Raw genomic sequence first — 72,089 nt, forward strand, 5'->3', positions numbered from 1 at the left:
TTTAACACTTCACTCATCATAAGCATGACTTCCAATAACCACGTCACTTCGTGACGTTGCCCAGTCATGCTTCCGCTGCGTACTCTTACACTTATTCTACTACTTCACCCATTACAAGCACGACTGTCAGTAGTCATGTCACTTCGCGACATTCCTCAGTCATGCTTCCGCTGCACACTCTTATACTTGCTCTGATACTTCACGCATACTCCTGGCCATAAGTCCATCACAGTGACACCTGTCACCTCAGACTACAGGCTAAACCATAACTACTTCGGGACACTGTTCCATAGTTCCCGACACTATCCATCACGTTCCACGCCCATAAATCACATAACCATCTTTATCTCTACGACACGCCACACGGAGTGTCGCTGCTACATGGAGTACACTCCACGTATACTCCCTTCATACACACCACATTACTATTATGGCATACCGGCCATATGGTACATCACTCCATCACATGGAATACGTTCCACTTGTACTCCCTTTACATACGCTCCATCACCACTATGGCATACCCGCCATATGATACATCACTATATCATATGGAGTACACTCCCCATGTACTCCCTTCATACACTACGACACCTCTCCATTATGGCATCCTTGCCATATGGTGTATCACTCCACCACATAGAGTACATTCTATATGTACTCCTCACATACATATCACATCACCACTATGGCATACCTGCCATATGGTACATCACTCCATCACATGGAGTACATTCCACTCGTACTCCCTTCACGTACGCTCCATCACCATTATGGCCTACACGCCATATGGTACATCACCATATCATATGAAGTACACTCCTCATATACTCCTTTCATACATACTACGACACATCACCACTATGGCATACTCGCCATATGGTACGTCTCTCCGCTACATAGAATACACTCTGCATATACTCCATGCATGTTACGCCACATCACCACTATGGTATACACGCCATATGGTGCATCTCACCATCTCATGGAGTACATCCCACATGTACTCCCTACATATACAACACGCCACATCACCATTATGGCATACACGCCATATGGTGCATCGTCCACCACATAGAGTACATTCCACATGTACTCCTCTTACACGCACTACGCCATTGAGTACACTCCACTTGTACTCATCCCGTTCCACAATACGCCATATGGTACATCACCATATCATATGGAGTACACTCCTCGTATACTCCCTTCATACATACTACGACACATCACCACTATGGCATACTCGCCATATGGTACGTCTCTCCGCTACATAGAATACACTCTGCATATACTCCATGCATGTTACGCCACATCACCACTATGGTATACACGCCATATGGTGCATCTCACCATCTCATGGAGTACATCCCACATGTACTCCCCACATATACAACACGCCATATCACCATTATGGCATACACGCCATATGGTGCATCGTCCACCACATAGAGTACATTCCATATGTACTCCTCTTACACGCACTACGCCATTGAGTACACTCCACTTGTACTCATCTCGTTCCACAATACGCCAGGAGGGTATATTTTACATATACTCTCCTTATCTCACATTACGCCACACATAGGGTACACACAGCGTGTACTATTCCCATTCCACATGCCACATCACCATTATGGCATATCCGCCACATGGTGCATTACTCCACCACATAGAGTACACTCCACGTGTACTCCTCACATATACTATACCCCACACAGAGCACACCCATCGTATACTCCATTCATACACATCACGACATGTCACCATTATGGCGTACCCGCCATCTGGTGCATCTCACCATCACATGGAGTACATTCCATTTGTACTCCCTACATATATAACACGCCACATGCACACAGAGTACACTCAGTGTGCATTGTATCCATTTCACACATACCGTGCCACCATTACAGCACATATTCCTCAATCACACTACATGGCACAGTCCACAACACTTCCCATCTACACCCAACACATCACAGTACACTACACTGCACAATGCACCTCCATACAACACAGATAAGCCCAACACTTCACTACACAGAATGTCCAACACTTCATCACAATGCCACAACTCCACAAATACTAACAGCACAGTCTACAACCTAGTCAACTAATCAATATCTAACATAATTACGAGGGATATAGGGTTATACCATCGACGGGATAACCCGTACGTTGCTTGCTGACCGTCATAGCCGATGATGTCGGAAGAGTCGTACGTGGTGGCTAACTCACGTACGGTGACTATTTAGGTGTTTGGACAGCTAGGTGTGGTCTTGGAATGGCTCGTGATGGCCTTGTGATGATGGCAAGGGGCATAACATGGCGGATCTAGCCATGTACAGTGGTGGTCAATCACATGCAGTGACTGTCCATCACGTGCAGTGGTTACCCACCACATAAAGTGATGGTTTAGGCCTAGGGCTTAGCTAAAGGAGGTGCGGTGAATCTCGTGGTGGCATCGAGGTGGCGCCATGGTGGCTCAAGGTGGCGGATCTGGCCATACCGTGGAGGAGAAGTCGTGGGAGAGTGAGAGAGAGTGTGCTCTCGTGGGTGGCAGATCGGGGCCAATGGAGGTCGAGTTGGCTTGGTGGCGGCTTAAGGAGGCTGATGGTGGTAGTTACCAACCGTGGGTGGCGGTGCACGGCGTGCAACCCGTGCGTGCGTGAGAGGGGAACCCGTGTGGTGGGGGAGAGGCTATGGGCCTCGGGTCACGTGGAGGAGGAAGGGGGAGGTCCATGGTGGCCATGGGTGGTCGTGGGTGGCCGTGTATGGCGGCGCACGGTGGGAAATGGGTTAGAGACCCATTTCGGGTACTTGCCGTGGGAGGAGGGGGAGGACTGCATCATGGGAGCTGGCTTCGGTGGAGGATGATGGCCGGTGGGAAAGGAGCTCGCCGTGGGAGCGGTGGAGCCATTGGGCGGCGCACGGCGGAGCTACACGCACTAAGCCCATACGGGCTGTGCAGTCCCGAAATGGAGAAAGGGAGAGCGTGAGGGGGAGAGGTCGGCACGGATGGAGTCGCCGGAGGGAGAGCAAGCCGTTGGTGCCGGCGGTGAGGAAGGGCGACGCACGGCGGCGCCGGGCCGAGGCCTTAAGCCGTTCGGCGTGAGGTGGTCTGCGTACTGCGTACGCCGAATGAGAGAGGGAGGAGAGAGAGGGTTACGGGGAAATGAAAGGGAAAAGAGAGGGGTCTGGGTATTTAACCCAGTCCTTTCGTCTAGGGATCTATGCAACAATCTAACGACGAGGAATTAAAATACTGATTTGAAGATGCATAAAACATTAACTTAATTAAAAGCACTTAGAGGAATTAAGGTAAATATTATTTTAAACTAATTTTAGTTTATAAAATAATATTCTTCATCATTAATAGAATGATGAAGTCTCACTTAACATATTTAAAAGGGTTAAACCATTTATTTAATAAAAGTTCTCAACATAATTTAAATATCATAATATCTTAAATAATTGAAATCATTTTAATAATAATATTAAAATGATTTCCGGCAATTATAATATTTTTGGAGCTCTTCAATAATATTATGATTGTTGTATTCAAGATCAAATCTTAATTCAATAATGATGGAAATACTCCTTGTAAATATTTCCAGCATATTTAAAACACTGGGCATGCCCTAGAAGTCACACGATATCTTTCGAGACACTCCATCATGGTTCGGCACGCATGACGAGGCTCGCAATCGCTAGTGAGAAGGCAGATGATCACATAATCTCTGCCTTCAGGATTTGCTTACGTCATCAAGACGAAACATACGTCAGAAAGAGATAAGGGTACGTAAGAAGAAGGAGCTGGGTATTACAATACGGCTCCATCCCAAGTTATTAATGGAATTCCTTGTCGACTCTATTTAAAATACTCGTTTGGATGAAGGCGCTTTCCAGCAGCTATGTGATCATCATTCATTACTTCTCGAATTCCTACAATCACTCCCGGGCTGGCTGACGAACCACTTACCCTACTTTTCAATGGCTTTCTTCCATTCTAGCAGATGAATGGTTTCATGAAGAGACACCAATTATACCATTATTTAATAGTCATTTTCGAATATAAGCCCATATGTGGCTTAAGCCTTCCTTAGGGCATTACAAGTAGTAATAGAGCCAATCACATCAAAACGTGGCACTTAAACCGTACCATTTATAATGGAATGATTGACGAAAACAATGGGAATTTAAGTAGAGACATTGTGATTCCTGTATTGAGTATAAGGGGAGTTTGTGTATTATTGACTAATCTTTCTAAAGTCTAGGCATAGATGTGATTGAGCCTTCCATGTTCATCTAAATTATGTATGCATGTACACATTTTTCTCTAACTCCCTTCTTTATTCTCTCACGACGTTCTTGTGACGTAAGTGGTTCTAAATTTTGGGGGTCATGTGCATCCCAGAACTTTAAATCCTCTAGTCTTTCCTGTGTTCTTCTCCAATTATTGTTTTTTGGTTGGTTAAAATAATTGAATATACACAAGAAAATATTTGGGGGGTAGGGGGAGAGAGAGAGATTGTGAATGCATCGCAAGGAATGGCTCGAAGAACTCAAAGAAGTCTAAGGCAAGAAATTGCATTGAAAAACCAGAGGCATGGTTCCCTATTTTGTTTCCTGAGGGCATCCGGTTCAATTCTAAATTCTTTATCAAACCCAATAATAATCGAGTAATGATACACTTACAAATTTGTTTTACACTTTTTATACAACCATATGTTAAATTGAGGATAGTTATGTAAAAAGATATTATTTTTATAAGTTGTTTTACAAAAATATCACTCATTTAACATATAGTTGTATAAGAGTTGTAAAAAGGAGTTGTAATTGTATCATTTTCCTTTCAAGCATTGAGGTTAAAGATTTCTTCGACTTAATTGCCATGCAAACTGATCAACAGCCATCATAGCACGGGATGCAGGGCCGATTGAACCATCATACCTGCCAAACAAGAGAGAAAAAGTAGCAAGAAGGTTAAAATACTTTCGAAAAATTTAATCCATTAGTCCCCCCTCCACCTATGTTTACATTTCCATCTTAATTACCAAATGTATTGAAAGTAAAATGAACATGACTTTAAAATCTTCACACACTCACAATGCAACCAAGAGGAATGCTGCTGTTTGCATTATAATGGCACCTTCACCAGCACGTTTTGCTGTGTTCATGCACCTTGCACAGAACCAATTCTCATGAATTGATGTGACCACATCTGTCATCAAGACCCATCCACCAAACTTTAAAACAATAAGCCAATCATTACAATTACGATGTCAAAATTTTTAATGATGCATAAAGGCAAAATGTCTACAAAATAAAACACGTATTGACGATGCACTTGCCAAGCAATTGCACCATAAGATGCATGCACACAGGCAATCTATAGATGCTTATCATTCCAAAACATAGTGCAAATCTATAATTCTGAAAAGCTTTGAATCCTTATTAAGAAATAAAAGCTTTTAAGTCAGTAGAGCAATCATTGGAATTGTAAACTTGCAAACTATCTATGTGATGTGTATGATGTTACAGAAATCGACATGATCCACTTTCCAGGTAGCTGAGGATTACCATGAAATCCTAGTACAGTACACTAGCAATTTGCAGTTATACATTACAAAGCATATTGCACTTATACCCCAAAACGTCAAATTCCACAATATAATTGTGGGTTGCAGTCAAAGGATTACTTACATTGGTTTGCCCCAATAATGAAGCTCTCAGTTTGGAGTTTGTTACACTTGATGAAATCCACAAGCTGGCTCAATTCAATGGGGTTGGCTTTAATCCCTTCTTGTTCTGCACTGAAAGGACCTAGTCAAACTTCAATATCTAAACAGAACAAGCTAATAAACACATAACGAAGCATAATTCCCAAGACATATAAAGCTCTAACAAAGCATCAAGAAATGAATATTTGATTTTCCATTTAGTTAAAATGATATGTAAAAATATCAAAAAGAAAACGCCATATGTTTATCAAATGAGAATGGAGGTGGTTGAATGCAATACAAAAGACAAACAGACACTTTATAATGTTTGTAAGATAAAGGAAGAGCCAAGTATAGTTATTACAATCAACTGATGCAAGTCTTAATCAACCAATCATTTACACTGAAATACATATAACATTAAAAGGCTCATTTTAAGTATTAACTTTTCTCTTTTTCATCAGTATATAAGTGTACCTCAGATTGGGTTGTATATAAAAAGGTGGTGAATGAGATCTCACATTGCTTGGGAAGAACTTCAAGCCCTTTATAACAATTCCAAAGGGCTCCAATTGTAACATTGACTGGTGCTTCAGAGTTTTGAGTATGAGCCCACATGTGGCTTGGGCCTTACTTAAGAATCAAGGCCCATATTCTATGCATAATCCAAATCTTTTCTTAAAATAAAACATCACAGCATTAAATTGGTCTGAATAAGCTCTGTATAACAACTTGATGTGTCTGTCTACTCTCTGATAAATTTTTGACAGATTCATATGCTGGAATGACAAAAATTTGCCACCAAAAAATTGCAGAAACACCCTGCCACATACTCACAAAATTATTGAAAAAAATATATATGGAAAATCTCAAAAAAAAAATTAAAATACTTTTTTTTTATCAGTAAAAAGTTGAATAAAAATATTTTTTTATGACGGGCGAACCACCCCACGGCAGAGCCCTTAGGACTCACCCATGGAACCTAAACCCTCGGGGAGACTAGCACAACAAGCCACCGACATGGCCTCCCACTAAATCATAGTTTGATCCCAAGGGAAATCAAACCTGTGACATGGGACACATGCACACAAGTTCACCCTAACCACTTGGGCTACCCACGGGTTGTCCCCCTGTGGTAAATTTTACGATCTTTTACCATTGGCACCAGGTTTTTAACTAGGGCAAACCCCAGGGACCTATTATATAGTAACTATGCCTTTTTGCGGATAGGTACAGTCAACCAAATAATAGCTTCCCTTATTAAAACCTAAAGCCGGTAACATCACACAGCACCTGTAACACCACACAAGACTTGCACCTCAAGTAGGTGCGCCTATATCTCACTGACGACTGACCAAGCCGTTAGCATTGCTAGGGACACTGAGGGGGTTGAGCACAGGTGGAACCATATTTTTGTTTCTGAAAACTGAAAAGTTCTATTAATATAAATAGGCATAGCCCAGGTGCACTGGATGTACACAGGTGCACTTCAACTGCTTCTTTGTAAACCTTTTTGCAAGGACATTGAGATTCCAAAAAGAGAATTGTGATTTCCATACACTGTGAGCAGGAAATTGAGCACAGGCAGAACCATATTTAAACCATTCAACTACTTTCTTCAGAAAATTATTAATAATAACAGGCATAAAGTGCTGTATAAAAGCATATAATTAAGGATTTTGAAATTATAAGCTTATAATAGCCCAACTAAAATAAGTATAAATGCACTTTACATTTTCCATCCCAACCAACACAGAACTGCTTTCCAACCCATGAAAAGAGCTTAACCTCATGAATGCTGCTCAAAATGGAGATCTAGGAAAAACAAAGGGCAAAACACAAGCCACATTCTTTACCTTGCACTTCATGAACCTGGACACAATACTAAAATTTTAAAGAAACCTTTTTGCTTGGTGCCTAGGACATTGGAGATTCAGAAAAGAAAATTGCAATTTCCCTACACTATGCGACTAGGAAATAAACTTTACAATTTGCTTTGCTCCATAAAATACGATACATTGCACCACCAATCTAAAGATTTTTAGAAATGAACTTTGATTCATTTAGATGCAATGCATTGATGGTGGACTAGCAATAACAGCTAAAGCATATATAGGAGACAAATTAGCAAACTGAAATTATAATGCCTTTGCAGACAATTGAGAAACCAAAACTACAAATTCATAGACATAAGCAGCTTAACTCTCTCTTACATTGTAGACAACAAACGAGATGGTCCGGTTGGATCATAGTTAATTAGCAAAGCAGCTTTCAACGGCTCACCTACAAGATGCAATTGTCAAATCTTTAAGATTTATTGAATACAGGTATATTTGGCTCAGTTCAAGCATGTGACTTTTAAAACACCCTATTTTACTCACCAGAAGAACCAACATTGTTAGAAGCCCACTTGTCCCAAACTTTATGGACAAAAGCCCAATCCATTATACGTAATCAGTATCTGCAAAGACATAAAGGATTTCCTGTCAACTTCTTTGCCTAAACCCCTAATTCTAATTGCTCATGAGACAATTTTAAAAATAATAATACTAATAATAAAACAAAACAATATAACTTTATTTAAATGTAAAACAATGAGTATGACAGTCTTTATCAAACTTTTTTATTTATAAGTAATTAAGTATTATTAATCAACAAATAGGCATAGCCCAGTACAAATACAGAAAGTATGCCCTATCTAAGTAGGCATAGAGACAAGAAAATCATGTAGATCCATGCCATTAAAATCAACAGCAATGGCCCAAGTACTTAGAGTTCTAATAAAAAAAGCTCTTAGTTCCTCCAGCGATCTCTCCTTGTCTTCAAATGTCTGTTCATTGCGCTCCTACCACAAACACCACATGACACATATGGGGACCATCTTCCACATAGCTTTAATCTGTCGAATGCCTCTTAGATTTGTCCAGCTGGCCAGAACTGCCACCATTGTCTCGGGCATAACCCAAGCCAAGTCTAGTCTACTAAATACTTCATTCCATAACACTCTAGTTGTCTCACAATGTAAAAGGAGATGGTTCGCCAACTCGCCCAACACCAATCTGCAATGATCACCCTTTGTTTCCTCAAATTATCGGTTGTGAGAATCTTACCCAAGGAAGTTGTCCACACGAAAAATGTTGCTTTGGGCAGTACCTAAAAGTAAAATTGTTGAGATTTTAATTTCGATATTTTTATTGTTTGGATTGTAATTTTAGACTTGAAGTTAGTTTTATATTTTTTATAGATATTATGATTTTAATATTTATATAAAATTATACTAAACTTAATAAGGTCAAACAGGTTAATTTCGGGTCTGTTCAACCCTTTACATAAACGAGATGAAACGGGTTGGGTCGGTCGTGTTAACCTATTTCATAGTATTCACTAACGGGTCAAAACGGGTCGTGTCAACCCGTTATGTTAATGGGTTGTGTTAGTGTTTGAGATTTGACACGATAAGTTTAACAGATCATGTTCAGATTGACCTATATAGTATAATATACATGCCTTAATACGACACGAACATTACCCGTCAACACGATTTGACACCCCTAACCTTGTGTACAGTTGAAGCTCTTTCATCATTGGCCTCAACAGTGATTCACCGTTTGTAACACCCACTTCCCGTAGACTAGGTGTGCCACGTATTTTTCATGAAAATAAACCCGACTAGAGATTCTCTAATTTCATAATTGAAAAATAAACTGAAGTAATTTATTATGAAATAAAATGTCTAATAAAATTGTCTTCCAAAAACATTAAATGAATAAACTGAATAAATTCATGTCAAAAAAGACATATTTTCTTTTAGAAAGTCTGAACTAAAACTAAAATGCTCCTTCTACTCCTGGTCTGCCTGCTCGTAATCATCATCTTCACCTGGGTGGTTAAAAACATGAAAAAAATAAACTAAAATGAGTCGATGACTCAGTAAGAAATCTATCACAACGTAAACGTAATAAACATAAGATTTTCATAAGAACTTTCATGCTGAGCTTAAAATTTATGACTGTTCATGCTAATGCTTATTCTATGTATGACTGATTTATCTTACTTATCTGACTGGCCAACACACTTAACCATGTGTGTAAGGTTGTGCACCGGCCCCACATCCCGCTGCAGCAAGGGGAACTGCTGATGGTATTCTATAGGGGTGTGCAAAATTTCAAAAATTTCGACTCCGTCCGACTTCCGCTCCGACTCCGACTTCGTCGGAGTCATCGGAATTCAGAGTCGGAATTCGGAGTAGCTCCGAATATCTATTCGGAGTTGGAGTCGGAGTCGGAGCTCCAAGAAGCTCCGATTCCGACTCCGAAATTTTTTTTACTGAACACTTGCGCTCGAGCGAGGTGTCGAGTGCAAGTCGAGCACACGTTGTATTGAACATTGGCTCGAGCGACATGTCGAGCGGAAGTCGAGCGAACCTCTCTGGAAGAGTTCTGCTCGAGCGGAAGTCGAGCAAACCTCTTCCAGAGAGGTTCGCTCGAGTGGAAGTCGAGCGGAAGTCGAGCGAACCTCTCTGAAAGAGTTCCGCTCGAGCGCCACGTCGAGCGCACGTCGAGCTCCGATCTTATGTCGGAGCTCCTATAGGAGGTCGGAGCTCCGATAGGATGTCGGAGCTCTGACCTCCGATCGGAGTCGGACTCCGACTCCAGTTCGGAGTCGGAGTCGGAGCTCCAATTTGGCTCTGACTCTTGTCGGAGTCGGAGGTCGGAAATGAACACTCCGACTCCGACTCCGTCGGAGCCCAGTCCTAGTATTCTAGCATACTATGGTGGACCATAGGGCTGAGCACCGACCGATTCGGAGTCGGAGGGCCCAGACTCCGACTCCGACTTTGTCGGAGGTCGAATCCGACCTCCGACTCCGACTCCGCGATGTACATTATCCGATCCGGATCCGACTCCGACTTGTCGGAGCGGAGTCGAAGCGGAGTCGGATTACCAAGAGGAGCTACGGCCTGCGTGAGAGGAGGGGCTCTGCGAGAACGCCGCGCGAGGGAGAAGCTACGTGAGAGGAGGGCTGCGCCTCGCCGCCTGCGCGTCGCGCGAGAGAGGGGTTTCGCGAGAGAGGGTTTGCACGAGAGAGGGGCTCTGCCGCTGCGAGAGGGTTGCGCGAGGGACGGGCTTCGCAAGAGGGAGGAGTTGTGCGAGAGAACTGTGCCGGCTGCGGCGCTGCGCGAGAGAGAGGGCGATTGGCGAGAGAGGGCTGCGGCGCTGCGCGAGAGAGAGGGCGCGAGGGCTGGGCTTCGCGAGAGGGAGGAGTTGTGCGAGAGAGGGACCAGAGGGTTGTGAAAGACTAAGAGAGCTACGCCGGCTGCGGCGCTGCCCGAGAGAGAGGGCGACTGGCGTCGGGCGAGAGAGGGATGCGGCGCTGCGTGAGAGAGAAGGCACGGGTTTGAACTTGAAGAAGGATAAGCTGGGCTGCACTGCAGACCTAAATGAGTAATCCAACGGCAACGGCGCCGTTTTTGCTATAAGGAATAGTTACTATAGTAATATACTAATATACATTATATACTAATTAATATGAATCTATTTTATATTATATATATATATATATATATATGAAGATTCATAAAAAAATATATGATATATATTATTATATATGAATATTAAAAAAAAGACACCAACATTGTATACGAAATATTATTAATACACTAATATACTTTATATATATATTAATATATATAAATATATGTAATACACTAATAGTATTAGTATATTAGTATTAGTATTAATATTAGTTATACTAGTAGTGATATTAGTTATACTAATAGTTATATTAGTATTAGACTATTAGTTATTATTAATACTATATATTATACTAATAGTGATATTAATACTATATAATATATATAGTTATAGTTAAAGTCATTTAGTATAATTATATTAGTATAAGTTATAGTGATTTAGTATAATTATGATACTACAAGTTATAACTATAGTCTATATTAGTATTAGAATTAGTTGTAGTGATTAGAATAACTATATATTAGTATTAGCTATAATGATTTTAATTTAGTATAACTATATAATAGTATTAGTATATTAGTATTAGTATTAATATTAGTTATACTAGTAGTGATATTAGTTATATTAATAGTTATATTAGTATTAGACTATTAGTTATTATTAATACTATATATTATACTAATAGTGATATTAATACTATATAATATATATAGTTATAGATATAGTCATTTAGTATAATTATATTAGTATAAGTTATAGTGATTTAGTATAGTTATGATACTACAAGTTATAACTATAGTCTATATTAGTATTAGAATTAGTTGTAATGATTAGAATAACTATATATTAGTATTTGCTATAATGATTTTAATTTAGTATAACTATATAATAGTATTAGTATATTAGTATTATACTGACTATATATATTTTTTTTAATATAGTCAGTATTATACTGACTATATTACTGATTGTATTAGTATACTTAATGTCTAATACTAGTATATCACTATAGTTAATAACTTAATAGTATCATATAGTAATATAGTATTAGTAATTGATACTACAGTAATTTATATAGTCATTTATATATAGGCTTAAAGTGGTTTACTAATTTATATATAGTAATTAATACTATTAGACTATTAGTAATTTATATGAATAATACTTTAGTTATTATACATTAGTATTATATGTTATTATAAATTTATAGATTAGTGTTTATACATTAGTATTACAATATTACATGTCGATGTTATTATTCATCTTAGTGTTTATAGTATATTATATATACATTAGTTATTAGTATTATATGCTATTATATTTATACATTAGTAATTTAGTGTTACATGGTAGTAATATTGTAAATTTGTAATAGTATGATATTTACATATACTAAACTATTATTAGTCAATTTAGTCTATATATTATAGTATAAATATATTATTTAACTAGTATATTATTGAGTTTAACTAACTATATAAGATATAGTTGTATAAAATTTAAATAATTAATATATAGAAAAACACATTTTATAAAATATGTATAAAATCGGAGGCGGAGGCGGAGGCGGAGTCGGAGGGAGACGTCGGAGGCGGAGGCGGAGGATCGGAGTCGGATCGGAGAGGAGTCGGAGTCGGATCATCAATGGATCCGACTCCGACTCCGACTCCGACAAGTCGGAGCCGGAGCGGAGTCGGAGCGGAGCCGGAGCGGAGCCGGATTCGGAGTCGGATTGTCGGATTTTTGCTCAGCCCTAGTGGACCACGACTGAGTTCGTGGCTTGCACACCACCCTGAAATTGAACTGCATGGGTACCATGCATCTGAATGACCATCTTATTAACTAATCTGAACTTATCTTACACTTGAAATTAAGATGGCTTAAGTGTCTTATACACATGAGATGCATGACATATTACATACATAAATCATAATTTCTAAATTTAAACGTGATGCGGAATGACATGATCGTATGCTATGCTGGATGACATGCTTGCATATGACATGGGCGGTTCATAAATAATGGCTATCAAAAAACCGGCTTGAATAATACATACATATAAGCTAACTGTGATGATCCTAATTTATGATCAAATTTACTTACCACGCTGCGCTTCTTCTTGAATATCACGTCGTAACTCATCATCTATACGCAATAATAACTATCACTAAATCTGTCTGAGAAATATAAGTACTAATATCCTACTTAATTAAATTCACAATCTAAAATATAGTCAGACAAATATTTTGTTTAACACTATAATCAATAAATTCTAGTATTTTAAATTACTTAAATACAAATAACATATTAAAACTTAGTAAAATACTTGAGCTATTTTAAAATAATTCATAAAACTTCAATTCTTAAAATAACTTTCATTTATTAACATAATTATTAAATATTATGAGAAATCTAATATATTAATATCATTTAAATATTCTTAACATATTTCTCAATTTTCAACCTACAACTTTAATAGCATAATTATAACAACATCTACTAAAGTAGACAGTAGAATCTCATTTAATAAATCGTTCAAAATAATTTAACAACTCTTACTGCTGAAATATGATATCTAATCTATCAATATAATTTAACTATATATATATATAAATATGAAATAATTGGTAAAAGCCTTCGATTAATAAAAGTAGACTTAATCATAATATTATTCAAAACTCATAACATATTCCTTAATTCTTTTTAAAATATAACATAATAATTTCATTAAAGTCTGACTAAATAGGTAAAGGAATATTAAATAAACTATAAGCTCCATAATATACCTTTAAACACGTTTTAAAATTTCTTAAAACATTGCCTTAAGCATAACCCAACTGCAAATAATAAATCTCACAAGAGTCAAGCCCAATTAAAACCAGTTTATAAAATTATCCCCTTCACATAAAATAGGAAGGCCTAAGGCCCACGTGGAGAAATCCACTAGGAACCAGGGCTTTCGGCCAGATGGGCTTTAAGGTCCATGGCCCATCATGAAATGAAAGGTGATAACCCTTCAGGCAACACACATCAACACGGTTTGAAGGGAAACCGTGCGATGGTAGGGAACTCACCGAAAAAAGCGGCGCGGATCGACGACCCTGGGCGGCAAACGGGATCACGGTGGCGGACTGTAGGCTCCTCTGAGCATGGTGGTGAGACGTCAAGAGAGAGAGAACGTGAGTCGGAGAGAGGGTGCGCTGTCATGCTGAAATGCCGCCGAGAGAGAGAGGAGGGTGGCAACGGCAGTAGGCTTCCCGGAAGGGAGTGAGTGCGACGGGACTAGGACGGCCGGAAGTTTCTGTCATCGTGGGTGGTGCTCCGATGTCCCTTGAAGTGGTGTCGGCGTGGTCTGGCAAGGAAGTCGCCACGGAGGGCTACGGTTTCCTCTGTTTTCAGTTGCTTGAAACAGGAGCTTGCCGTATGGGTTTGTTCGCGGTTTACGGTGGACTAGGGCGGATCTAGGTGGTTCTTCGCGGTGCTGTGGCTAAGGGAGGAGACGTGGAGGAGCTTCCTACGGCACGGGTGCAAGCAAGGGCTAGACTTGTTACTGCAACGTGAAGGTTCCTTCAGACTGGTTCTGTACAGTGGGCTGGCGGTTTACTTCATGCATTGATCGTGCATGGATGCTGCTTGCCGTGAGAGAGGAAGGGGTCGCGGGTCTGATGTACAGAGCCTCTATATATAGACCTACGGAAACCCTAGTGAAGAAGAAGAAGAGACGTACGGGTTTGGAGTTGAGAGGCGTACGTGCATGTGCATGTGAGTTGATAAATAAGTTAGAGACGTGCATGGCTGATAAAAGGAATTTTCGGTAGTTAGGAGTTTTATCTAGAATGTTAATAATGTTTGGAGTCTAAGAGGAGTTTGAGGCTAGAATTATAAAATTAAGAGATGAGATTCATTGGAGATAGGAAAAGTTAAGATTTAAATTCAAACTAAAACTCTCATAAAATCTAATAAAATAATAATAATAATAATAGAATATTTATAATTATATATAAAAAAAAAAAATACATAAAACTTATCTTATATCCTAATCTTAGGGTCGGGTTGTTACACCGTTAGTCCGCTCAGCATTTCTCCCTTCCTTAAGATACTCCCATAGTGCCTCCCTCAATCTTCTCCATCCCCTCCCACCCTCTTCTTCAGGTATAAAAATGAAGCTTTGCCTCCCTCCCCCATTGTGTTCAACTACCGCCATATATCGACCACGGCTGTTCAAGCACCGCTGTGCTATAAAGCTGCAATGTCCCTCCCTCATCGTTGTGTAAAACTCCTTCTTAACACCTAACATACAATCCTCCAATGCTCTCCTGAGCCATTGCATCGTGGAAACTCCCAATAGTAGTTCATGCTCACTCTTCCACCCTCTCTCTATGATACATAGCAGACCTCCTTAACGAGCACAAATAGCTTTGATTCAATCAAAAGCTCTCTTGTGAACCCCACCTGGCTACTACGATCATTAACATTGCACCATCATTGATGGAACAAAAAATAAATATTTTCGCAAGTGTACAGAGAGAAAACTAAATAGAAGAGAGGTTTTCCCGAACTGACAAGTCACAGGTAGAACATGCCAATGCAGTTAGTTTCCTTTATCAAACTTGTTGCAATAAAGACACAAAATTCTCAAAAATAACGAATAAATCACAAAATTAAAAAGATCTAACAAGAACCTCATCAATAATAATAATGACGAAAACAACAACATGAAGCTATATTGCCCAGGACATTGGATTCGGAAGCATGGTGGAATGTTATGATGCTGAGGGTTAAAGATTTAACCAAATTAGTATCCAACTGTCCTAGGGATTTTTGGATCAATAGTTGGGTCTTTAACAATTGGTATTAGAGAGCCCAACGATCCTTCATGGGGGACGGGGTAAGTTTCAACAAACAGCAAGCAAATTAGCTGTTGATGGAAAAGATTCTTGACAAAGTGCTACATCTCACAGATTTAGTCGACCGATACCATGAAAATTACAAGGTCTTCAAGCAATCCTTCATGAAGTGGCAAGACCAGCTTGCGCAGGAAGAAGAAGAAAATGCAGTAGAGGTGGAAGAGATAGTGGCGGTGTCCACAGGATGCGTATTACGAAGAAACTCCTCTTCCCTCACTTCCCTTAAATCCCACACCCTCACCACAAAAAACCAGTCAATCTACAAATCTCTCTCACTCATTTCTCTACGTCTCTCACTCAGCTCTTTACTTGAAGCTTCTGCAAAAGATGGGAAGTAGTGGTGCTGATGCTGGAGGTTCTGAATTGACAATTGAAATAAAAATAGCATTTGATAAACAGGTGTCAGTTCATACTTTAAAAAAGCTGATTGCTTCCATCACTAGGGTGTTGTCAGAGCAATAACGCTTAATATGCCGTGGAAGGGTTCTAAAGAATGATCAACTCCTTTCTTCCTATCATGTTGAAGATAGGCATACCTTACATCCTGTCGTTCAAAATCCCTTTCCACCATCATCTGAGGGTTTAACCAATCATACAGCAACTGATCCTGCTTCAACTACAAGCCATGGGTAGTTTGAAATGGGTGAAAATAATATACTTGTTTTTTACCCAGGTGGTTAGATATTTGATGTCAATATCCTGACAATGGATAATGTTTTTTCAGTTCTATACTCTTCTCTTAGAGGTGTGTGACAATCGCACCAGTGCTATAAACCTTGTGGGCAAGGTTTTTTTTAAGGGGAGGAGATTGTTATGAACCTGAAGACGAAACGGTATAGTGCAGGATTAAAGGAATACGCTGTCGTACGAAGAGTGAAGGAAAGCGATGTGTTTTGGTTAGCATTAGTGAAGTTGTGCGTTTTGAGCTTTAATTGTTGTGTTTCAAATGTCTGTCATTTAGTCTTTACTATTTCAGTCATTTTAGTTATTTTTCCTTTCTGTTAGAGGGTTGTGGCTGTAGGAATCTGGGGGTATAAGTCAGAGAAGGGACTAGAATGAGGAACCATCTGGAAAATTCTAAGCATTTGAATATTGTTCCTTATGAGGCCTGGGTTCCTCGAATACCCAGTTATCTGTAGCAATCTTGAATGAATGAAGTTTATTTCCATTTCCATTTCATAGATCTGTTCTTAAAATTTGCATTACTGTAATACAAGTTCTATTTGCAAAAGGGGGTCATAATTAAACAAGGATTCCGAGTTTTTAAAACCTAATGATTATGTAAACGAAAGAAAAAAGAAAACCCAGGAGGCAGGAATACAACAGATTATATTTGTATGAAAGTTTCGTATATTGCGTACTTGAAAATTAATATGTAAACCCTAAAAAAAAACGAAAAAAAAAAAAAAGAAAACCTTCAAAGGGAACCCTAGAAATGCAACACCAGGGAAAACGGCACAAACTAGCATCATCATCATGGTCATAAAACTCGACCTAACAGGTAAAGAAATTCTGACAACGCAGAGTCAGACGAAACTTCGGGGAAGAAGCAAACCTGGGAGAGATCGAGAGGGAATTCATACGAGCCAAAAAAACAGAATCGCCGATCGATCCAAGAGAGGGAATTTGGTAGTGAAGGAGCTTCTGTGATTAACGATTTAACGGGCGGGACTCATTCCCATTGCATCGAGGTTTCGGCCGTTCGGGTAATCTCTCTTGAAGGCCTAAAATTGGGCTCTGCCTTTTCTTTACTGGGCCCTTTTCTATTTCAGTCCACAAGTTTGAGAGGAAAGAAATATTTATTTTGTATCAAATAAATATTTAAACCAATTTATATTAAGAGTTTTGTTACATATGACTCAGTGTATTAACACATCATTTATACTGGGATTTATTATAATTTTACCAAAATTAAAACTCCAATATTTTTTAGCATAGTTAATGTGGAAAGCTTCAACATTGACAGTGTGTTGGGTGTGTAAAAAATAAAACTTATAAATTGATTTTCTCTGATATTAAAGAGTTTTACTATGTATAAATAAGTTTGCGTATTAATCTGCGTATCAATTTGTGTACTAGTGTTGTTGCCTTCATATTCTAAATTCAAATTAGTATTATTTTCAATAAAATTTACTTTTTGACTAATCATTTTGAATAGGTGCGCATCTTAGTGCGCAAAATTTCTTACAATTAAATTTTTCCGATATTAAAAGGTCGGTCAGCAGTTCTTGTTTAAATTTAGAGTAGTGATATTCACACAATACATTTTATAATATATTTTGCAATACATGTTATAAAATAAGGATATTTTTGTAAAATGATGTTAGTTTTATAATATATTTTACAAAAATATCGCTCCTTTAAAATATTATTGTGTAAAATGTTGTATGTTTATCATTTTTCTTAAATTTATATTTAAACCATTAGAATTGACCCATTAGAACGTGTATATGACACTCGTCCAACTAGAGGAAAGACTGTCAAATAGCATAATATGCGATCAAATATTAATGGAGGATGCATATTGATGGGACAATTATCAATAATGTCTGCAATGTTTACTATAGTCTACTGTGAGACAAAGAAAAAACATCGCTTCATGATCCCAGTGGGAGATTCATCTTATGGCTAAGCTAGTGAGAGAGGCAAGAGTCTCCAAATGAATCTAGACATATAGATACAATGAAACCTAGAAGTATATTTATAGGGTTTAAGAAGCACAGCATGAAGGAACCATTCTCCTTGAACACAATACTCAAGACGACAATGTCCTTCCGGGAGAGGTGTATGTACACTTCTCTAGTCGCCTATCGAGCTTCTTTTTTTTTTCTAAATAAACAAATTTCATTAGAAAATAAAAAGATGATGCATGAAGAGGGGTGAGTTTCTCAAAAAATACCCCAGTACAATAACCATAGTGCAAAAGTGATGGGAAAAAAAAAAAAAAAAACGGATTTTATAACCAATTTCTTGGTCCCTACTCAAGCTATAAAGAGGGCATCATCTTAAAAGATGGTTTTTAAGTACGCCACCACTGGAAGCGGTGTAAGCTTTGAATGCACTACAGTTTGTTGTCTTGAGATATTTTTTAGAAAAATCTGTAATCTTTTTTTCAAGGTCATCGTTTAGGAAAAAAAATAACATAGTAGAAAGACCATCTTTTCAAGATCATCAACCTTGCCTTGTCTTCATTGCAATTGAGAGATTTGACATAGTTTGTTTTTGTAAATGAGATAAATTAGTTGAGTTGAAATGAAAGTTGAAAGTTGAAAGTTAAATAAAATATTATTATAATATATTTTTTTAATATTATTTTTATTTTAAAATTTAAAAAGATTAAATTATTTATTTTATTTTGTATGAAAAGTTAAAAAAATTATAATAATTAAATAAAATAAATTAAGAAGAATTATAAAAACAAATGAGATGTCAAAAAAAGGAAAGCAATAGAGAGATATTTGGCAGGTGAGTTCGGCACCCAAAGAAAATTAAAGCAAGGCTCCCAAGAAAAGCTAAAGCAAGGGCTCACTATGAGAAAGAAAAAGAAAATGACTGGCTAGGCGTTGGCTTGAGAGAAAACAAAAATAAAAGAGGGAATGAGAGAGAAAATATGAGAGATGTTGTGAGAGGAATGAGGTAGTCAACTATTGACGTGGGACACGCACGGTGCTGGACTGTGTATCTTAGGTTCAACCACTACACTTACAAAGATTTATGGTTTGTAGAAATAACACACGGAATGTAAGATATTTATAAAGAAAATTGAAAAAAGGTGCCAACGAGTTCGAGTTAGACTCGATTAATACACGTAGTGATACAAATATGCTGAAAAATCGATCGCGATCATCCAAGAAGAGTTTGAAATTAAAAACTATGATCTAACAATTCATTTAAAGTTTGAATTTATAGTTTGAAATTTAATATAGGATTGAGTGATTGAGAATGCATAAGAGACTTCAATTAGTGATAATTATAAAGTGAAATAAATTTCTAATGATCAATTTTTAAATTTTAAAAAGAGTCTAACTTGTTCAATAAATAATAAATAGAATTTTACCTAATTATTGAGTCTAATTAAAACTCTTAATCAATTTTAATAATTTATAATTCATAAATTTATTCAATATAACACATTAAATATGATTTAAGTCTAATAAAAATTATTAATATTTTTTCTTTAAAATAATTGGCCGGTTTGCTACAATAACAAATTCTAGAAGTGTTGTTTTGGTGGTATCACATCTTACATTTTTAATACTCGACTCAATGGGGAGAGAGGGCCCTCCAACTAAAGCCAAAAGCAATGATGAGTCAATAATGATGGAGATGGGCACCACCAAGCGAGATCCAGACCAACACCTTGCATAGGTTGGGGAAAAGTCCCTTTCGTAGGATTCCAAACCTACACTTTTTCCAACATCCAATAAATATAAAGAATAATCTTCTTTCATTTTATTCTTTTATTTTGATCACTAATATATTTAATTTTTTAAAATTTTTTTATACTTATTTATTAAAGAAGTGATTATTAATATATTAATATTTATATTTTTAAAAAATATTTAAAAATGTTAAAAATAAATAAATAAATTTTAAAAATAAATTTTACCTAGAGACAACACAGTTATGATTACTGAGCGATACCCTATCAGAACTTAAATATAAATAAAGCTAGGGATTCAAAGTTTGACTAATGGCTTCATATTTAGAATATTATAAAATTTTATAAATAATAATAAAATAATTTATGAATAAAAATGTGAAATTTTATATTGAAAAAGAAGCACCTTATATTATAATATTAATAAATGCGCCTTAGCCTATAGTAAAGGGCCTCTTCTTGCTATATTTCACTTAGAACAACTATAAACAAAGAGAACAAGAAGTCAAAAATCTTGAGTGCTAACTCTGTGGGGAGCCTTCCTGATGTCACGACTCAAATGAAGCCCACATTTAGCTTGCCTGTACCTTCCATAATTTAACAGAGAAAAAAAATCTATTTATAATTTCATTATTATTTTTAAAAAATCATCAAATTAAACATTGAAAAATAAATTAAAAGAGTACTCCAATACTTTAAATGAAAGATGTTCAGAATATAATCAACTTACATTGTTTTTATTGGGAATAATAACCGAATACAATAACCATGGAAGACACCCAACACACAGGTTTAGTGAAGTGGTGCCTTTTGCTTATTCAGAAGACTTGATAAATCATTAATTTTCCCTTTTTCCTTTTCTCTTCTACTGATAGCTACCAAATCCATCTATAATTCTGAGAGTTTCTTTGGATCGAAAACACGGTTGTGGCAAGTGGGATTGCAAGGATAAGGGCAATCTATCTTTTGGAATGGACTTCGGTCATAAAACCAGTCTCCAACTGCCTTTGCAATTGTCTGCAGAACATTTTTGTTTCATATAATAATGGAATTAGTTTCTGCAGAGGGAAACTGGAAAAGCAAGCAGTGAAAAAGATAAGAGTAAAATTAAGCAAGTTGTAATAATGAACAGCAAAAATGATAAACAAATGGAGAAGATAGAGATGTATCTTACTGTTCTAGCCAGCAATGGAGAATCATCCCTTAACCATGTCTCCTGCATTTCGGTTTGGCAGTGGGCATAGCAAGAGTCTATGAATAATCCTCTAGATGAAGAGGTGCCCAGTCCATTCAACGCACTTAAAAATTGCATCCTGAAATCTGAAAATAAACATCTAGATTATTAGTAAAATCTAGCGAAGCGGGTTGTTATTATCAATGATGATGTAGTTTATCATATAGAAATGCCATTCTAGGTTGTTTCCTAGAAGTATTTGTGCAAAAGGCATTAAGGGTTTAGAGAATGCTTCATGATCCATTTTCGATAAATAGACAGCATTCCATGATCCTAAAAACTATAAAATGTTATTAGGATGATATGTTATTCTTGAAGGATTCTTTGCTTGCCTCCGTGAAGAATTGTTTTATGGAATTTAGGAGACTCTGGTATTCACCTTGCATGGTAGTTAATTGAGTGGGTGAGCAGTTCTTTATATCAAGTTTGCAGCTATGCCAGTGGCCATGGGGGTCAGCAACACCAGGCGCCAAAATGTTTTTTATCTGACAGAGAACAATGAATTCAGGCATTCAAGATATGAAAAGTAGAAGGGTGCAACTAACTTTATATGAATAAATACAAAAAAAATTATCATCAGTATTTAGGTCACAGATATTTGCTAAAACACAGTCACAAAAGCCAATTATAGGTGGACAAAACCATCTTCAAATCTCGTTTGATTCTGGAGTCAAGATGTTAGAAAAAGAAACACCTCCGATTTCAAACAAATATACCTGTTGATATTGAACTACCTGACATAACAGAGCCCAAAGTTGAGATCATGATACAAAGTTCACCACCACCATAGGTCTAAATAGGGCTGAGCAAAAATCCGACAATCTGACTCCGAATCCAACTCCACTCCGGGTCCGCTCTGACTCCGACAAGTCGGAGTTTTTTCCCTATTGGAAATCGGAGTCGAAATCATTGACGAACCGACTCCAACTCATCTCCAATCCGCCTCCGACACTTCACCTCCGCCTCCGATTTTATACATATTTTATAAAAAGATATGTGTTTTTCTATATATTAATCATTTAAATTTTATACAACTATATCTTATATAGTTAGTTAAACTCAATAATATACTAGTTAAATAATATATTTATACTATAATATATAGACTAAATTGACTAATAAATAATAATAGTTTAGTATATGACTATATGTAAATATCATACTATTAAACATGTTACATGTAAGTTGTAACACTAAATTACTGATGTATAAATATAATGTCATGTAATACTAATGTATATATAATATACTATAAACACTAAGATACATAATAACATCAACATGTAATACTAATGGATAAACACTAATCTATAAATTTATAATAACATATAATACTAATGTATAATAACTAAAGTATTATTCATATAAATTTTATATAACAATATCTTGTATTAATTATATTTTTTAACTTAATAAATTCTCAACATACTCCTTTTGATATATATATTAGTAATACTAATATACATTAATATATTCATTAGATTTATGATCTAATACTCATACTATTAGTAATCCACTTTAAGTCTATATATAAATTACTATATAAATCACTATAACATTAATTACTAATACTATATTACTATATGATACTATTAACTATAGTGATATACTAGTATTAGTATACTAATACTATCAGTGATATAGTTAGTATAGTGATTTATACTAATAGTATTATATAGTTATACTAAATTAAAATCACTATAGCAAATACTAATATATAGTTATGCTAATCACTATAACTAATACTAATACTAATATACTAATACTAGTAGTGTATTACTAATATATATCTAGTAATTTCTTTCAGTTAACGTGGCAGGTTTTCTAATTTCAGTTTATTCATTAATTTCTTTACTAAGGTAATGGAACCTATCATATGTACAAATTTCAAGGTAAGTCACAAGAATTTCAAGGAAGAGACTAGAACCAGAGGAAGAATGGTGAACTCCGGTATGAAATTTGAAAGAATTGCAATAAATAGTCATTCATCGCAAAATAGAATGAGCTCACCTGCCATGAATCATAGGCTGCATTTACAAGAAATATTGGTGTTTTGATTTGCTGTACCATGTTTTGGGGAAAGAAACACTGCAATAGAGTTTAGAATTAGTGGTAAAACTGAAGAGGAAATAGTGAGATGCAAGGTAATACCACAATAGGTGCACTTACCAACCCAGGTCTCATTTTTGAGGTGCATGAAGAAGAAGGTAAATTCTTCGCTGAACCCTACACCAAAAACAAACACACTCATTTTAAGAATCAGGTTTTGCTTTCTGAATGAATGCAAGCTTTAAAAAATGGAGGAGCCCTATAGTTATGTTTATTTTCCAGCTTGACATTGTGTGTGTGTGTGTGTGAGAGAGAGAGAGAGAGAGATTTCAATAACTAAGCCACTGAAAAAAGAACGCAAAAGTTAAACTGCCTGTAGCAGCATAGAGAGCTAAAACCATAAACTTGCAAAACACAAGTTAAATCATCTGAGAGAGAGCATGAATACATGTGTCGCAACCACTTCACTATAAAATGCTTCAATGTGTTGCGCTCCAGAAACATCCTTCCTGTTACACAATGCTTTGGTGTTAAATCACGTAAATGCACAACTTAAGCCAACTCTGTACTGGATGATGATGAAGTCAAGATGGAAGATGAAGAATATGAGCTTACGTGTTGATAAAGTAACCAGCATCCGCCAGGCATTTAACTCTAGCACCTATAGGTACAAGAGCTCTGAAGTTATCACAATGCAAAATAGATGTCAATCCACCAGCCGAACAACCGGAGAGAATAGCCTGTAGTTACAAGTCCTAATGAGTTATAGGAATGATGATTTTGAGGAGGGTTATAAATTATAATCAACAAATGATTATAAAGATATACATTTTCAGCACTTCTCATTCCTTTTGATAACAGATCCTCAATGATAGCAAGCCAAGCCCTTGCTCCTCTGAAGTGAAGGTTAGTTGCCTGATCAAATTATTAGCCAGTTAAAAACCCAACAAATACAAAAAAACATCGGATATAGTGGAATTAGGATTTCCCCCAAAATTAAAACTTTCAGAGTTTCGAATAACTTACTGGATCAACTGCTTCCACATTGCCAGTAAATGATGCCCCATCACAGTACCTAACCTTGATTCTGTTCCAGTTGTAAAAGTCTGGATATTAAAACAGTTTTTTTAATCACATGAGAATGCAAAGCTAAGGAAAATGGAAGATCATACAAGTTGAAGCGATATTTAAATAAGTGAACTATTAAGTCATACCAGGATTAAACTTTTTAAATTTACTCAGTAAGCCAGAGAAAGCAACTTCCTTGACCATTTCCTTAGATGAACCTAGACGAGTGCTCTTACGAGAAAGGCAAGTGGTGACATTGTTGCACCATCCACCTCCCTGTGAATCAGAGCAAAGACAGGATGGTCAAAAAAATAAATATATAAATAATAGAAATGTATTAGATAACATAAGAATTCAACAAAACAAGACCGTTAAAGCCCTTGAGAACTACATTTGGAAGAAATTGTAACATTCAAATATCAAAATATGTAAACAAGCATACAATATTCAGCTTTCTCTTGCCCATGAAGAATTGGAATTATTGTACTAATTTGGCATCAGAAAAGTTGTTTCAGTAGAAGCATTTTCCCCTTTTCTTCTTTCTATTGGCAATCTGTTCTAGCATTATGCCTCTGTTTCCTTGGTTTAAAAAAAAAATCAAATAAATAGGGTATGAGAAACGGACAAACCTCAAAGTGAACCAACCAATTGTTCACTCCTGCACCAAATCCCTTATCCCAGTGGTAAGCTGGTGGACTTCCATCCAAACAAACTGCAGAACAGGTCAAAAACACAATGAAACAAAGATTTGAATTGAGTTCAATTATTTTATGGGGAAGGACTGAATTCTGAAAGGAACAGAAGAAATGCTCAATTCTAATCAGTTTAGTTTGAAATGAGTTTCTTACCAGCTCCTTTTGCTACAGCATTCTGGACATAAGTAATTCCTACATTAAAGCCTTCTGTTTTGAGCAGTAGCAAGGCACATAACAGAAGGTTTAAACATTGGGCTAATATTGCAAACGCCATTCTGCACAGAAAATATTGACAAAAGTCGAGATAAAACAAGGAAAAAAAAAAACAGATCACTCCAGTCACCTCCTCTTAGGTTGAAATAAATTGACCAACAAGAAGCTTAATGCATTTATCACATAATTCGTTCCTAAATATAAATAGAATAATCATAAACCTGAGTCACCTCCTCTTAGGTTGAAATAACAAAGAAATTAAGCATCTACAAAAATTTCTCAACGCTCTATTTCTTTTGATAGGGATATCCTAGAATTTACAAAAGAATAACCATAAATAAATAATCCTCTTCCCTTTTCAAAACCAAATAAAAAATTGGTGTAATATACTGAGTTACCTGACAAAACCAAAATCCAATTGCTTCAAACATAATAAAAGAACCACAACTTAACCTTATTTATTTTCACAATTTATCTCAACTCATCCCATCTCATCTAATCTAATCATTACAATTTTCTCAAATTTTCACACAAAATAAAATAAACAATTCAACTTTTTCAAATCCCAAAACAAAAATATTATTAAAAAAATATATCCTAATGATATTTTATTCAACTTTTTAACTTTAATCTCAACTCATTTCATCTTATGTGCAAAAACAAACTTGGCAGCCTCAACCAACTAAATCTAACCATTTTATATTGTAAAGCTTATTGAATTTAAATTCAAACTATCCTTTCTAGATGCTCGATAGATCATGGTGTGGTAACATAATATTATTACCCCGTAGAGTTTGATACTTGATTTGAAGAACAGAAACTCTGCAAGATCAATAAGAAGAGAGTTTTCTTCACCCTTTCCCCGTTTATAACAGTAGAATATCCAAAAATGTGGAAAAAAATGTAGAAAAGAAAGATCAACAAGATATATAAATATATGTTCAAAAAAGAAAACGAAAAAACAATAAAAAGGTATAGCAGAAGAATTTCATTGTTATCACTGATGTAATAATATATTAGATTGACACGACACATGCCATTCTAACCAAAGATAGAGTTGTTCATCCTTCGTCCAAATCTCATACATGAAAGAAAAATTAGTGATATATTAGAGTTGATTATTAAAATATTTTCTATTACTTCGCCTATTAAAATCCACTAATGAATTTCTTTTTCTTTTTCTTTTTCTTTCCCTTTGATGAATAACTTACGATCAGAAAATGAACCAAATCTATGAACAAAAGCAGTACCTATATATAACCCAACTGTCCAAAAATGCAGTACATATTTCACTAATGATAACCTGTACCTGAACTAGAAAAATAGGAGGGAACCTGAACCAGCTAGTTTTGAGAGAATGTGAATGAAACCGAGTTCAGGATATTGCTTCCTAGAGCTGCCAAATGAAAGCTAAAACCATGTCAAATGCTGGGAGAGAGGAGAAGCAATGAAAGGGAAAAGAACTGGCGGTAGCTTCTACGAGGAGTAACGAATGCTTTTCACAGAAATGCTTTATATAGACAAAAACACACATCTGAAGCAAGTGCTTAGACGCCCACGGTTCGAGCAGCGAACCCAAGAGCCGACACTCATTCTTACTAACCACTCAATAGGATTAGTTTCTTTGCGTGTGCGTGGATCGGGCTTGTGGATCAACCCTACTCGAATCGCCCGTAATGAATCTTTACTGTTTGCGAGTTATTACGTAACGAAATAAAGCAGCGTAAGCTTTTGGGTGAACTGTAGTTTATTGTCTTGAGATATTTTTTAAAAAGATCTGTAATCTCTTTTTCAATATCATCGTTTAAGAAAAATAATAACATAGTAAAAAAGACCATCTTTTCAAGATCATCGACATTGCCTTGCCTTTATTGCATACTTTTTATCTAACATATATTATAACTTTTTATAAGTTTAAAGTGTTACTTGGCAATCTTGATACCGTGAAATACAAATTATACAATCTTTTATAGCAAATCGAAAGTTATATTGATGGTTCATCTATTTTACTTGATTATAAGCTTATTTGTCTTACAACTAATCTTTTTCATTTTCCATCTTATAAAGCGAAATAGGATACCGTGGATATCTTTAACATTGACACCAATAATTGTAACACTCCGCTCTCCACAGTTAAGAAAGACATTTTTTTTTTTAGAAAATCACGAGAGCCAGAGTGCTTTTAACGAATTTGACTTAAAAATATTTTCTTCTTAACCAAGCGCCAGATGCAAATATTCTAAAAAATTAAAATCATCTTTATTAAAATATTAAAATCATAAAAGAGTGCGCGAAAACATTTATTAAAATTTCTTGAAGTGGGTGCTATAAAAATAATAACTTAAAATCTCTGTACATTATCTAGGCCTCTGTCACACTTCTCTGGACCAAGTCTCGCTTTGCAACTCTACCTTCATAAATATTTTGACAAGTGTGGTTTAAAAAAAATACTAAAATTAGTCAATAATTCAATAAGAAACTCATCATAACATAAACATACTTAACATATGGTTTTTCATAAAATATATCATGCTTAAAATTAAAATCATGATCATTCATACGTATGTTTATGGCATGCATGACTTATATTAGCTTATTTGACTTATCTTACTCATCATACTGGTCCATACACTTAACGATGCGTGCAAGATACATTGTGTATTGGCCTCACATCTCGCGAGATCGTAAGGGGAGCCGCTAATAGTATTTTAACATATTATGGTAGACCACGCTTAGATCTGTGGCTTGCACATCCATCCATAAATTCACATTGGTACCATGCATCTGAATAGTCATCTGATTAATTGTTCTGAGCTTATCTTACACCTAATTTTATGAAAGCTTATTTGTCTTATGCAGCGTAAGATGCATAATACATACATAACTATAATATGAGGAATGAAATTACATGATAAATGGCATGATTGTAAATATCATGACATGCGTGGTACATAAACATTGGCTTCCAAAGAATTTATTTTAATAATAATAATAATAATATTAATACTTCTATATACAACTACCGGTGCGAAACCGGCGCGGAACCGGCTGACGTGGCATTTATTTAATTTAGAAAAAGGGGGGGGGGGAACGAATGAAATGGCTGAAAGGGAGGGAAAAGGAAAAAAATTAGCCCGAAGCTCGTTGTTCATCGCTGAACCCCTAGAGACCCTCGGAAGGATTCCGTCTGTCCTTGTTGCCGTCGTGGAATGAAGAACTGGTTGTTGCCGTCGCTGTCCATCACATATTCCGGATCTGAGCCGGCGTCGACGTGGGTCTACTCTTGATTTCGTCGTCTGCTTCTTCCACTGTATAACAACAAAGTAAGAATTTCTCTTGTTTTAGATTTGATTTTCTGTTGTTCTTCACACATTCTCAATGAAATATATAGAAGAATTGTTGTTACAGCAGATCAACAGCCTTTGGTTTTATGGATTTGATCTTACAAAGCTAATGTTAATATTTACTAATAAGCATTGCTATTTGTTCAATGAAATATATAGAAGAATTGAGGCGAGTTTAGAACTAGGTAGTTTTTCACTTCTTTTATTGACAATTAACTGGTGCCGATATCATCAAGCATAAAGATATAACCATTTAGTGGGGCTCTGTATGCATACCCTCCAGAGCCATGATCCAGTCTAAACAATTGGGCAGATGGATTTGGGGGATCACAACAGGCTGGGAATTGGTCACTGAAATGGGATTGGAGTTAAAAAGACGACAGACCCAACTCGCAAAAAGCTTCATTTAACTAAGGAAATTTTTCATCCTGCTAGAGGCTAGAGAAAGGTTCCCCTGAATTTTTTATTTTGATTTTTTCCATTCAGTTCATTGATTTGGTCTTCCAACTTTCAGCTGCTTTCCCAGTATCATTGTGTCCAAAACCCTTATGGATTTCCTTCTCTCCCATTTGTATGATATTATTACAATGGCTATCTACACAAGGGAAGGAAAGTTAAATTACATAAGAAGCGAAAGCAAGCAATAACTGTAAGTAGTACTCAGTTTCGTTATAGTCAACAATATGTAGCTTTAGTTATCACTTTTTTACAGCTATAAGAGAGATATGCTTGAAAGGTAAGAGTAGTTTAATTCCCTCCACCCTCTCCTAATTATTTAAAAAGCTCAAAATGGCATGCGTCTTTGAACATCATTTCATTCGCTATCTGCAATCCTACCTTTCTCTGTTGTCTTTTTTGATAAGCAAATATAACTTTTTTAAAAAAAGGGTCTAGACCAGTACATAAAGAAGAGATTCACAAAAGAAAAAAAAATAAAAAATAAAGCGCATATCATCCACGTACAGTAAAAGGGTTAGAACTATTGAGAGTTCATATAATACCTGAGCATGTGTTCTAACTTTCAGCTTCCATCTTCATTGGACTCGGATGAAATGCCCCTGCTCAATGCACAGCACAAAAACAGTAATCAAGGGAAGGAATGAGGCCAACTGTTTTAGGATCTTTTCCCAAAAATTTGCTAGTGAAATGAAACTATTCTTTATCTGTAAATAGAGGATTTTTCAGAAAATAATAAGAAATAGGGGAAATCCAGCAAGATACTGAGAATCTCTTTATATTTTCATTCCATTTAATACTCCTTCTTAAGTTTCCTGGAGTCCTCCATTATTCTGGTCTTTTCAAAAACCATTCTTAGTACCTCAAAATTAACCATGCAACTCATTCTACCATGTCATGGCATTGTTATCTTTTCATTTATGGGCAGAGACATTGTTCTACTGGATTGAAGTTCTTTCCTTGTGATTAAATAACATCATATTCCTTATTGAACCTTATAATTATAACTCATGGTTACATGGATGCCCTTTCCCTAAAAGTTAATAATGTGCATATTCACTTTAGAAATACCATTTCTTAATTTGCTGAATGGTGATTCTCTAGTTTATCTTGGGTGATTAAATTGGGAGGTTTGATTTCAAATGATTACGGATCATCATGATACGATTGTACTAATTATGCTTGGTATATCTGCCATCAGCATAGATATCCTACAAATTGGGCTGGTGCAAAATTTTAATCATCAATAAAATCCTATGATCACTACCTGCAACAGCATAAAAGTGTTTTATTTCCCAGAAAATGTATTTCGGTTATTAAGATAACACCTATAGGAGAGGACAATAAATGCAATCTTTACAGTTTGTGTTCTTTTCTTTTTAACAGATTCTTGGCAAACAATTGGCATGTAAATGAATAGAGCATGAAAAATTTTATGGTGTAGACAGCAAGATTTCCTTATTTTTGTGCATTTTATAGCTTATATCACATTTCACTAACTTGAAAATACAGGTCACATTAACATTTGACCGTGGGTATGTTTTGGTAGGAAAAATACTTAACTACACCAATTTGATAAGATTATTTTCATTTTCAAAGAATAGGAGAGTAAATATGATAATCTTATAATAAGCAATTTTCAAAAAGGAAATAAAAGAAGGAAAAGAAAAAGAAAAACCCATTCTGAAAAGAACTTGAAAAGAGCATAAAAACGTCAACATTTTCAATCTAGAATCATAATATAGAGTATATAGATATTAAACTTTACATCGCCAGATGCTCATGAATGAAATAAATATTAAACATTTTATTTGAAATGAGATCTATTGTACCAGTTCATAGATTTTAATGTGGTTGGAGTTATACAATATTGCTATTGACAAGATGCATTTGTCTCCCTCTTAGCATGGAAAAAGGAAAAGAACAGTCATCTACCTTAAGACCGTCTAGCTCAAATCCTCCATCCACAATATGTTATTTTATTTACAATATATCAATAAAATTAGATTCGAGATTAGTTGATATTTATTTTCTCAATACATCAATAATTTATCTAAACACATTTCAGGACATGCTATCAACTTCTCCAAACATCCCAATGCATGGTTATTATGAACCCCCATTCGCGGTATGTTATTTTATTTAATTATCAATAACATTAGATTCGAGATTAGTTGATATTTATTTTCTCAACACACTAATAATTTATCCAATAACATTTCAAGACATACCATCAACTTCTCCAAACATCCCAATGCACGGTTACTATGGACCAGTGCCTGCGTGGTCACCATCTTTTCTCTCATTTCCCGCTGTCACCCAATATCCAAGCAATGTACAGGTGGTGATGTCATGTTTTTCGTTTAATTTTAATAAGTTGGTTTTTTTGAAGAGTTGAATTGCAGTTGGTTTTTTTTTAAGAGTTTAATTGTACTTTTTTTTCCTTTTTCCCATAATGCTAATTACACATTTCAACATGGCATGGAATGTCAGTTGTCTCTCAGCAATACCTCTGTTACAAACAGATTTCTGGGTACGGAGGATAATAGACCCTTAGTTGGGCAAACTGAATCGCCAGCTACATCTTCTGATGTTGAAGAAATTCATCTTGATAGACCAGATGCAGAAGAAATCGAGTGTGGTAGTGCAGGAACATTAGAGAAAGTGCAAATGGATGGTGATGATAAGCCAGTTTCGGGGATGATGTTTAATTCCTTAGAAGAGTTAATGAGTTATTATAAGGAATATAGTAAGAAACGCGGGTTTGGGGTGATGACAAAAAAGAGTGAGAGGAGATAGGATCAGACTGTTAGATATGTCACCCTTGCCTGTGCCCGTGGAGTGAAGGCCCGTAAATAGGACTATAAATGTCACCAACCCACGGCCGACAGGAAAGACGAAATGTAAAGCAAAAATTAATGTCTTAAAAGTTGCTGATGGAAAGTTTCGGCTGACTACAGTTCACAATATCCACAACCACGGCCTTAGTCCAAAGAAATCTCGCTTCTTTCGATGTAATAGAGAAGTGAGTGAATCTGTTAAAAGGGTCCTAGACAAAAATGATTTAGCCGACATCCGAATGAATAAGAGTTTTGGGTCTCTTGTTGTTGGCGCGAGAGGTTTTGAGAAGCTCCCATTTTTTAAAAAGGATTGTTGTAACTACATCGACAAGGCACGACATCTACGATTGGGTGCAAGTGGTGCTGGAGCGCTTCGAGACTACTTTTTACATATACAGTTTAAAAATCCAGGGTTCTTTGCACTAATGGACTTGGATGATGAAGGGAGGTTAAAAAATGTATTCTGGACAGACCCCCATAGTAGAGCAGCCTACCAATATTTCGGAGATCTCGTAACCTTCGACACCACATACTTGACAAACCGATATGGGATGCCCTTTGCACCATTTGTTGGTGTAAATCACCATGGGCAGTCAATTTTGTTGGGAGCTGGCTTGATTTCCTCTAAGGATACTGAGACCTTCATGTGGTTATTCCAAACATAGTTGCAGTGTATAGATTGTATAGCGCCAAAGGCTATTATCACTGACCAAGATAAAGCCATGAAAAATGCAATTGCAATAGTTTTCTCAGAAAGCCGACATAGATTTTGCCTATGGCATATCTTGAAGAAAGTCCCTGAAAAGCTTGGCTGTTATGGTTCTTACAAGAATTGAATGAAAACTGCATTGATGAAATGTGTATATGATACCCAAACGCCGGATGAGTTTCAAAAATGTTGGGATCAGTTGATTAGCACGTACAACTTACATGAGAATGTCTGGTTGCAGAGTTTATACACTGAGCTTGAGCATTGGGTACTGGCATTCTTGAAGATGGTTTTTTGGGTTGGAATGAGTACAACGCAGCGTAGCGAGAGCATGAATGCCTTCTTTGATGGTTATGTTCATGCTAAAGAAACTTGAAAGAGTTTGTCGATCAATATGATAATGCTTTGAAAAAGAAGATTGAGAACGAAAATGCCGCAGACTTCCAGTCATTTAATGTCACAATTTCCTGCATCTCTAGATCTCTAATTGAAAAGAGATACCAAGATTTGTACACAAATGCTAAATTCAGGGAAGTTCATCACCAACTTACTGGTATTATCGATTTGGACCCAGTTTTACTTAAGTCGGATGTTCATGGTAAGATCTATCTGGTAGAGGATGAAGTTCGTGTTGAATATTTCACTAAGCTGGTTACACATTCAGTGAATGTTTGTGAGGACGATGCAGTCGCCAAGTGTTCTTGTGGTTTATTTGAAATGAGGGGGATAGTGTGCCGGCACATCTTCGCCGTCTTCAAATGTAACAGGATTGAGAATCTACCAGATAGATACATTTTGGATCGATGGAGAAAAGACATCAAAAGAATATACATGTTAATCCATAGCAGCTATGACGCATGGGATCAATGGGAAGATGCTAATAGATATTCAAGTTTGTTAAATATCTATTATAAGATGATTACTTGTGCGGCAAGTTCGAAAATGCAATGATTGACCTGTATGAAGCGGACCAAGAACCTCCATCGATGACCAAAAAGTGTTTAAATGTTGATGGCACGACAAAGAACACAACTACAATTGGTAGTTCAACAAAAGTACTCAGTCCACGTGTTGTCCGAGGAAAAGGCAGACCCTTATCTCTGAGGAGAGCATCCAGGATGGAGAGAGACCTGTGGAAAGTTAAGGAGAAGACGAAGAAAGCTGCGGAAAAGGAAAAATGCAAACAGGTGATTACTTGTAATATTACCTTGTTTATTTAAATTTTGATATAAATGTTATCTGACAAAGAAATAACTATTTTAATAGCGAGATGGGGAAGATACACTAGTCGGGGACACTAGCAGGAGGCTATTTGGCCCTTCTGATTTGGACTTTTCCAATGTTGGACACGCGAGGGTAATTTAATAAGTATATATTTGTATTCGAGTTATGAGTTTTTGCTCTATTTTTTACAAGTATTTATCATCAGGTTATTCTAGAAAGCATACCAACTGTTGAGATTAGTAGAACCCAGGACCGTGAAACAGTACTTCAAAATCAAGAAAGCGTAAGTGGATCGAAACTATAACGGTATTTTAATGATATTAGACGACAGCACATTAATATGAGTTAATATTTTTTACAGATGCAATTTGGGTTTGATGGATCACAGCCACGACAATGATATGATCATCGTGGGTATGTATCAGATAATCATTGTTTTGGTTTGGAACTCAAAACTCTTCCAACTCATCACGTGGTTTAATTAGTTGTTGACATTGTTTATATTATGCATGGTACTTCTGCATGCACCAATCAATAAAGTTGCCTATATTGATGGCATATATTGTTTGATAAATCCTCCGTAAAGAGTCTGATACTCTATTTTATTTTATTCTTATTTAATGATTAATGAAGTATTATTTTAATAAATTTGTGAACTTTATAAATTATAAATCATTAAAGTATTATTTAATGATTTTTTAAGCAGCATCATTCATTATTATTAGGTCTAAAATTATAGTTCCCTTTTGAGGAATTGGGATCCTTCTGTAACTGATATAGAAGTTCATTTTTTGGACTTGAAGGCATATCTTATATGAGGCTCCAAGGCTAGGGTCATTGTACCTAAAATTTGAAATGGAGATGAGAGCTTACTGTTTTTTCTTTCTTTAATTTTTTTTGGGGCAGGGGGTGGGGGCGTTGGGGGTTTGGAGTGTCTGTTGAATAGAATTGTGAATGGGGCCTCCTTGTAAAGACTTAATCATTTGGAATATCAAGATGATTCTATGAGAGAAAGGTTTTTTTTTTTTTTTTTTTTTTTTTTTGGGGGGGGATCAACTACCCCAACCTTTCTTCTATTTGTACTTGAAAAGACATTGTATGTGGTAGAATTGCATTATGGGTTGTCAAAACTAGTTGGGGGTTTGAAGCTTTCATTCATTTAGTTTTAGTGTTGTGCCTTTTGGAGTTATTATTTACTTCTCTTATCATATGTAGTTTTAATTTCATTAGTTCTCAGTTACATTTGGATTTAGGCAACCTTGATATGAATGCCCTACCAGTTATACCGATTACAAGATTACGTAGCAAGTAAGGAAGGAATAACTATTAGTGTGGCTAGATTTTACAGATGCATGTGTCTCATGTAGATTTTTTATAAATCCAGGAGTATTAGAGTATACCGTACTATTTCTGTGCCCAATGTCATTCTCAACTTTATTACTTGAAACTTTTTTGCTTTAATTATTTGATGTTCTTCTCTCTCTCTCTCTCTCTCTGATGTCGTCTTTTACTACAAAAATTTTCGCCTAACATTTTGTTCATCTTTAGACTTCCTTTTACCATGCTGTTATACATAGAACCTATTAATTAAGCTTCTTTTCAAGTTGTTATACATAGAACCTAATTAATTAAGCTAAGCAATAATTAGGTGTGTATTATATAAAGTTAGTAAGATATTAAAACAAAAATACTTTTTTATAAATTGTGTTAACTCATGCAACAAATTTTCCCAACAATAATGTATTTAACGTTTGTGAATAAACAAACTTGCAAATATATATATTTATTTTTTAAAAAAACTAAGTATATATATGAGTACTACCTCTTCTTGAATATATATACCTATTGGGTCTGCTCTTGCACATCATTGGACACGATAAAGAATGCCCAAACCCATTTGGCATTCACACCTTCCTATACCCAACCCAAGGTATTAAACTAGAACTTTTATTCTTTGAGACAAGAAAATAAAATCACATGAAACCAAATGGATTCATCAATTCATCGCATGGGATACCTCAAGTTCGCTGTGTGATTGTATTTAGTTTTTAAATTGCTCCTGAAAATCATTCACCTCTTTCAAGAGCTACTCTTGCAGTGCCTGTTCACGCCCTTTTGCAGCAACAAGTTCTTGTTCTCAATATAGAAATCGATCTTAAATTTCAGATCTCAACTTATGTTAGGATTATAAATGAATTAGGGGATAGAAGCTTACACCAGTACACACACACACATATATGTATGAATGCATGTATTCACATATGCTTGCATGCAAGCATGGATAAACTTAAATCAAATTCTCAAAGACAATTCAAAGAATTTCAATGGTGCATACAATGATATCTATTTAAAAAAATGAAAAATAAAACTGCAAGTCATGCCATTTAACTCATAAAGCATTTGTCAAGACTCATGTTACAATATATAATGATAAATTAGAAAGCATCATTCCAAACAAATTATTATATTTTCTATCATCTTCCTAAGATTACTTGCCTCTCGAGCACTATGAGATTAATACTTGCAACAGAGTGAACACTAAAGTAACGCAAAAACTGATATACAAATACAAAAAAAACCGCATGAAAGTCTTGAGCACAGAGTGAACACTAAAGTAACGCAAAAACTGATCGAATTCAATTGAAGCAATCAACTATGTCTACCTTTTTTAGGAAATGCTAGTTTCAGAGAAAAAATGTTGAGAAATGTAGTGGAAGATTTCTTCAACTCACCAACCTTGCTTCTCTGCACAACTTAAGGCGTCGAAGAAATTGGATTTAACCTATAATAAGAAGAGCATAATCACCACAAGAGCAAATTCCATCCTGGAAGTGATGAAAAATTCATATCCTTCACAATAATATCTCAATCCATTAATATTTTCTAACTAATTAAATATGATATTTATCCCTCAGAATCCATTGCTCATCAAATATAAATTTTGTCCACATCTCTAATTTTTCTTATGATTCTTCATAGGGATTCAAAGTGAAGTTCTTAATCGGACCTCAAAAATAGAAAATAAAATATAACAATCAGAGAACTAACCTGATTTTGAAAATCGGCCCGATTGATGATTATGCCAAATTATTTGAGGTTAGGGTTAGGGTTACGAGTTACGTGTTAGGGTTACGGGTTACGGTTACGGGTTAGGGTTAGGGTTAGGGTTAGGGTTACGGGTTAAGGTTAGGGGTTAGGGATTCGATATTCTGTGGGCTTTACATTTCAGATCTAGTGTTCGAAGACGACAGGGCTTCGTGGGTTCAAATAAGTTGGTGCTGGTTCGGTGATGTGGTAAAAGCCTGTGGTTGCAGGGTTTGTGGGTCTTGGGTTCAAGGAGAAGAGGAGTAGAAGTGCCTACCTGCTCTGTAGGCTTCGGATTGCCGATATGGTGGAGAAGACGAACCGGCTTCGTGGTTGTGGTGGAGAAGACGAAGTGGGTTTGTGGAACTGGTGGCTGGGAATGGGGAGAAGAGGGCACCAGCTTACTTGTTTCGAAGCTGACTGAACCAATGCAGAGGAAAACGATGGGATTGGGGAGAATGGGAATGGGGAGGAGAGAAGAAATCGAGAGGGAGTGATCATGAATGTGAAATGTGAAAATGCGAATTAAGGGGGGGAACGAATTCCCATGAGTAAAATGTAAACGACGCCGTTTACCGCCACATAGGACACGATTTCGCAACCGGTTGCAAACAGAATTTTTGTAATAATATATATAACTAACTAACATATGTGAATTCTAATTTATGATCAAGTACTTACCTCGTGATATTGATCGAATATTTCTAAGTGCAATGGGAACATTAATTCCTTAGAAACATGCCTTTTTGTAATAAGCTTGAATGGCATTTTAGTAATAAATATATATTTAAAGTTTTAACATTGCTTTATGGAAAGCTATGCTTTATGGAAGGGCAACGAAATCTGACATGTTTTGTGCTGGGAGGCTACACGGCAAGTCTATTGGGAAGGCACGCGCACAACAAGAAGCTTTTTATTTTTTCTTATACCCTAACTGCATTGCCTTCTAATATAAATATTTGGTGTCAAGATAAGTAAAGCAATTGAGAGATTTGACATAGTTTGTTTTTGTAAATGAGATAAATTAGTTGAGTTGAAATGAGAATTGAAAGTTGAAAGTTAAATAAAATATTGTTATAATATATTTTTTTAATATTATTTTTATTTTAAAATTTAAAAAGATTAAATTATTTATTTTATTTTGTATGAAAAGTTAAAAAAATTATAATAATTAAATAAAATAAATTAAGAAGAATTATAAAAACAAATGAGATGTCAAAAAAAGAAAAGCAATAGAGAGATATTTGGCAGGTGAGTTCGGCACCCAAAGAAAATTAAAACAAAGCTCCCAAGAAAAGCTAAAGCAAGGGCTCACTGTGAGAAAGAAAAAGAAAACGACTGGCTAGGCGTTGGCTTGAGAGAAAACAAAAATAAAAGAGGGAATGAGAGAGAAAATATGAGAGATGTTGTGAGATGAATGAGGTAGTCAACTATTGACGTGGGACACACACGGTGCTGGACTGTGTATCTTAGGTTCAGCCACTATACTTACAAAGATTTATAGTTTGTCAAAATAACACACGGAATGTAAGATATTTATAAAGAAAATTGAAAAAAGGTGCCGACGAGTTCGAGTTAGACTCGATTAATACACGTAGTGATACAAATATGCTAAAAAATCGATCGCGATCATCCAAGAAGAGTTTGAAATTAAAAACTATGATCTAACAATTCATTTAAAGTTTGAATTTATAGTTTGAAATTTAATATAGGATTGAGTGATTGAGAATGCATAAGAGACTTCAATTAGTGATAATTATAAAGTGAAATAAATTTCTAATGATCAATTTTTAAATTTTAAAAAGAGTCTAACTTGTTCAATAAATAATAAATAGAATTTTACCTAATTATTGAGTCTAATTAAAACTCTTAATCAATTTTAATAATTTATAATTCATAAATTTATTCAATATAACACATTAAATATGATTTAAGTCTAATAAAAATTATTAATATTTTTTCTTTAAAATAATTGGCCGGTTTGCTACAATAACAAATTCTAGAAGTGTTGTTTTGGTGGTATCAAATCTTACATTTTTAATACTTGACTCAATGGGGAGGGAGGGCCCTCCAACTAAAGCCGAAAGCAATGATGAGTCAATAATGATGGAGATGGGCACCACCAAGCGAGATCCAGACCAACACCTTGCATAGGTTGGGGAAAAGTCCCTTTCGTAGGATTCCAAACCTACACTTTTTCCAACATCCAATAAATATAAAGAATAATCTTCTTTCATTTTATTCTTTTATTTTGATCACTAATATATTTAATTTTTTTAAATTTTTTTTATACTTATTTATTAAAGAAGTGACTATTAATATAATAATTTTTTAAAATTTTTAAAAAATATTTAAAAATATTAAAAAAAATTTTAAAAATTTTAAAAATAAATTTTACTTAGAGACACCACAGTTGTGATTGCTGAGCGATACCTAGCAGCACTTAAATATAAATAAAGCTAGGGATTCAAAGTTTGACTAATGGCTTCATATTTAGAATATTATAAAATTTTATAAATAATAATAAAATAATTTATGAATAAAAATGTGAAATTTTATATTGAAAAAGAAGCACCTTATATTATAATATTAATAAATGCGCCTTAGCCTATAGTAAAGGGCCTCTTCTTGCTATATTTCACTTAGAACAACTATAAACAAAGAGAACAAGAAGTCAAAAATCTTGAGTGCTAACTCTGTGGGGAGCCTTCCTGATCTCACGACTCAAATGAAGCCCACATTTAGCTTGCCTGTACCTTCCATAATTTAACAGAGAAAAAAAATCTATTTATAATTTCATTATTATTTTTAAAAAATCATCAAATTAAACATTGAAAAATAAATTAAAAGAGTACTCCAATACTTTAAATGAAAGATGTTCAGAATATAATCAACTTACATTGTTTTTATTGGGAATAATAACCGAATACAATAACCATGGAAGACACCCAACACACAGGTTTAGTGAAGTGGTGCCTTTTGCTTATTCAGAAGACTTGATAAATCATTAATTTTCCCTTTTTCCTTTTCTCTTGTACTGATAGCTACCAAATCCATCTATAATTCTGAGAGTTTCTTTGGATCGAAAACACGGTTGTGGCAAGTGGGATTGCAAGGATAAGGGCAATCTATCTTTTGGAATGGACTTCGGTCATAAAACCAGTCTCCAACTGCCTTTGCAATTGTCTGCAGAACATTTTTGTTTCATATAATAATGGAATTAGTTTCTGCAGAGGGAAACTGGAAAAGCAAGCAGTGAAACAGATAAAGTAAAATTAAGCAAGTTGTAATAATGAACAAAAAAAATGATAAACAAATGGAGAAGATAGAGATGTATCTTACTGTTCTAGCCAGCAATGGAGAATCATCCCTTAACCATGTCTCCTGCATTTCGGTTTGGCAGTGGGAATAGCAAGAGTCTATGAATAATCCTCTAGATGAAGAGGTGCCCAGTCCATTCAACGCACTTAAAAATTGCGTCCTGAAATCTGAAAATAAACATCTAGATTATTAGTAAAATCTAGCGAAGCAGGTTGTTATTATCAATGATGATGTAGTTTATCATATAGAAATGCCATTCTAGGTTATTTCCTAGAAGTATTTGTGCAAAAGGCATTAAGGGTTTAGAGAATGTTTCATGATCCATTTTCGATAAATAGACAGCATTCCATGATCCTAAAAACTATAAAATGTTATTAGGATTATATGGTATTCTTGAAGGATTCTTTGCTTGCCTCCTTGAAGAATTGTTTTATGGAATTTAGGAGATTCTGGTATTCACCTTGCATGGTACTTAATTGAGTGGGTGAGCAGTTCTTTATATCAAGTTTGCAGCTATGCCAGTGGCCATGGGGGTCAGCAACACCAGGCGCCAAAATGTTTTTTATCTGACAGAGAACAATGAATTCAGGCATTCAAGATATGAAAAGTAGAAGGGTGCCACTAACTTTATATAAATAAATACAAAAAAAATTATAAATATATGTTACATTTTATCATCAGTATTTAGGTCACAGATATTTGCTAAAACAGTCACAAAAGCCAATTAAAGGTGGACAAAACCATCTTCAAATCTCATTTGATTCTGGTGTCAAGATGTTAGAAAAAGAAACACCTCCGACTTCAAACAAATATACCTGTTGATATTGAACTACCTGACATAATAGAGCCCAAAGTCGAGATCATGATACAAAGTTCACCACCACCATAGGTCTAAATAGGGCTGAGGAAAAATCCGACAATCCGACTCCGAATCCAACTCCACTCTGACTCCGACAAGTCGGAGTCGGAGTCGGAGTTTTTTCCCTATTGGAAATCGGAGTCGAAGTCATTGACGAACCGACTCCAGCTCATCTCCAATCCGCCTACGCCTCCGATTTTATACATATTTTATAAAAAGATATGTGTTTTTCTATATATTAATCATTTAAATTTTATACAACTATATCTTATATAGTTAGTTAAACTCAATAATATACTAGTTAAATAATATATTTATACTATAATATATAGTCCAAATTGACTAATAAATAATAATAGTTTAGTATATGACTATATGTAAATATCATACTATTAACCATGTTACATGTAAGTTGTAACACTAAATTACTGATGTATAAATATAATGTCATGTAATACTAATGTATATATAATATACTATAAACACTAAGATGCATAATAACATCAACATGTAATACTAATGGATAAACACTAATCTATGAATTTATAATAACATATAATACTAATGTATAATAACTAAAGTATTATTCATATAAATTTTATATAACAATATCTTGTATTAATTATATTTTTTAACTTAATAAACTCTCAACATACTCCTTTTGATATATATATTAGTAATACTAATATACATTAATATATTCATTAGATTTATGGTCTAATACTAATACTATTAGTAATCCACTTTAAGTCTATATATAAATTACTATATAAATCACTATAACATTAATTACTAATACTATATTACTATATGATACTATTAACTATAGTGATATACTAGTATTAGTATACTAATACTATCAGTGATATAGTTAGTATAGTGATTTATACTAATAGTATTATATAGTTATACTAAATTAAAATCACTATAGCAAATACTAATATATAGTTATGCTAATCACTATAACTAATACTAATACTAATATACTAATACTAGTAGTGTATTACTAATATATATATATCAAGTATACGAGATTAGAGATTTAATATATATATATATAATATTAAATCACTAACATACTAATAGTATGATACTATAGTATTAGTAATTATACTATAAGATATAGTAATAGACTAATAGTATATTATAGTAATACTATATTATATATAAAATAGTAATACTATTTTTGAATCTTCATTTCATATATGGTGCCCTTTTTTTAATATTGATATATAATAATATATATATCATATATTTTCTATGAATCTTCATATATATATAATTAAAAATAGATTCATAGTAATTATAATAGTATACTATAGTAACTATACAGTGCCTTTTTCTTTTAATCTTCATTTCGTATACGGTGCCTTTGTTTCTTGTAGTGATTAGTTGGTTGTGGATATGGAACCATGGATGATAGGAGTACATGTAAAAATAGCACTTTCTTTTTATTTTTAATTTTTGAATGCATGTTAGTATGTTACTTGTTTTATTTAGTTGTATTTTTTGTTATAATCAAAAGTTTAATAAGTTTAGATTGTAATTTTGAGAAAATTGAAATTTGAAAGCCCACAATTTTTTATTTTTAAAAAGTGGGTCAAATATGAAGTTAAACAAAATAAACAAAAAGTCCAAAAATCCGACTCCGCTCCGACAAGTCGGAGTCAAAGGCGGAGCGGATTCTCTACATCTCGGAGTCGGAGTCCGAGGTCGGATTCGACCTCCAACAAAGTCGAAGTCGAAGTCGGAGGTTGGGCCCTCCGACTCCGAAGTATCGGTGCTCAGCCCTAGGTCTAAACCAAACCAAAATTGATAAATGAGCAACAAAAGATATAAACATTTTTAGGGAGAAAGTAAATTACTATTTTCTCCCTAATAACCATAGGTCTAAACCGACGCCTTAGGTCAGGTGGAAAAGGAGTGGGTTAATTAACACTTGGCCTCGGGCTCCAATTTTATCAAGCAAATGAAATAAATAATGGAATAATAGTAGAAACTAGAAACTGAATTATTTAAAGCTTCAAATATTATCTATAAAATCTTTCCTCCTATTTGATTCTGTTTTCATCAAAGTTAAAGTACTTCAGCAGTGCTGCTTAAGAATGTTAACCCCCATTTAATTTAATTATTTGGGGTCAAGAAATGGACTGGTAATTCTAGTCTTAAACCGAGTTAACGTGGCAGGTTTTCTAATTTCAGTTTATTCATTAATTTCTTTACTAAGGTAATGGAACCTATCATATGTACAAATTTCAAGGTAAGTCACAAGAATTTCAAGGAAGAATGGTGAACTCGATGTATGAAATTTGAAAGAATTGCAATAAATAGTCATTCATCGCAAAATAGAATGAGCTCACCTGCCATGAATCATAGGCTGCATTTACAAGAAATATTGGTGTTTTGATTTGCTGTACCATGTTTTGGGGAAAGAAACACTGCAATAGAGTTTAGAATTAGTGGTAAAACTGAAGAGGAAATAGTGAGATGCAAGGTAATACCACAATAGGTGCACTTACCAACCCAGGTCTCATTTTTGAGGTGCATGAAGAAGGTAAATTCTTCGCTGAACCCTACACCAAAAACAAACACACTCATTTTAAGAATCAGGTTTTGCTTTCTGAATGAATGCAAGCTTTAAAAAATGGAGGAGCCCTATAGTTATGTTTATTTTCCAGCTTGACATTGTGTGTGTGTGAGAGAGAGAGAGAGAGAGATTTCAATAACTAAGCCACTGAAAAAAGAACGCAAAAGTTAAACTGCCTGTAGCAGCATAGAGAGCTAAAACCATAAACTTGCAAAACACAAGTTAAATCATCTGAGAGAGAGCATGAATACATGTGTCGCAACCACTTCACTATAAAATGCTTCAATGTGTTGCGCTCCAGAAACATCCTTCCTGTTACACAATGCTTTGGTGTTAAATCACGTAAATGCACAACTTAAGCCAACTCTGTACTGGATGATGATGAAGTCAAGATGGAAGATGAAGAATATGAGCTTACGTGTTGATAAAGTAACCAGCATCCGCCAGGCATTTAACTCTAGCACCTATAGGTACAAGAGCTCTGAAGTTATCACAATGCAAAATAGATGTCAATCCACCAGCCGAACAACCGGAGAGAATAGCCTGTAGTTACAAGTCCTAATGAGTTATAGGAATGATGATTTTGAGGAGGGTTATAAATTATAATCAACAAATGATTATAAAGATATACATTTTCAGCACTTCTCATTCCTTTTGATAACAGATCCTCAATGATAGCAAGCCAAGCCCTTGCTCCTCTGAAGTGAAGGTTAGTTGCCTGATCAAATTATTAGCCAGTTAAAAACCCAACAAATACAAAAAACATCGGATATAGTGGAATTAGGATTTCCCCCAAAATTAAAACTTTCAGAGTTTCGAATAACTTACTGGATCAACTGCTTCCACATCGCCAGTAAATGATGCCCCATCACAGTACCTAACCTTGATTCTGTTCCAGTTGTAAAAGTCTGGATATTAAAACATTTTTTTTAATCACATTAGAATGCAAAGTTAAGGAGAATGGAAGATCATACAAGTTGAAGCGATATTTAAATAAGTGAACTATTAAGTCATACCAGGATTAAACTTTTGAAATTTACTCAGTAAGCCAGAGAAAGCAACTTCCTTGACCATTTCCTTAGATGAACCTAGACGAGTGCTCTTACGAGAAAGGCAAGTGGTGGCATTATTGCACCATCCACCTCCCTGTGAATCAGAGCAAAGACAGAATGATCAAAAACATAATTATATAAATAATAGAAATGTATTAGATAACATAAGAATTCAACAAAACAAGACCGTTAAAGCCCTTGAGAACTACATTTGGAAGAAATTGTAACATTCGAATATCATAATATGTAAACAAGCATACAATATTCAGCTTTCTCTAGCCCATGAAGAATTGGAATTATTGTACTAATTTGGCATAAGAAAAGTTGTTTCAGTAGAAGCATTTTCCCCTTTTCTTCTTTCTATTGGCAATCTGTTCTAGCATTATGCTCTGTTTCCTTGGTTTAAAAAAAAAATCAAATAAATAGGGTATGACAAACGGACAAACCTCAAAGTGAACCAACCAATTGTTCACTCCTGCACCAAATCCCTTATCCCAGTGGTAAGCTGGTGGACTTCCATCCAAACAAACTGCAGAACAGGTCAAATTCAAAAACCAAAGATTTGAATGAGTTCAATTATTTTATGGGGAAGGACTGAATTCTGAAAGGAACAGAAGAAATGCTCAATTCTAATCAGTTTCTTTTGAAATAAGTTTCTTACCAGCTCCTTTTGCTACAGCATTCTGGACATAAGTAATTCCTACATTAAAGCCTTCTGTTTTGAGCAGTAGCAAGGCACATAATAGAAAGTTTAAACATTGGGCTAATATTGCAAACGCCATTCTGCACAGAAAATATTGACAAAAGTCGAGATAAAACAAGGAAAAAAAAAACAGATCACTCCAGTCAGGATTATCTGTAGAAAATAAATTGACCAACAAGAAGCTTAATGCATTTATCACATAATTCGTTCCTAAATATAAATAGAATAATCATAAACCTGAGTCACCTCCTCTTGGGTTGAAATAACAAAGACATTAAGCATCTACAAAAATTTCTCAACGCTCTATTTCTTTTGATAGGGATATCCTAGAATTTACAAGAGAATAACCATAAATAAATAATCCCCTTCCCTTTTCAAAAACCAAATAAAAAATTAGTGTAATATACTGAGTTACCTGACAAAACCAAAATCCAATTGCTTCAAACATAATAAAAGAACCACAACTTAGCCTTATTTGTTTTTACAAATCCTCCCAACTCATCCCACCTCATCTAATCTAATCATTACAAGTGTCTCAAATTTCCACACAAAATAAAATAAACAATTCAACTTTTTCAAATCTCAAAACAAAAATAATATTAAAAAAATATATCCTAATAATATTTTTTTTAACTTTTTAACTTTAATCTCAACTCATTTAATCTAATCTGCGAAAACAAACGAGGCAGCCTCAACCAACTAAATCTAACCTTTTTATATTGTAAAGCTTATTGAATTTAAATTCAAACTATCCTTTCTAGATGCTAGATACATCATGGTGTGGTAACATAATATTATTACCCCGTAGAGTTTGATACTTGATTTGAAGAACAGAAACTCTGCAAGATCAATAAGAAGAGAGTTTTCTTCACCCTTTCCCCGTTTATAACAGTAGAATATCCAAAAATGTGGAAAAAAAATGTAGAAAAGAAAGATCAACAAGATATATAAATATATGTTCAAAAAAGAAAACGAAAAAACAATAAAAAGGTATAGCAGAAGAATTTCATTGTTATCACTGATGTAATAATATATTAGATTGACACGACACATGCCATTCTAACCAAAGATAGAGTTGTTCATCCTTCGTCCAAATCTCATACATGAAAGAAAAATTAGTGATATATTAGAGTTGATTATTAAAATATTTTCTATTACTTCGCCTATTAAAATCCACTAATGAATTTCTTTTCCTTTTTCTTTTTCTTTCCCTTAGATGAATAACTTACGATCAGAAAATGAACCAAATCTATGAACAAAAGCAGCACCTATATATAACCCAACTGTCAAAAAATGCAGTACATATTTCACTAATGATAACCTGTACCTGAACGAGAAAAATAGGAGGGAACCTGAACCAGCTAGTTTTGAGAGAATGTGAATGAAACCGAGTTCAGGATATTGCTTCCTAGAGCTGCCAACTGAAAGCTAAAAACCATGTCAAATGCTGGGAGAGAGGAGAAGCAATGAAAGGGAAAAGAACTGGCGGTAGCTTTTACGAGGAGTAACGAATGCTTTTCACAGAAATGCTTTATATAGAAAAAAACACACATCTGAAGCAAGTGCTTAGACGCCCACGGTTCGAGCAGCGAACCCAAGAGCCGACACTCAGGGCTTGTTTGGATTCGCAAGTCATCTCAGCTCATCTCAGTTCATCTCAACTCATCTCACTACTATTCAGTAATTTTAACTCACAAATCTCATTACTATTCACAACTCATCTCATTATTATTCACAATTCATCTCAACTCATCTCAGCTCATCTCAAATCATCTCAAGTCATCTTCGAATCCAAACATCTCCTCATTCTTACTAACCACTCAATAGGATTAGTTTCTTTGCGTGTGCGTGGATCGGGCTTGTGGATCAACCCTACTCGAATCGCCCGTAACGAATCTTTACTGTTTGCGAGTTATTACGTAACGTAATAAATGAGTGGACGATGTCGAACTCGGAAGTGGACAGCTTCTGCTTTGAGCTAACTCAGAAAGTCAGGATGACGAGTCACGACGCCACACCTACCTTATCATGAGGGTAATAAATTAATAATACTCGTGAATCGTGATCTCAATTTTTATTATTTTTTTATTATCTTATAATATTATATTAAATAATTAAATTTTTTTATTATATTTTATTTATAAATTTATTATTTAATATTACATAATAATAATTTGGATCAAACTAATTTGGATAGTAAAATCTCTCAATTTATCTTATCTTATCTCATTTCATATCAATATCTAAATATTATAAATATAAATATTTTTAATTTTTAATTTTTAATTTTTTTATTTAATTATTATATAATCATTAAATTTTTTTAAATTTCTAAATAAAATATAAAAAAATAACTCAATTTTTTTAAATATTAAAATAAAAATAATATTAAAAACATATTTTTTAATTTTTTAATTTAATTTTTTTTTTCTTATTTTTTAAAATTCTATAAAATATATTAATTTAAACTATTTTATTATTGTTTATAAATTATTTTACTATTGACTATGTGATTGACGGCGAAAAAGTTGGAGTGGGACCGGTTCTCATAAATCTCTCGTTAGGTCCGGTTCCACCATGATCCTATCTAAGCTGTCATCCAATTAATATTTGATTTACTACAATATGATTGGTCCATACTCTTTTTTAGATAAAAAAAAAAATTATAATTCTCAATCTTACTTTTGAATATATGTTAAGTCACACTCTCAATTACGATGAAATTAAGATATATTTAATAATTAGTTTAAATTTGAAGAAAAATACATAAATGGTATGATTTATATTTAAAAAGTTTGGATAACAACCCCCTGCTTTACCTTACTAATTAAGATTTGATCATCTGGTAACTTTTAAAATTAGAATAATGTTGGATAGAGTTTTAGATTTTAATCTGCACAAATCTTACGTACTTCTTTTAAAAAAGAATCTTTTAAAAAAAAAGAATAATACTTAATCTCATATTTTTGTCATTTAAAATTATCGTTCAAGTATTTTAATATTCTTTCTTAATGATTAAAAAAGTGAGTGCAGCTTCGTGGCTACGCAAATTAATAAGTTTTAATTCTCGTTTAAATATTGTAATGATATGAGATAAAAAAAAAATTATAAATAATAATAAAATAATCTATATATAATAGTAAAATGATTTGAATTAAAATATTTTATAAAATTTTAAAAAATAAGAGATAAAAAAGTTAAATAAAAATATTATAAAGTTAAAATATTGTTAAAATATAATTTTTTAATATATAATATTTTTTTAAAATTTTAAAAAAACTAATTATTTTGTTTGAAACTTTAAAAAAATTTTAATAATTAAATAAAAAAATTAAAAAATATTTATATTTAAATATTAAATTGAGATGAAATACAATAGGATAAAATCTTCTCAATATCTAAACAGATCTACATAAAACTATTTAATGAATGTGAGTCAAAAATAGCAAGAACACACGTAACATTTTAAATTATTTTCACCAAATTGTTTTGTTTCTGCTCATATCGTATGCTGTCAACATTTGTTTTAAAAAATAGTTGTTATTTAATGAGCACGTGCAGCTCATCACTTTAATTTACATATATTTTAGAGTTGTAGAAAGCTCATTTCTTTGAAGTTATATCTTTTGAGCCAAAGTTTTCAAAGTAAACTCGAGTTAGTCGCTTGAAGTTGAAAGTTTTGAAATTTGATGGCCTTGTTGCTTGAAGATGGTTTTGATTGTACAAATAATTTTCTTACGATCATATTTAGTTATTCTATAATTTTATTGAAATATCTGTATTGTAATTATTTAAAATTTAATGGCTCTGACCGAACTTATGAATGAGTTTTTGAATATTATTGTATTATAATTGTGAATAAATTAAAAGTTATATTTTTTTAATATATACTCATAAAAAAAAAAGTTTTGAAAATATTGGTGGAACCTGACCGTTTATGCTTTTGGATTTGATACGCACAATAATTACTACTATAAAAACTTTCTACGTCAATTAATTATTTTTAATATTTTTTTTATTTTATTATTAAATTGTATCACATATATAATATATAGTACTGTATTTATCTATCAACTCATAATTAATAAAATTAAATATATATATATATATATATATATTGTGAGGGGGGAAAATCTGAAAGAAAAGGCAACACCGACAGGGCCGCTATCATTCCAGGTCTCGAAGACAGCTGTGGTCAGTAAAATTTAAAAAAGATCGATAAGAAATGGAAACGAAAAGGAAACACGGCTTCTTACTTCTGAGCTGGCTGGTTGTCTGCCCATCACATGGCTTTGAGGCTGCTTGTTTAATTTCTCTGTTTTTTTATCACTTTTGTCAGTCTCTCTCCAGTACTTTCCATTTGACTTTCAAGGACTTCAACTTTTTTCCTTTAATTATTGTTTCTATTATATTTGTATTCTCAAACAATGTTCAACTCCGGACACAGAATTTGAAACAATTTTAGTCAAAAAAAAAAAAAAAAAATTTTGACAATACTCTGGCTGTCTGTCAGACATCATTTATCAAGTCTAGCTTCAATACCTAATTCTGTCGGTGATAAAATAAAAGGAAAAAAACAAAAGCAATAAAGGATTCTCGTGGTATGTCCGTAGTAAATTTTGTCCACAATTTTTTTTTTTAGAATTTCTTATATAAATATACTTTAAAATGAAGATATTCATAAACTACTATCTCACTCCTATTATATAAAATATGACATATTTATTATCTAATAAAAAATTATTTAATAATAATAAATATATTATATCTTACATAATAAGATAAAAATAAAATAAAAATATGGAGTATAGCATTACTCCTATAAAAAATAATATTATATTTATATGTTTTATATAAAATACCCTAAGATGAGTTAACATATAAACATATAGTTAATATCTTTTTTTTTTAGAGCGTCTGTGTTTAGTATATCTCCCCTAGTGAATTGCATAATAAGGATATTTATTTATCACGTCCATGAAAGGGAAAGGCCAGATTCTATTAGGGGTGTGTGGCAGGGCTATGCCACACCATCCGACCCTTACCTAGTAGGTGCATAGGCCCTGCCAACAGACGAAGGGCATGCAAGCATCGGGACGTGGACAGGGCACCAGTGATGAGAATCAAGGTGGACCTAGTCTTAAAGATATTTTACAAGTTCTAAATAGGTCAATTACAATAATTGATGCAATCCATTTGGGACGAGTTTAACAAGAGCCCAACATTTAAGATGGGCTTAAAGGATGAAAATTCAGTTTTGATTCATTTGATAAGCTATGGAATGGGCAACAACATAACTTAAAGGTTTTGGACACTTGAAGGCTTTCAACTTATTTGAATGACTTATTTTATTAGTTTATAATAATTGAGTTTATTATGGGAAGAACTTAAGGGGGTGTATTCAATGGCATGTTGGGAAATTTATTATTTTGTTGAGCTAGGGTTTTGTGAAGTATTGTAGCGGAGTTACTATAGCCGCAATACTATTCACTCAAGGGTATTTTTGGAAGTTTGGGCTTTATTTTGGCTAGAGTTTTAAATAGGTTTTGCTTTAAATACTCTTTGTAGTCTCATTTTAATAAGTTTATGAAATTTAATGAATTTATTCATTACGAGTTGAGTTTATCTCCTCTTGTTCTTAATTAAATTTTTGAACTTATCAAAGGTAAATCACAACTTTTGTGGTGTTCCTCCTTTGTAATCTGGGTTCTTGAGACGTGTTCTTCAACAGGTCTAGATTTTAATATAATCTAGGTTCTTGAAACAAGTTCTTATCGGGTCTAGGTTCTCCATCCATTGACTTGATTTTGACTTTCTTGGAGAGTTTTCAAATTGACTGTGGGTTCAAGGGATTTCATTCCCGCGGGTTAATATCATTTGGTATTCAGAGCCAGGTTTTCAATCAGGTATGATTCTATCTTTTAATTTCTTCCATTTTTAAATTTAATTCTAGGACTTCATTGTTCAAGGATTGTCAAAAAAGAGTAGAAACAAAAAGTAGGCTACCGAAATTCTTAGGATTTTTGGTTTGGCTGAAATTTGCATCACCTAGGGTTTCAAAATTTTAAGGTTTCCTGCATCTCTAAGTTTTTCAATTGCTTGGAGTGCCTTTCCATTGATTCTCTTCTATTTCATTGTCGATTCTTGTGTGCTTGAATTCAATTGCTTGATTTTCACAATCGAATATTGCTGTTTGTGATTGAATTAGAGAAAAGAAAAAAAAAAGAAGGAAAAAAAAAAGAAAAAAAGAAAATGTAGCATATTCAAAGGTTGCTACATAGTTATAACAAAGATAAAGAATTACATTTGTTGATTGAGCTTTATCATCAAAGTGGCTGAATACATCTTTCTAGTTGGTATCTTGGTTTATACTTACTCTTTCCCACGTATAAATTCCTTGAATCTCGTGTCATTTTATTCCTTCATTGTTTATTGGATCTAATTATTAGTTGGGATAAAACAATGTTGCATTGTCTTGATTGAGTTCAATTAGTTCTTAAAGAACTTGAGTGGAAAAACTCTTGAAGTAAAAGATAAAAGAATGTGAGATTATTATCGAATAAAAAGTCAATTCAGAGTGAAACACGAGTGTAGTATTATTATTTGAGTGTAAACATATAAGGGAGTGTGTGAGTTTTTTTTTTTTTACCATTAACATTCTTTTGTGCAGCACCTTATAATGTCTTATTGGAGTAGATCATCACCAAGGGAGAGAGCAAATAACTCATCCTTTGTGTTGCAAGCCATACAACAACAGTTTGAGCGGTTGAATTTTGTATTAGGTGAAGTGAGAGATAGGATGAATATTCAAGAATCAGGGATTAGAAATTTGCAAGGTGGGAGATATATGAGGCGACGTGAGCATAGAGTTGAAAATGGGTATGAGAATGGAGAGTATGATGATTCTCTTGTTATTAGGTGTGCACTCAATACACAAATTAAGATGGATGATACAGAGCAGCAGAGCAAGAACATTTTTCGTACTAGATGTCATATCAACAATAAGGTATGTAGTATGATTATTGATTTGAGGAGTTGTATTAATTTGGCTAGCACTACTTTAGTTGAGAAATTGAATTTACGTACCTTGAAACACCCTAGACCATACATGTTGCAGTGGTTGAGTGATTGTGGGCAGGTTAGGGTACATAAGCAAGTGCTAGTTTCTTTTTCAGTTGAGAAATACCAATATATGGTCTTTTGTGATGTAGTGCCTATACATGCTGGTCATATTTTGTTGGGGAAGCCATGGCAGTATGATAGAAAGGTGATCCATGATGGCTTAAGGAACATATACAGTTTTGAAAAGAATGGAAAAACAATCAAACTTGCTCCTTTAACTCCAACACAGGTCCATGGGAACCAATTGAAACTGAAAAGTGAGGTTGCTCAAAATAGAAAGAGAGAAAAATGAGAGAGAAAAAAGAAGAGGGTGAGACTAAGATCTTAAGAAAAAGAGAGAATGAGTTGAAAAATAATTGTGAGGTCGAGAGTACAAAAAAAGATGAAGAAAAAGAGTGACAAAAAAAAGAGAGTGAAAAGAAAAAAGAGTGTGAAAGGAAAAAAGAGAGTCAAAAAAGAAAAGAGAGTGGAAAAGAAAAAAAGAGTGGAAAGAAAAGAGAGAATGAAGAAAGTGAGAGAAAATCAAAGACACAAGTGAGTTTTTATGCTAAGACGAGTCTTAATACTAATGAACTTGATGTATATTTGCTTAGTATTGTTGTCTTTTTGTTGCAAGGATATGAGGTTATGATTCCTAGCGGTGTGTTTAGTGAATTGCCACCTATTAGGGAGATAAATCACTATATTGATTTTGTGCCAGGTGCGACAATTCCTAACCGACCTTTATTTGAAGAACATGAGTCATTGACACACTTGAAGGGACAAGGTAAGTTGTTGACTAGAATGCATGCTAAGTGGGAGGACTGTATTGAGACTTTTCCTCATGTATTCAAATACACACAATGTATGAAAAATTTTGTGGTTGACGCTTTAGCAAGAAGGTATGTCCTTGTCTTCATTTTAAATGTAAAATTATTGAGACTTGAATATGATAAGGAATTGCATGCTAATGATGATGACTTTGCTAGTATGTATGGAACATATGAGAAAGTATCATTTGGTAAGTTCTATAAATTAGATTGGTACTTGTTTAGAGAGAATAGATTTTGTGTGCCTACTAGTTTTATGCGTAAGTTGCTTATGTGTGATGGACATGGTGGTTTGTTAGGTAACCTTGGTGTAAGGAAGACTTTTGTTGTGTTGCATAAACATTTTTGGGAATATCATTTGCCATTCAATGACGTGTTGCATGGACGTTTGTAGAAGTATAATTTTTCATTCATTGATGTATTGCATGAACGTTTGTGGGAGTACCATTTGCCATTCATTGACGTATTGCATAAACGTTTGTGGAAATATCATTTGTCATTCATTAATGTGTTGCATGAACATTTGTGGAAGTATTACTTGCCATTCATTGAGTTTGCATATAATTAGAGTGGTCATTTTGGTGTAAGGAAAGATTTAGGTTTGTTTCATGAACGTTTGTGGAAGTATCATTTGCTATTAATTGAATTGTTACATGGACGTTTGCGGGAGTATCATTTGCTCTTATTAGAGTGTGCATATAAAACCTTCTATACTACTATTTCTTATTCTCCGTTTGAAGTTGTTTATGGTTTTAATCCACTTACTCCTTTAACTTTGATACTTTTGCTTGTTAATGATAGAAGTAGCTTAAATCAACATTTTCAAATTCTTGAGAAAATTAATGAAAATGCATATAAAATGGATCTTCCAAGTATGTATCATGTTTATATTATTTTCAATATTACTAACCTCTTTCCTTTTGATCCAAGTGGAGATTCGAGGACGAATCCTTTTAAGGAGGGGAGGAATGATGGGAACTAAGGTGGACCTAGTCTTAAAGATATTTTGCAAGTTCCAGATGGACCAATTACAAGAATTGATACAATCCACTTGGGACGATTTTAGCAAGAGCCCAACATTCAAGATGGGCTTAAAGGATGAAGATTCAGTTTTGATTCATTTGATAAGCTATGGAATGTGTAGCAACATGACTTAAAGGTTTTGGGCACTTGAAGACTTTCAACTTGTTTGAAAGACTTATTTTATTAGTTTAGAATAATTGAGTTTATTATGAGAAGAACTTAAGGGGGTGTATTCAAGGGCATGTTGGGAAATTTATTATTTTGTTGAGTTAGGGTTTTATGAAGTACTGTAATGGAGTTACTGTAGTGCCGTATTGTAGTCGCGGCACTATTCACTCAAGAGTATTTTTGGAAGTTGGGACTTTATTTTGGTTAAGATTTTAATTAGGTTTTACTTTAAATATTCTTTGTAGTCTCATTTTAATAAGTTTATGAAATTTGATGAATTTATTCATTGTGAGTTGAGTTTATCTCCTCTTGTTCTTAATTGAACTTTTGAACTTATCAAGAGTAAATCACAACCTTTGTAGCGTTCCTTCTTTGTAATATGGGTTCTTGAGACGGGTTCTTCAACGGATCTAGATTTTAATATAATCTAGGTTCTTGAAACGAGTTCTCATTGGATCTAGATTCTCTATCCATTGACTTGATTTTGGCTTTCTTGGAGAGTTTTCAAATTGATTGTGAGTTCAAGGGATTTCATTCCCGCGGATTCATATCATTTGGTATTCAGAGCCAGGTTTCCAATCAGGTCTGATTCTATCTTTTAATTTCTTTCATTTTTAAATTTAATTCTAGGACTTCATTGTTCTAGGGTTACCCAAAAAAAAAAAAATATAGAAACAAAAAGTAGGCTGCCGAAATTCTTAGAGTTTTTGGTTTGGCTGAAATTTGCATCACCTAGGGTTTCAAAATTCTAGGGTTTCCTGCATCTCTAAGTTTTTCAATAGCTTGGAGTGCCGTTGAATTGATTCTCTTCTATTTCATTGTCGATTCTTGTGTGCTTGAATTCAATTGCTTGATTTTCACAATCGAATATTGCTGTTTGTGATTGAATTCGAGAAAATCAATATTCTTGCGTGTTTGTGATTGAATTATGAACCTGTGGGAATGGAATCCCTTGAACCCACAATCAATTTGAAAACTCTCCAAGAAAGCCAAAATCAAGTCAATAGATGGAAAATCTAGACCTTATGAGAACTCGTTTCAAGAACCTAGATTATATTAAAATTTAGACCCGTTGAAGAACCCGTCTCAAGAACCCAGATTACAAAGAAAGAATGCCACAAAGGTTGTGATTTACCTTTGATAAGTTCAAAAGTTCAATTAAGAACAAGAGGAGATAAACTCAACTCACAATTAATAAATTCATCAAATTTCATAAATTTATTAAAATGAGACTACAAAGAGTATTTAAAGCAAAACCTAATTAAAACCCTAACCAAAATAAAGCCCCAACTTCCAAAAATACCCTTAAGTGAATAGTGCCGCGCTACAGTAACTCCGCTACAGTACTTCATAAAACCCTAGCTCAACAAAATAATAAATTTTCCAACATGACCTTGAATACACCACCCCCTTAAGTTCTTCCCATAATAAACTCAATTATTCTAAACTAATAAAATAAGTCCTTCAAACAAGTTGAAAGCCTTCAAGTGCCCAAAGCCTTTAAGTCATGTTGTTGCTCATTCCATAGCTCATCAAATGAATCAAAATTGAATCTTCATCCTTTAAGCTCATCTTGAATGTTGGGCTCTTGTTAAACTCGTCCCAAGTGGATTGCATCAATTATTATAATTGGTCCATCTGGAACTTGCAAAATATCTTTAAGACTAAATCCACCTTGGTTCCCATCATTCCAGCCCACAGAGGATGGGGCTAGGCCCCGGGAAACCAACTCTTCCTCCCCTCAATGTGGGGGCGGGAGACAGAGCCAGTAGCCTCCCGTCCAGGCAGTGCAGGTAGCACCCCTAGACTCTATCACATTACTTGGGAATAGATGGAAGGGAAAGGTGTCACTTAGTATTGTCATAGTAAAATTATACTCATTGCGTCGTGTTTCGCACACTCTTGGACCAAGCTCCAACAACTCAAGTCTTCGGAAACATGCTTGTGAAAGATGGAGTGTAGTGCAACTTGGAGAGGGCAGCATTGGGGCCGAGTAACCTTCAATACTAAAGTTAGTAAATATTCTTGGAAGTTTGTAAATAAGTAAATGAGTTTAGGGATCAGAGAGTTCTTTTCATACCTGTAGTTGGCCATTTATACCGTTTTTAGGGGGGAGGAAATCGTCTTTGTCTCCACAAAATCCAAGCCTTTTTTTTTGTTTCTATTGTCAGACCTTCTTTAATGCAGCGTGGCTCTGCTACGACTCTATAAATATAGCTCAGCAACGTGTAACTCTTTGTAGGGAGGTAAGTCGTTCGGACAGTTTATTAATGGACCTGCTCCCACCCGTTGACACTGTAGGAAAGGGTAATTTAGGGTCAGGCTGTCATTGATCCCACACTTCGTCGTAGTGGGGGTCGAGGTAAGTTATTCAGATAGCCGCGAGACTGATTTTGCTCTCCACTGTGGGAGGGACAGGGTAACCTTTAGGCCTACTTTTCCCTAAGGTATCCCACAGGGAGGTAAGTCGTTCAGGCAGTTTGTTACTGAACTCGTTCCCGTCTGTTGACTTTCACGAGGAAGGTAAAATCTTTTTCCTTCGGGTAGCTGAGGGCTACTCGCACTCTGCCTCAGGAAGGATAAGGCAACCTTTACGCCTACATTTCCCTCTGTTGCCTCGCGAAAAGGTAATTCGAACAACAATGTGACTAATTTGCTCTTTCGCCGTGATGGGGGTCAAGGTAAGTTATTCAAGCCACCTTGGGGCCGGTCCCGCTCTCCCAGATGAGAAGGCTAAGCCACCTACTCACCTATCATCCTTCGTGAGAAGATAAGTTGTTCGGACAGTTTGTTCTAGGCCTACTCTCGCCCGTTAACATCACAGGAAATGGTAAATTTGGGCTAGGTTGCTGCTGATCCCACACTTCATTGTAGGGGGGTCGGGGTAAGTTATTCGGGTAGTCGCGAAGTTGATCTCGCTCTCCACTGTGGGATGGATAAGGCAACCTTTTAGACCTACATTTCCCTATGGTACCCCACAAGGAGGTAATTTGTTCAGGCAATTTTGTTACTAAACCCGCTCCCGCTTGTTGATGCTGACGAGGAAGGTAAACCTTTGTCTTCGGATGGTCAAGGACCGACCCACACTTTTGCGCTAGAGGGACAAGGCAACATTTTAGGCTTACCTTTCCCATTTCACCACGTTGGGAGGTAAATTTCTGATGGAATTCTCGTTTAGCGAGTTGACTTTGTTGATTTGTTTGGAGCAAAGTTCGCTTAACAGGTTGTGTTATATCCCTGAAATTAGCCATTAAAACACAAATACTTCTTTTATTAGGGCCCGCAACTGGTGCATGAATACATACAAATTTATAATAATAAAACCGAATTAGCAACAATATTTCCGTAGATGCTCGACGTTCCAGAGGTACGACATCTTGTTTCCTTGGGATTCTCTCAAGCGGTATGAGCCCGGGCGATTAATGGCGACGACCAAGTAAGGGCCCTCCCATCGGGGGCCCAGCTTTCCCTCATCTCACGTCTTTGTTCCTATCTCTTTAAGTATGAGGTCTTCGACCTTGAATGTTCTTGGCCGCACGCGTTTGTTAAAGCATCTCTTGGCTCTTCTTTTGTTGGTTGCGATTCTTATCTCGGTTTCTAGTCAGACTTCTTCCAGTTGGTCGAGTTGTTCTTCTAGCCGCCTGTTATTGAGCTCTTGTTCGAAGTGCTGAACTCTGTTGGTGGAGATTCCGATCTCTACTGGCAGCATCGCCTTGTGGCCGTATGTGAGGGTGAAGGGGGTTTCTCTGGTCGGCGTTTTCATCGTGAGCAAGTAAACCCACAAAAGGGCGGGGAGCTCTTCTTCCTACGCCCCCTTTCTGGCGTCAAGACGCTTCTTGAGCATTCTCATCAGCGTTTTGTTGGTCGCCTCAACTTGCTGATTGGACTGAGGATGTCCCAGGGATGAGTATCGAAACTCGACCCGTAATTCCAAGCACCAATTGCAGTAGTGGTCGGAATTGAACTGCCTTCCATTATCCGATATGATGGTACGTGGGATGCCAAATCTGCAAACTACTAACTTCCATAGAAACCAAATGATATTGCTCGTCGTGATAGTAGCTAGGGCCTCAGATTCGACCCACTTGGTGAAATAGTCCACAACCACCACCACAAATTTGACTCCCCCTTTACCAAGGCGGAGTGGTCCGACTAAGTCGATTCCCCACTGGATGAAAGGTCAAGGCGACGTGATTGACTTCAACTCCTTCTGACACTTCTGTGCATAGTCATTGGCGTCTCGCTGGGCCTAAGGTCAGTAATAGCCCGCTTTCGTCACATTTTCGGCTAACGCTTGTCCTCCCGAGTCATTCCCACAAGTTCCTTTATGTATTTCTACTAATACGTACTACGCTTCGCCAAGGGAGATACACCTTAAAAGAGGGACCGAGTGACCCCGCCGATATAGGACTCCCTCGATCATAATGTAGCGTACCGCTCTATTTTTGATCTTCCTCACCTCATGTCAGTCCTCGGGTATCTTGTTGGTTTCCAAGTATCTAATTATGTCCTCCGCTCAATATGGGGCTCTGGACCGTATTTCCATTATTTCGATTCTCACAGCAGGTACTTCTATTGTTCGGGTCACTATATTTTCTGGCAAGGGGAGTCCTCTTGTCCGAACGCGACACGCACCAACTTGTCCGCTTTTTGATTTTCTATCCTTGGCACTTGCTGAATTTGAAAGTACTTGAAGTGGGGGCGTTTAGCCTCTATCAATGCCAGATATTTCTTCAACTTCTCGCTTTTTAAAGCAAACTCCCTTCGCACTTAATTCACCACTACTTGAGAATAGGCTCATACTTCGATCTTGGTGGTGCCTAGAGGCCACCTGTAATCCTGAAAGCAGCGCATAGTACTTCACCTCGTTATTCGTTGTTTTGAACGCCAACTTAATGGCGTAATTGTGTTATTCTCCCTCGGATGCCACAATATGCACCCTTACTCCCCCTCTAGCCTGGCAAGACGAGCCGTCAACGAATGCTTGTCAGGGCTTTTATAGGAGGTGCATTATCGTTCTCTGACGGGAAGCCAGTGAATTCAACTACAAAATTCACTAATACTTGCCCTTTTATGGTGTTTCGTGGAGCGTAGTCAATGTCGAACTCACTCAGCTCCACTACCCAATTCATAAGTCGGCTTGAGGCGTCCGGTCGTTGCAAAAATTTCTTTAGAGGGGTTTCCGTGAGGACCCGTACTAGGTGAGCTTGAAAATATGGACGCAGCTTGCGCATAATTACTACCAACGTAAAGGCCAGCTGCTCTATGTAGGGGTATCTGGCCTTGGCCCCTGATACAACCAATTGGTGTAGTAAATCGGCTTTTGGATCCCCTCCTATTCGTGTACCAATGCTGAGGAAGCTGCTTAAGGGGAGACTGCTAGGTACAAGGTCAACATTTCTCCGCACCGAGGTTGGCTAAGGAGCGGCAGACTCATGAGGTATTTCTTAAGGGCTTTGAACTCCTGGTTGCACTCGCCATCCCATACCTTCGCTTTCCGCAAGACTTTGAAGAAATGTAGGCATTTGTCGGTTGATCTCGATACAAACCTATTGAGGGCGAATATTCGCCCAGCTAGCCTTTGTACTTCATTTATGCTCCAAGGTGGGGCCATGCTGAGGATGGCCTCCACCTTCTCGTGGTTGGCCTCGATACCGCGCTTGAACACCATGAATCCTAAGAACTTCCCCAACCCGACACCAAAGGCTCATTTTGCCAGATTTAGCTTCATTTGGTACTGTCGAGGTATCACAAAAGCCCCCCCTTAAGTCATCCAAGTGTTGTTCTAAGGTTCTACTTTTGACCAACAAGTCATCTACGTAGACCTCAATGTTTCTTCCTAACTGGCCTTTGAACATACGGTCAACCAACCACTAGTAGGTGGCCCCTGCATTTTTAAGCCCGAAGGACATCACTGTATAACAATACAAACCTCGGTCAGTGATTAACGAAGTTTTCTCTTCGTCCTCAAGGTTCATACAGATTTGGTTATACCCAGAGTAAGCATCCATGAAACTGAGCATGTGATGACCCGCCGTTGAGTCGACAATGAGGTCGATGCAAGGAAGTGGGAAGCTGTCCTTCGGGCAAGCTTTGTCGAGGTCAGTGAAGTCGATGCACATTCTCCATTTATCACTTGGTCTTTACGAGCACTACATTAGACAACCACTTCGGATAGTGAGCTTCTTGAATGAATCATGCACTTAGCAGTCGATCCACCTCCTTGGCTATGGCGGCATTTTTCTCTGTACTGAAGCTTCTGTCTCACTCCCTTAGCTTTTGGGTCTTTACTTAGGCTGTGCTGTATAATTTCGAGCGCTATTCTAGGCATATCCCCATGGCTCCACGCGAACACATCCTGGTGCTCAGTGAGAAGTTGTTGCATGGCACTTCGGGCTTCATACGTCATTTCACTGCTAATTGTCACATTGGCTTCTGGCCGGTTTGGGTGAAGAGTAACAAGCTCCAATGGTCTAATTGGTTCTGCTTTCTGGAGTTCCTGCTCATCTCGGACTTCGCTTATGACCTCTGTGCAATTTGGAGCTAGCAGCAAGGCGCTAGCATTCTCTGTTGGATGTGTCGCTTTGCCAACATGCGTATGGCTTCCCCCCATTGCAACCTTCTCACTCCCTTGTGTTCGGCTCTCCGTCTGGTTTACTTCCATGCCTCTGGTAGTTTTAGCAAGCTTCTGAGTTGCCTGAAATGGGTTATCTTAGGCTTGCGAAGTACGCGCAAAATCTATAACTATCCCACAAATGGCGCCACTGTTATTGTCGTGTTTTGCACACCTTTGAGCCAAGTTCCGACAACTCAGGTCTTATGAAACATTTCTATAAAAGATGGATAGTAGTGGAACTTGGAGAGGATGGCTTTAGGGCCGAGTAACCTCCGATGCTAAAGTTAGTAAATATTCTTGAAAATTTTTAAATAAGTAAAGAAGTCTAGGAATTAAAGAATTTTTTTCGTACCTGAAATTAGCTATTTATACTCTGATTTGGGGAATCGTCTTTGTCTCTACAAAGTCTGTGCCTTCTTTTTTTATTTCTATTGTCAAACATTCTTTAATGCGGTGTGGCTCTACGACGACTGCATAAATGTAGCTCAGCAGCGATGCCATTAATGCGGCGTGATTATCTGACTTTATGTTTGGTCTATATGAGTCATAGATAATATGATTCTAATGGATGGATGGCCCTTCGCATTTCTCGCTGCGCTCTGTGCAAGTTTTTGGGTTCTGAAAACGGCCGCAGACTGTCAAGCTGGTCCGTCTTGTCCACTATTCGACGTCATTTCCTGGTAGATGTTCCGTCCCCTATGTGAACTTGGGGCCCCTCAAGCTGGGTATTGGGCCGAGACCCTTTTTAACTAAATGTGTGGTTAAAAATTTTAAAAATAAATAAAAATAAATATGCATGGTATGCAGTGTGTGAGGATGATAAATAGCAAAGCTGATTGTCGTAATATTAACCAATTTTGTTTTAACTATCTAGAAAGAATTTGAAAATTTATAAAATTTGGGTGGCAAATTTTTTTTATCTCCAATCAAAAAAATTCTTAATTCACCATTATTTGCGACTTCATTTTCTTTTTCTTGTCAGAACTTCATCTTGTCAGACATCATAAATGATTGAAGAAAGAATATATATAATTCGACGGCCCACGTCCAGTTCTACCTTAAGCTGTGATGATGTTAGACACATTCTCAAATATCCATTTGATTTTATTTTTGATTTATATATAATAGTGATAAATATTATAGAATGTTTGTGAATAGTTATGAGTAGAGATTGAAGTGAGTTTGTAGGTCTCATTGAAAGTATTTTAAATTGTTTGACATGTAAAATATTTTCAAAAATACGAGAAGACTTAAAAAGTATTGAGGATACTCTAGTATCCAAACACAGCCTTAATATCAATCAGGTCACTGCCTTTGGCTAAATTATATATAAATTTTGAATAGGTTATAAACCTGTCATTATTACTCTTACGCATACTGCCATGATTTTACACGAGATGTTTGTTAATTTATTTATTATTTTTTTTTATGTAATATAGAATTTATGTTAATTTTAAAAAATAGAACATAAGCTAAAAATAAATAAAAAATTTTACTCATCATTACTACACCACACACTAGCTTTATTTTTATCTTTTTATTTTTTTCCTTAACAAGTGTGGTATAAAGATGATGAGTAGAAGGATTCTTAAAAAATATATTAAATTTTGGAACAAATATTCTACATGGAAAAAGAAAATCTAAAAACAAAAAACTTAAAAAACATTATAAAAAAAAAATTTATAAAAACACTAAGGTCTCGTTTGTTTTCATAACTCATTTAAACTTATCTTATCTCATTTAATCATTATAACGTTTTCAAATTTTTACATAAAATAAAATTAACAATTCAACCTCTTCAAATATCAAAACACAAATAATATTAAAAAATATATTATAATAATATTTTATTTAACTTTTAATTTTAATATCAATTCAACTCATCTCATCTCATTTGTGAAGACAAACCAAATAGTTAAAAGAAAAAAAAAAAAAGCTCAACCGACATTTCTAGGCAACATCTGGCCTTGACAACCGTGGCTGCACCAAAAATATAAAAACTTCTTCAAAATATAAAACATTTTTATGATTATATTTGTAAGATGGAATTATTAGATCAGCAAGCCAAATAATTCAAAAGTTTTGCTACACAACTTCTATCACATTTCATACTCCATATTTTTTTTAAAATTTTTTAATATTTTTTTTAAATTTTTTTTGAGTTTATTTTTTTTAAATTATTTTAAATTTTCTATTCATTATTCATATAATAAATATTTGATAACAGAAACAAATAATAAAAATTAAAAATAATGTGGAATGCGGAGTGTTACGAGGTTGTAAAGATTTATTCATAATTCAAATACTTAAAAAGCTTTATTACATAAATAAATGCTGCCCATTCCAACTTAAATATTGAAAATGATATTACATATATATATATATATATATATATCTATTATATATAATAAGCGATTATCGGGTAGCTAGAGTAATTTTTGTCATTGCGTTTTTTCTTCCGTTTTTTAGCGTTTTGCCTTTTTTCTCTGCTGTTCAATACATGGGTTCTTTGCGTTTCCGTGTATTTAAGGGTAGAATTGTCAATGGATTTTATTTTATTTTATTATGCTTTTCTATATAGAATCTGGTATTTTCCTGAACAAATATTATCCCTTGAACACTAGATCATCAAGAAAAGCTCACACAGAAAATTACTGTGCAAGTTTTTATTTTGCAAGAAGCCGAAATTGCTTAGAAAGTTCGAATACAAATATATATCAAACTTCGGAAAGATTAATTGAAAAAGAAAATTGATTAATTTTATTGATGCAACTACTTGTATTTTATTCAATTGTTTAGGTAAATTCTTTTTCACAAAAAAACTAAAGGTTTTATGGATTTAAAAATTTATTGCATTATTCAGAAGATAATAAAATATAATGTAATAATAAAACTAAAAACACACAGGACATTCTTCTTTTTTTTTTTTAAAAAAGAGCATATAATTTAAAAAGATTTTTTATAAAATAATGGAAAATTTTTCAGAAAAATTGTTTTAATTTTTTTCATTAGTCAAGCATCCTTATTAGAAGAACAATTGATTTAAAAAAAATTCCTAATTATTTTATTCAACTCTTGTTGATTATCCTTTTTTTTTTTGAGAAAGTGAGAAATGTTCTCGGTATTTTGAATTTGATGTTATAATAAATCTTGTTTTGGTGAAAAATGTAATAAATATTTCAAATTGTAATTTTTTTTTAATGAAAAAGAATCGAAAAGCGAAAAAGTTGCAGACTTTTACTGAAATTCGACATGTCTAACGTCTTTTAATTTAGTTAATTGCTTAGTATATATTCTTCAAATTGTCCATTAATTTATTAGTTAATAACGAACAGTTAAAAAAAAATCCGTTCAATATAAGTTTTTTAGAAAGATTTTTGTTTTCTGTATTAAGTAATTCTTACACAAAATTTAAAAACTTTACAGTAAATTCCAGCATAAATTGTTCTTGGCAAATCTGAATGTAAGCTTAACATATGATGAATTTCATTTGAGAAAACCTTCCCGCAAGTGTCTCCTATAAATCTCATATATCGGAAGCCAATAAAACTTGCCATGTGTGCCGTACATAAAGGAACACTAGAGTTGTGCAGCAGACGAAACCCCTCCCTCCTTCTTTGAAGCCAAAACACTCCCTCTCTCGTCTGCTCTCTCACTCTCTGTGCAAATAGACGAAACCCCTCCCTCCCTCTCTGAAGCCAAAACACTCCCCCTCTTTCACTCTCTCTCGATCCCCCTCTCTCTGCTCTCTCACTCTGTCTCTTGATCCCGAAAGGTGAAAACCCTCCCTTTCTCTCCGTCTCTTGAGCCTCCCTCTCTCTCTGCTCTCTCACTCTCTCTTTATTTGCATACATAAATGGTAATACAAAATGTTGATCCCCACTTTGAAACTAGAACATGACACGAAAATCTGATGTTAGATGTTTGGCTAACTGAGTTACAGATATAATAATTTCAGGTGACCTTGTTGAGACGATCGATAACATCAATGCATAAAAAAAAAAAGAATCGATGGCCATTTCAAGTATCTGGCTATGCACTAGCAGCACGCAGAACATGCTAGTTAAATTTGTTCATCCCAGTGGCCATGTTGAGCTCCATGATCGGCCCGTCCTTGCAGTAGAGGTCATGCATCAGAACCCAAGATGTTGCGTCACCCATCCACATGTTTCCAGTAGCCATGGGCAATTGTCGAACCTGAGACAACTCTAATGCAATTTGGGTTCTTGAGATGGGTTTTTCAACGGATCTAGATTTTAATATAATATAGGTTCTTGAAACGAGTTCTCATCGGGTCTAGATTCTCTATCCATTGACTTGATTTTGGCTTTCTTTGAGAGTTTTCAAATTGATTGTGGGTTCAAGGGATTTCATTCCCGCGGATTCATATCATTTGGTATTCAGAGCCAGGTTTCCAATCAGGTCTGATTCTATCTTTTAATTTCTTTCATTTTTAAATTTAATTTTAGGACTTAATTGTTCTAGGGTTGCCAAAAAAAAAAAAATATATAGAAACAAAAAGTAGGCTGCCGAAATTCTTAGGGTTTTTGGTTTGGCTGAAATTTGCATCACCTAGGGTTTCAAAATTCTAGGGTTTCCTGCATCTCTAAGTTTTTCAATAGTTTGGAGTGCCGTTGAATTGATTCTCTTCTATTTCATTGTCGATTCTTGTGTGCTTGAATTCAATTGCTTGATTTTCACAATCGAATATTACTGTTTGTGATTGAATTCGAGAAAATCAATATTCTTGCGTGTTTGTGATTGAATTATGAACCTGTGGGAATGGAATCCCTTGAACCCACAATCAATTTGAAAACTCTCCAAAAAAGCCAAAATCCCGCAGGTGTCTCCTATAACTCTCATATATCGGAAACCAATGAAAATTTGCCACGTGTGCAATACATAAATGAACACTAGAGTTGCGCGGTAGACGAAACCCCTCCCTCCTTCTTTGAAGCAAAAACACTCCCTCTCTCTGCTCTCTCACTCTCTGCGCAAATAGACGAAACCCCTCCCTCCCTCTTTGAAGCCAAAACACTCCCTTAGGGCTGAGCTCCGACTCCGACGGAGTTGGAGTTGTCTTTTCCGGCCTCCAACTCCAACAAGAGTCAGAGCCAAATTGTCCCTCTGACTCCGATTCTGAACTGGAGTCGGAGTCCGACTCCGATTGGAGGTCGGAGGTCGGAGCTGAACTCCGACTTCCGAGCAGAACTCAGAACAGAAGTCGGAACTCCGACCTTCGAATGGAAGCTTCGATCTCCGTTCGGAGTCGGACCGTTTATTTCTTTACATTTCTAACAGATCAAAATGTATTTAGACGGCAAAATTATATGGTGAGGAATATATAATAAATTACTTGTTAATGTCAAAGGTAGTACTTCGAGCTAATTAAAGAGTACTTATCCCACGTCTTTGATCGGGATATAACTACATAAATATGATCACCAAAGTCCAAGTCCAAATCTGTAAAAAAAAAAAATACTGAAAAGATAAGATAAAAAAAAAAAACCCTTAAATACAATAGTTTAAAAAGTAAATAACATGTATGATGTAGCCATAAGTTATAACAGTCTCATTTATAACGTAATAACAACATTGACTTAGCCTTGAAATATAACTACATAAAAATTAAACATGAATTTCACTCAAATGCTTTATGTTCCATTGATCATGCCTGAAATGAAGATAGAAAGCTGCAATCAATAAATGAAAAAAAAAATTGATAATAAGAAATTGAACACGGTAAAAGTATAATTTGATTCTTACCAAGACTCTCAAGGGGCGTCCGTTTCAGACTCCCAATCATCGGCAATTATGTTAGGGTTCACAATTAGATCTATAAAATAATAAAAAGTAGAAGTTAGAAACATTAAAAATAATTAAATCATCATTTTAAAGCATATAAACTTACCCGATTCAAGCATATACCTCTCAGCATCAACGCCAACAATATCTAGTCCAATGAGTATTTCACTTATCCAATTCTGTGTGCAAACGAGGGCCTCCACGGTTGACGGTGACAATGAACTCCGATAAGCATCCAACACGCGACTTCCAGTGCTAAATGCCGACTCTGAGGCAACTGTAGTGACATGATTGACTAGCACATCTCGGGCTACACGAGAAAGGACTGGATAGTTGGTGGAATTAACTTTTCACCAAGTTAATAACTGAAATACATCACTAGGTGTCTCGACAACTTCCATAAAATATCATTCAACCTCAGATATACAATGCATAATATTCCTTGTTGACATGAGTTGATGATACTGCTGTATAATACGATTGCTTCTAACCCCTACAGATGGGTCAGTATCACCTGAGGAAACTGTCGATCCCGTCGGCCTCGAATGTGAGGAGCTACTAGCTGCGGATGAAGGTTGACAACTATTACTGTAGTGATTATATAAGTCATCAACATCACTTTTTAGCAATGTAATAAGTTCTGCAGCCTTCACTGCCCTGAGGATGAAATTTACTCAAAATTCTAGAACCCCTTACTCTCACCGTAGGTGGAAGCTGAACAGAGGAGCAACGAGGAACGGCGGCACGGAGGAGCAATGACGAACGGCATTGAGACGTGAGAGAGAAGGGACGCGAGACGGCTTCACTGGTTTAGACTTCAGACGGACTTCGTGAGACGCGACAGAGAAGGGAGAAGGAAGACCGAAGAAGGGAGGTCCTGCGTTTTGGACCCCTTAGTGTGATCAAAACGACGCCGTTCCATATTAAGTGGAACAGTGTCGTTTAATTTTTTTACAAAAATCCAGCTGTAAAACGACAACGCGTCGTTTTACAGCTGGGTTTTTGTTTTTTTAAAAAAATCAGAGTCAGAGTCGGAGTTCCTTGAGTCAGAGTCGGAGCTCCAAGGAGCTCCGACTCCGACTCCGATTATCTATTCGGAGCTACTCCGAATTCTGACTCCGAATTCCGATGACTAGTCGGAATTGGAGCGGATGTCGGGCGAAGTCGGGAATTTCAGAATTTTGGACAGCCTTACACTCCCCCTCTTTCACTCTCTCTCAATCCCCCTTTCTATGCTCTCTCACTCTATCTCTTGATCCCGAAAGGTGAAAACCCTCCATTTCTCTCTGTCTCTCGAGCCTCCCTCTCTCTATGCTCTCTCACTCTCTCTTTATTTGCATACATAAATGGTAATACAAAATGTTGATCCCCACTTTGAAATTGGAACACGACACGAAAATTTGATGTTAGATGTTTGGCTAACTGAGTTACAGATATAATAATTTCAGGTGACCTTGTCGAGACGATTGATAACATCAATGCATAAAAAAAAAGAATCGATGGCCATTTCAAGTATCTGGCTATGCACTAGTAGCACGTAGTACATGCTAGTTAAATTTGTTCATCCCGGTGGCCATGTTGAGCTCCATGATCGGCCCGCCCTTGCAGTAGAGGTCATGCATCGGAACCCAAGATGTTGCTTCGCCCATCCACATGTTTTCCAGTAGCCATGGGCAATTGTCGAACCTGAGACAACTCTAATGCCCGGCAAGAATTTCTACGTCGTACCCCTTGCAACCATACGGAAGCTTCAGCAGCGGAACGCTTTGAAAAATTCTCCCTCTTCAGGTTTGCAAACCCCAAGCACTCAATCTAGCAAAGGAGATCAGGAAGATCAAGATAATGGCAGTACGGGTTCCCGTAAGAGATCGAAGGAGAGAGAGAGAGAGCTTTGAGTGATTTTGGGATCCCGTGAGAGATCGAAGGAGAGACAGATAGCTTCGAGCGATTGAAATCGAGAGAGAGAGATTTAACTCTAGTCATTTTCATGAGAGATTGACCTGCATGAGAGAGAGAGTCGAGCGGGAAGGAGAAGATGGAAGATGATCCCCTGCTATGTGTCCCCAAAGTGAGAATGGATGAAGGCTTGCGTGACTGCTTCCTATTGGTCTCCGATAAGACTATTTTATAGGAGACATCGTTTAGAAGAGGAACTGATTTCATTTATGCAACTTCTTGTTATTTCTAATTTTATTTTGTCGCTCAGGTAAATTTTTTTTCATAAAAAAAAAAAAAATTTTATAATTTGAAAAATTTATTACATTATCTACAAGTAAACAAAACATATCGTAATGAAAAAACAAAAATATATCTAGGAAGTTTCTTTTGTTCCCAAAGAGAATGAAATAAATTAAAAAGATTTTAATAAAATAATACATGATGAACGTTGAAATTGTTTAATATTTCAAACGTTCTTATTTTATTTAAATCTTTTTATTTAGCAATGTCTTAACATAGACAGCCTGGAAATGGGTGCCTGGCCTGTTACCGACCAAGGCGATCAACGATCCCACACCGGCTGCTCCAGCTCCTATGGAGATCAAAGATTCGCTTAATAGTTCTTTTTTTTATCTTTGGGCAAGTGAGGAATGTTATCGGTGTTTTGGATTTGTTGTCACAATAAATCTTATTTTTGGTGAAAATGTAATAAATATTTCAAATTATAAAGTTGTTTTAATAAAAAAGAAGGAATTGAGAAGCAAAGTTGCAGACTTTTATTGAAATTCGACACGTTTAACGTTTTTAATTAGTTAATGGAAAATGCTAGATGCCTCGGGGCTCTCGCTTTTTTATATGTTTTTTTTTTAATTTTTTTTATATAGATATTTTTAATAATTTTAAATATTTTAAAAAAATAAAATAAAAATTACAATATTATTAAAAAATATTTTCTTAATTATAAAATAGAATAAAAAATAATATTTATTCTACTTCGTGATTAAGAAATTATTTTTTAATGATTTTTTTTTTACTTTCTAATTAAAGAATTATTTTTAATGATATTTTAAATTCATTTTATTTTTTAAAAATATTTAAAAGTGTAAAAAAAATCTATATAAAAAATAAATTAAAAAATACACAAAAAAATACATTCTAAGCCCAACGGAAGCCCACAGCGAGGCTGTAGCATGACTATTTAAATTTTTTTTAAAAAAAATCATAATATTATTAAAAGATATTTTCTTAATCATAAAGTATTTTTTATTTTACTTCATGATTAAGAAAGTATTTTTTAATATATATATTTTTTACTTTCTGATTAAGAAATTATTTTTTAATGATGTTTTAAATTTATTTATTTATTTAAAATATTTTAAAATATTAAAATATCTATATAAAAAATTATTTAAATAAAACACATATAAAATAATACTACACCCCAGCGGGAGCCCCAGTGGGTGCTGTAGCAGCACCCTTAGTTAATTGCTTAGTATATATTCTTCAAATTGTTCATTAAGTAATTAGTTAATAAAGAGCAGTTAAAAGAAAATCCGTGCAATATAAGTTTTTTAGAGAGATTTTTGTTTTCTGCATTAAGTAATTCTTACGTAAAATTTTAAAACTTTACAGTAAATTTCACTATAAACTATTCTTGGCAAATCTGAATATAAGCTTAACATGTGGTGAATTTCTTTTATGCAATTTCATATTATTATTTCTGATTTTATTTGGTCGCTCAGGTAAATTCTTTTTCATAAAAAAATAAAAATTTTATGATTTGAAAATTTTATTGCATTATCTACAAGTAAACAAAACATATCGTAATGAAAAAACAAAAATATATCTAGGAAGCAGTTTCTCTTGTTCCCAAAGAGAATGAAATAAATTAAAAAGATTTTAATAAAATAATACATCATGAACGTTGATATTACTATTTCAAATGTTCTTATTTTATTTAAATCTTTTTTATTTATCTCTTTCTCTTTGGGAGCATGAGAAACATTCTGGCTTTATTTTTGATATGTATTGTTTTTTAACGGAGAATGCAATCAATATTTCTAATTATTAAACTTTTTCATTTTAGCGAATGAATGGTGTTAGGCTGCCGCTCAACAATGACGGCACAAATTTATCTTTTTCATATTTTTTAACATATTAATATATTTTAAAAAAAAATATACAAATATATTAAAAGTCAATTTCTTAATCATTAAATAAAAAAATATTAAAAAAATTAAATACATGTGCAGAAATTATGGAGTAAACTCAGACGGCATCCTAATATTTCTCTTTAGTGAACAAGAACCTGTCAAGACATCAGAATAAAAAACTCGTGCAGTTGCACGCTTTTGTGTTGGAGTTTATCATTGTCATGTTTGTTGTCAAGACTAAACATTCATTTCTTAACACACATCTCAACAACAAAAAAAAAAAAAAAATAAAATCGTAAAAATAGAAATCAATTAGCTTTATTTGTTTATGTTCTTAGTTTTATAGTGGTCGTTTGCTAAACAAAACTTAAAAATATAATTTTTAATTTTTAATTTTTATCAAGTTAATTGATATTATTAATTTGTTTGATTTGGCCTCTCACCTTTCTCAGTTGTGATTTACTTCCTGATATGCTATCGACAAACGTGATATATAATACATATTGTTCAATTTATTTTATTAAAAACA

At 34.9% G+C, this 72,089-nt stretch overlaps 3 protein-coding genes across 3 annotated transcripts; all 3 read right to left on the reverse strand.

Moving 5' to 3' along the window:
- Positions 1-4,559: 4,559 nt before the first annotated feature.
- LOC108980073 lies at positions 4,560-17,806 on the reverse strand. The gene is made up of 6 exons (XM_035687472.1): positions 17,663-17,806; positions 8,108-8,187; positions 7,940-8,009; positions 5,710-5,819; positions 5,113-5,227; positions 4,560-4,956 (listed from the first exon to the last, which is right to left on the reverse strand). The coding sequence occupies exons 2-6, from the start codon at positions 8,169-8,171 to the stop codon at positions 4,872-4,874; spliced, it is 444 nt and encodes a 147-aa protein (XP_035543365.1). The 5' UTR covers positions 8,172-8,187; positions 17,663-17,806; the 3' UTR covers positions 4,560-4,871.
- A 3,352-nt stretch (positions 17,807-21,158) lies between these two features.
- LOC109000132 (pectin acetylesterase 8-like) lies at positions 21,159-27,229 on the reverse strand. The gene is made up of 13 exons (XM_035687471.1): positions 27,057-27,229; positions 25,688-25,809; positions 25,469-25,551; positions 24,986-25,115; positions 24,798-24,877; positions 24,600-24,686; positions 24,387-24,511; positions 24,220-24,280; positions 23,892-23,948; positions 23,733-23,810; positions 22,102-22,207; positions 21,663-21,808; positions 21,159-21,505 (listed from the first exon to the last, which is right to left on the reverse strand). Exons 2-13 carry the CDS (start codon positions 25,806-25,808, stop codon positions 21,377-21,379), a joined length of 1,203 nt encoding a protein of 400 aa, XP_035543364.1. The 5' UTR covers position 25,809; positions 27,057-27,229; the 3' UTR covers positions 21,159-21,376.
- A 13,014-nt stretch (positions 27,230-40,243) lies between these two features.
- Positions 40,244-47,517, reverse strand: LOC109012135 (pectin acetylesterase 8-like). The gene is made up of 13 exons (XM_035686935.1): positions 47,254-47,517; positions 45,885-46,006; positions 45,670-45,752; positions 45,188-45,317; positions 45,000-45,079; positions 44,803-44,889; positions 44,590-44,714; positions 44,423-44,483; positions 44,104-44,157; positions 43,945-44,022; positions 41,186-41,291; positions 40,747-40,892; positions 40,244-40,590 (listed from the first exon to the last, which is right to left on the reverse strand). The coding sequence occupies exons 2-13, from the start codon at positions 46,003-46,005 to the stop codon at positions 40,462-40,464; spliced, it is 1,200 nt and encodes a 399-aa protein (XP_035542828.1). The 5' UTR covers position 46,006; positions 47,254-47,517; the 3' UTR covers positions 40,244-40,461.
- Between the last annotated feature and the right edge of the window lie 24,572 nt (positions 47,518-72,089).

This window comes from Juglans regia, chromosome 2 (genome assembly GCF_001411555.2).
Source record: "Juglans regia cultivar Chandler chromosome 2, Walnut 2.0, whole genome shotgun sequence".
NCBI classification, from domain to species: Eukaryota; Viridiplantae; Streptophyta; class Magnoliopsida; order Fagales; family Juglandaceae; genus Juglans; species Juglans regia.

Coding starts and splice junctions, on each gene's coding strand:
- LOC109000132 (XM_035687471.1), bottom strand. CDS start 25,808: ATGGCGTTTGCAATATTAGCCCAATGTTTAAACCTTCTGTTATGTGCC. Junction 24,878..24,985: donor ATTTAAAAAGTTTAATCCTG/GTATGACTTAAT, acceptor TTTAATATCCAG/ACTTTTACAACTGGAACAGA. Junction 24,687..24,797: donor ATGTGGAAGCAGTTGATCCA/GTAAGTTATTCG, acceptor TAATTTGATCAG/GCAACTAACCTTCACTTCAG.
- LOC109012135 (XM_035686935.1), bottom strand. CDS start 46,005: ATGGCGTTTGCAATATTAGCCCAATGTTTAAACTTTCTATTATGTGCC. Junction 45,753..45,884: donor TGCTGTAGCAAAAGGAGCTG/GTAAGAAACTTA, acceptor CCTGTTCTGCAG/TTTGTTTGGATGGAAGTCCA. Junction 40,591..40,746: donor CTCCATTGCTGGCTAGAACA/GTAAGATACATC, acceptor AATGTTCTGCAG/ACAATTGCAAAGGCAGTTGG.
- LOC108980073 (XM_035687472.1), bottom strand. CDS start 8,171: ATGGATTGGGCTTTTGTCCATAAAGTTTGGGACAAGTGGGCTTCTAAC. Junction 8,010..8,107: donor TAACAATGTTGGTTCTTCTG/GTGAGTAAAATA, acceptor TGCATCTTGTAG/GTGAGCCGTTGAAAGCTGCT. Junction 5,820..7,939: donor TCTCGTTTGTTGTCTACAAT/GTAAGAGAGAGT, acceptor AGGTCCTTTCAG/TGCAGAACAAGAAGGGATTA.